The 60,948-nt window shown below is 43.2% G+C and overlaps 2 protein-coding genes and 1 non-coding gene across 3 annotated transcripts; 2 read left to right on the top strand and 1 right to left on the bottom strand.

Moving 5' to 3' along the window:
• Positions 1-4,211: 4,211 nt before the first annotated feature.
• On the bottom strand, positions 4,212-46,442 carry LOC119055011 (cytosolic 10-formyltetrahydrofolate dehydrogenase; the record flags this gene model as incomplete). Its single annotated transcript, XM_053663517.1, has 14 exons — positions 4,212-4,523; positions 6,681-6,880; positions 8,087-8,192; positions 22,365-22,530; positions 23,760-23,858; positions 25,251-25,350; positions 27,817-27,910; positions 29,744-29,831; positions 31,487-31,592; positions 34,989-35,059; positions 36,086-36,236; positions 39,199-39,326; positions 40,521-40,640; positions 46,287-46,442. Coding segments are annotated over 14 exons (1,641 nt in total), but the record flags the coding sequence as incomplete, so codon positions are not given.
• Positions 17,329-21,044, top strand: LOC119055022 (regulator of microtubule dynamics protein 2-like). Its single transcript, XM_037153101.2, has 2 exons — positions 17,329-17,336; positions 20,179-21,044. The coding sequence occupies exons 1-2, from the start codon at positions 17,329-17,331 to the stop codon at positions 20,777-20,779; spliced, it is 609 nt and encodes a 202-aa protein (XP_037008996.2). The 3' UTR covers positions 20,780-21,044.
• Positions 40,746-40,852, top strand: LOC119040565 (U6 spliceosomal RNA). The gene has a single exon (XR_005083614.1). It is a non-coding gene; the product is annotated as a U6 spliceosomal RNA (small nuclear RNA).
• Positions 46,443-60,948: the final 14,506 nt, after the last annotated feature.

Below are 60,948 nucleotides of genomic sequence, written 5' to 3'. Positions count from 1 at the left end.
CATGAACAGTGAAAGGACAACAAATTCACAGTTATTAACAACCACACCTAAAACGAAAGCAGACTAAAAGGACAGCTAGATCAGGAGTGGAAACATAGAAATGAAGATCTCATGGAGGGTTAGCAGCAGGGGAGTGGGAGGAGGAGAAGGTACAGAAAATAAGTAGCATAGACAGTAGATAGAAAATAGAAGGGGGGCAAGAATAGCATGGGAAATATAGAATCTAAAGGACTTGAGACACATGGTCATAAACTAAAGGGGGGTAATGGTGGGGGGGTAGGGTGGAGGGGAATGAAAGGGGGAATAGAACAACTGTAACAGCATAATCAATAAAAAATTTAAAAAAAAGAAATTAATGAAGATATAAATTAATGGAAGCCTATATCATGTTCATGGATCAGAAGAATTAAGATAATTAAAATGTCCATACTACCCAAAGCAATCTATAGATCAACACAATTCCTATTAAAATACCAATGGCATATTTCACAGATCTAGAACAAATATTTTAAAAATTTATATGGAACCAAAAAAGACTCCAAATAGCCTCAGCAATCTTGAGAAAGAAGAAAGTAGGAGGGATAACAATACCTGACATCCAACCATACTACAAGGCCATGGTAATCAAAACAGTCTGGTACTGGCATAAGAACAGACACATAGATCAATGGAACAGAATAGAAAGCCCAGAAATAAACCCATGTCTCTATGGTCAATTAATATTTGACAAAGAGGACAGAAGCATACAATGGAGCAAAAGTATCCTGTTCAGCAAGTGGCGTTGGGAGATCTGGACAGGTACATGTAAAAAAAAAGTGAAATTAGAACACCAAACTACACCGTACACCAGAATGAACTCAAGATGGATAAAAGACTTAAATATTAAGTCATGACACCATGAAAGTCCTAGAAGAAAACAGGCAGGAAAATTTCAGATACCTCGCTTAGCAATATTTTTGCCACTATATCTCCCAGAGCAAGGGAAATAAAAGAAAAAATAAACAAATGTGACTACATCAAAGTAAAAAGCTTCTATATGGCTAAAGAAACCATCATCGAAATGAAAAGGGAACCAACTGTATGGGAGAACATGTTTGCCAATGATACATTGGACAAGAGTTTCATGTCCAAATATAAAAAGAACTCACATGACTCAACACCAGAAAGACAAACAATCCAACTAAAAAATAGGCAAAGGACCTGAAATAGACACCTCTCCAAGTCATAGATGGCCCATAGACATAAGAAAATGTGTTCAATATCACTAGGTATCAGGATGCCAATTAAAATCACAATGAGATATCACTTCACACCTGTTAGAATGGCTGTCATTAATAAATCAACAAACAAGAAGTGTTTGCAAGGAAGTGGAGAAAAGGTAACACTGCTGGTGGGAGTGCAGGCTGGTGCAGCCACTGTGGAAAACAGTATGGAATTTCCTCAAAATAATAAAAATTGAACTGCCTTTTGACCTAGTGAATCCACTTCTTGGAATATATCCTAAGAATCCCAAATCACCAATTCTAAAGAATTGTGCACCCCTATGTTCAGAGCAGCACCATATACCATAGCCAAATATTGGAAACAGCCCAAGTGCCCATCGTTAAATGAGCAGATCAAACAACTATTCTACATTTAGACAATGAAGTACTACACAGCAGAAAGAATTCCTACGTTTTGCAAAAGCATGGATGGAATTGGAAAATATTTTACTAAGTGAAATAAGCTAGTTGATAAAAGATAAATACCATATGATGTCACCTATAAGAGGACTCTATGAACAAAATAGAACCACAGGCATGGAAACATGAACAGACTGAACAGTGAGAGGTGGGAGTAATGGTGGAAAGAAGGAGAAAAGTCTAGTCAAAGAACATACACATATGACCCACAGACATGGACAAGAGTGTGGGAATTGATTGTGGGAGTGGGGGTTGGAATAGGTAGGAGAGAGCAAAGAGAGGAAAATTGGCACAATTGTAATAGAAAAAATAACTAAAATTATAAAAAGAAAATGGTAAAGATGTATTTTTCCCATGTCATAGTCTGCTAACAATTTCCTCAACTGATATGCACCTCCATGATGTTGGGGATTTTAGACTTCTTCCCTCATGTACTGCTCCATCCTTTTCCCCACCCCAGGTGTTGTCATACCTACATAGTTGGAAAATGCTCACCACTGTGTCCACTGGTTCTGCTGTAAGCCAGCCCAGGGAGAGGAAGAGGGAAAGTGACAGTTAATTCTCCTTTAAGGGGAACATCTGGAAGTGGTATATGTCACTCCCAACTCAAATTCTGTCCATTAGACTCGTTTCTATGACCACTGCCTACCTGCAAAGAAGGCTGTGAATCAGGTCTTTTGGGGGACAGCCATGTGCTGAAACACCCCCAGGTTAAAATTTGGGGTTTCTATGACTTCAGAAAGGAGACAAAGAAAAGGAAATGGGGAATAACTAAGCCTTAAAATCTTTACTATGAGATAATACAAAATAGATATTGTTTTCTGTCCCTTGTTCCAGGCACAGAACTGAAACCCTTGTAATTTTCTAAGTGATAGAGCACTAGGTGCATCTTTTGTTGTAATGAGGTGACTCTGAGTGGGCCCACGGATCACTCCTGGATGAGGACTAGTCACCAAAAAGGCCAACCCATGATTAAAAGCTTGGAATCTTCAGCCCCGTACCCACACCCACTTCTCCAGAGGGGACCTCTCCCCTCTCTGGAAATTGAGGTAATCATTGACTGTGGCTACTTGAAGAAGCCTCTATAAAATCCATAGTACAGGGTTCACAAGAGATTCCAGGTTGGCAACCAAATCCATATGAGGACAGGCATTCCTGTACTCAGGAATTGCCCAGACCTCACCCCATGTATTTCTTCATCTGGCTGTTCATCTGTATTCTTATTGCATTCATTATTACTGATATATAATAAGCTGATAAACATAGGTAAATATGTCCCTGAGTTCCATGAGCTGCTCTAGCAAATTAACTGATCCTAAGGAGAAAGTCATGGGAACTTCCAATTTACAGCAATATTAGATAGAAGTTGGAGATAACCTAGGGACCTACTAATTGGCATCTTCAGATTGACATCTGAAGTGGGGTGGGAGCAGTCTTGTGGAACTGAGCCTTAATATGTAAGATCTGATGCTATCTCCAGGTAGATGGTGTCAGAATTTGAGTAAATCATAGAACACTCAGTTGGTGTTATAGCAAATTGCTTGGTGTGAGAAAAACTCTTACTCATTTGGTGACCAGAAATGTCAGAAGTGAAGTATTCTACGTAAAAGTGAAGAAGTCATACAGGCGAGAAGTACAGAGAAAGGAAAGGAAAAGATAGGGAATTTTATTATATTTTCTTTATAGCTGCAGGAAAACTCCTGAAGGAGGAGAAGTAGGAGGCTGGTCATGCACATCTAAACCAGAGGTCTCAAATAGAACTATTGTGGGTGCCCTGGCTAAAACCAAGGTCTATGTGTGCATCCAGGGAAAGGAGAAAAGGTTTTCTTGGCTTGATTTTGGGTTTGGATAGGCCTGTGCTCAAAGTGTTGCTGGCTCTTCTGCTGTGAAGGACTGTTCTCAGGGAAGCCAGGGCTGACCCTTCTGAATGTTTCACACTGGGGGAAGCATGAAAGGACTGGCTGAGGCCAGTTGCGTAAGCCTGAATCCCCCTGTTAATGCCCTGGCTCTAGAGATGTTTGAGGCAAAACAATGTGGGCCCAGGAAAAGGCAGATGTGGCATTTGTCTGTTAAGGCAGGTCCATAACCCCCTTGAGCATTGCCCTAGTATGAAATGCCAATCTAGGGCAATGGCCCCATGGTGATCCCAGGGCTGCCTCCCACTGCAGTGTCCTCTGGTCAGGGGTCAGCTGAGGCCTTTTTTTTTGCCCTAGGGAGGCTCCAACAACAGACCACATTTGCTGATGGAGCTGGGTTGCATCACAGTCAGCTTCTTCAGACCTTCCTGCTTCGTCCCCTTGCTGTCTGTCAGTGGAGCAGGGTGGGAGGGAGATTACCCCTGCAAACCTCTTAACTCTGTTTTAGCACCCACTTTCTGAGGCTGGAGCTGACACACATTCATTTCTCACTTCTGTATCTCTCTTCCCAGGGCAAGTAGCTCTCCAGGGCCTCAAAACCTAGCTTTTGTGTCAGGACTTGCAGGGCCACCCAGGGCACACCCAGACAGGCAGGAAAGATGTGGGGTGCTGATTACTGCTGGTCAAAAACTTTATTCACCATGAGGCCATGTTCTCACCAAGCCAAATGTCACTCTGATTGGAGTTGGGGGGGCTAGGGTCCTGGGCAGAGATAGGAACAGGGATTGGAGGCAGGAGGCTACTACTGGCCACTTTAGGTGGAGGAACTGCGTACCCAGGCAGGGGCAAGAAGGACAATAAGGTTGCCAGGGGAGGCAGGTCAGGTTGTGGAATGTGAGATGGAGGCTTTCTTTTCACGAGACCTTTCTTCAGTACTCAAAAGTAACTGTCTTGATTCTCAGGTATTCATTCATGGCCGCCTCTCCTGCAAGACAGCACATGCCATTGGAATTATCATCACAGCAGCTTCTGCACTCGTTATTACCTTATGGAACCCTGCAGCAAGCGAGTGAGGTCAACTCTGACTCAGCTCCAGTCACAGGTGAGAAACCAACACCCAGGGGGTCACAGTGAGATAGGGGGCCAAGATTCCAACAGGCATTGGAATATAAAACCAATCTGTTGGAACCACTGTTCCAGAGATTTTCCCAGTTCCAACCACCTCTACTTAAGAGAGGGCAGGCTTATCAGGTCCAGAACAGCTAAGAAGCTCTCTGGTGCCTTCCAATTACCCAGATGTTCCAGCTTCTCCCACTGCTTCCTGCCAGCTAATTCCAGATCAAATTGTGACTGGGGAAAAGGGGTGCCTCAAGGGTCCCTGGGATCCTTGGAACTTCCTTGTGCTATGTGTCTGGTATGTTTCAGCCCCATAACCAGCATGAGGGGCTTGTGGCTGCCTAGCAACTCCCCTACCTACCAATGCTTGCCCAAGGAACCATGCTTCCCTGATGCTACTGCCCACCCTATTCTCACCACCAGCTGAAGCCCATTGAGGTCTCTGGCCCATCCCAGGTGGGATATTTGTAAGGCCTGGGCATAGTAGGAGGAGGGTCTGGGGGAACTCAGGAGGCAGACCCATAAGTGACAGAGATTATCTTGGGTACCCGCAGCCTCTCTGGATGATAGTTCTCTTGGATTTCCATGGAAGACACCAGGAAGGTAGCCCAGGGGAGGCCAGGACATAGGAGGCAGAAGTGTCCAGCATACATGTGTACATGGCATGTATTATGCACGTGCACCCTACTTCTGCATGTAGTGTTTGTAGAGTTAGGTTTGGGGGGGTATTGGTTTTTTTTTTCCCAGTGGCAGATCTAATTTTTATTTCTTTTTTTAATTTGCTTATCTCTTTTTTGTCTTTATTTTATTATTATTTTTAAATTAATTTTATTTAGTTATTTTTCAAGTACAGTTTTTTGTCTGTTTCTCCCATCCCAGCCTCTCCCGTCTCTTGCTCCCCACCTCCCTCCCATTTCCACCCCCCTTAGTTCTCGTCCCTGTGTCCTTCCTATTTGTTCCTCCAAATCCCTCTTGGGGGGGCGGTATTGTTGTGCTGCTTTCACAAGAGCCCTTGGAGCTTTCCTCAGAGATTCAAACATAGAGGGAAGGAGAAATAAAACAGTGACTGCCTTTTGATTTCACCCTCAGCCTGAACCTCCCTGAGAACCCGGATCTGGGCAGGGGAGGCCTGAAGGGATGGGGGTTCTAAGACACAGTGTGCTGCTCTCTCGTATCTTTTACTCCCTGCCAAGCTTGGCATCAGAACTGATTCCCAACTGGAGCTATTCCCCAGCTGCTGGTTTCTGGAGTGGCAGGCTGGGGGGAGTAGGACTCACCCTAAGTCACACAGCAACCCAGGGAAAGAGGAGTGAGTATTGGAGCAGAACTTCACTTTCCCGGGAGACAGGTCAGGCCAGGCTTCCATTTAGCTTGCCACCTAGGTGGCCTTGTCTCTATACTAGAGACTCACACTGCCCCAGTGGGAACACTTGGACCCATGACTTTCCTTCTCCCTGAAACCTTTTTTTGCCCTAGGGAGGCTCCAACAACAGACCACATTTGCTGATGGAGCTGGGTTGCATCACAGTCTGAGCATCAGATGAAGCCTGAGGCCTGACTGTGGCCCCTGGGCTCCTCAATCTGGCCTCTGTCTACCTCTTGGGTCTGCTCTCTTCCTGTCGTACCCAGCCCACACCCATACTAGCCTTTCTCTGTAGCTCTAAGACCAAAGCTGGTTCCCTCAGGACCTGCCATCCCCTCTCCCAGGAACACACATCCTCTGGTCTTTATGGCTGGCTCCTCTCACCACTGAAATCTCAGGGCAGGTGTTATGTCTTTAGAAAAGCCTTCCATGGTCCCTGGCTGAAGTCACCCTTCCAGTATCACTGCCCAGATTACTTTGTCTTTTCTGCTTTCTAGCACTCCTCACTTTCTAGAAGGATCTTGTTGGCTGCCTTACTTACAACTTGCCTTTCCTCAGTAGGAAGTGAACACCAACAACTATCTTTTCATTGTTAATACTCCCGGCCCCTGGGACAGAGCCTAGTACCAAGTGGCCTCTAATAGTACTTTAGGATTAGGTTACCCAGGTCTTTGCCAAATCCAGATTGCTTGAATCCTCCGAAGGGAGCGGCCACATCAGTCTTGTTGTATGTGTTGATAAACACGGTGCCTGCCTCCAGCTTCTCACTGACGTATAGGGCCTTGCTGATGTCCCTGGTGAAAACACCAGAGGCCAGGCCAAATTCTGTGGCATTGGCTCGGGACAGCACAGTGTCCACGTCACTGCAGGGAAAATCCAGGAAGAATTTGGTGAGGGAGTGTTGGGGAATATGGGATTCACAGAGACCTGCATCCTTTCCCCCAAAGGGGAGCCCACCCCTCTCCAACCTCCCCACCACTCAGGACCTTCTGAGTAAAAATGTGCCAGGCCTATAGCAAGACTGGAGGAGACAGGGCACCAGAGAAGAAAAGACAAAGTTAAAGACAGGAGGAAGACACACAGTAGGCGAAAAGAACCCTTCAGGTCATCAAAGATGAGCCCCTCACTTTACAGACAGTGGGACTGAAGCCTAAAGGAGGTAGGTGGGGTCCCCATCACACATGGAAATGCACATGTATTAGGTATTCCCCAGGGAGCCATGTTGAGGTGTCCCTTAAAGACTTAGCACAATATTTAGTTGATAGATGGCAGAAAAGCATCTTATTCTAATACAATCAGAATGTGATGATAATTGATCATTTTTGGACAGTTTGAAGTATAGTGTATTAGGAAAAGGTACCATTTTATAACATATTCAAAGGCTCTGTTCTGGAAAATAATAATAAAAGAAGTTATGGTAATTCAAATATGGTCACAGAGTCCAATCCCTCTCCCTTTAAACCCAGGCTGGCCTTATTGACTTGCTGGGCCAATAGTGCATGGTAAAAAATAGGTTCTGGGATTTCTGAGGTTGATCAATAGATCTTGAGGGGCCTTGAAGCTTCCCACCCCCGACTCGTGTGGGAATCAGGTATAGAACAGAGGCCTTGAGGCTGCCATTGGAGAAGGAAAACCTGCAGGGAGGCCCAGAGTCCATTTAAGGAAAACCACTCCAGGCATCGTTGCTGAGGCCTGGACATGGCACAGAGCAGAGGTGGTCAGCCCTATTGAATCCTAACCAAACTACAGATTCATAAATGAAATAAATAGCTGTTGCTATTCCAAGTCACTGAGTTTTGGGGTGGTTTATTACACAGAAGTAATTAGAACACAGACCAACACACCATGAGAGACATTCAAAGGCTCAGAGAATGTTCACATTGGGACCCAAAACCCTACCAGTCCCCTGGGCTCTCCTCACTTTAGTGGTTGACAAGGACTCAGCAGGCAGCCAGGCTGTACCCACAGCCTCCAACCTGTCTGGATTCTCCTCCTGCCCCCACATGTGAAGAATTCCATAATGCATGGCAAAAAATCGGGCTCTTAAGAGACATAAGCAGGTTCCCTACCCACTGGCAAACCGAGAGATGATCATGACAGGTCCAAAGGACTCTTCTTTGGCTATGAACATGTGGTCCTCCACATCTATGAAAACAGTTGGCTCGAAAAAGAAACCTGTGGGGAAAACAGAGGCCCATAACATGGGGGAAGGCCCTTTTCTAGTAGTCTAGCCTTTCCCCATCCAGGCTCGGTCCCACTAGCCACTGCATGCACATTCCACTCCAGTAATGCTATTTGTGATCTGTATGGTGAATGCCATATTCTGTGGGTGGCTTTCCTGCCCCAGACATGTGAGTTTATGTGAGCTTCACAACTCTTTCAACTAAATGCTGCTGAAGAAAACTAGGCTTAGAGTTCGTCTATGATAGAGCTAACATTTGGATCCAAGTCTGTCCAAGGTCAAAACCAAAGCTCAAGACTATGACAAAGACTTGGGTTTTTCTAGTGACATTTAATTTGAAAATATATCTGATGCTTTGGCTAGTGCAGCCTCCCATGTGGTTCTCCATTAGTTCCTGTGAAATGGCCAGGGTTGGGAAGAGGTTTTGGACACTGGTCCTCATGGACAGGACCTCCCAGGGCTGACCATCCTTCTTCTTCCTGGCACCACAATGTGGGTGCTTACTTCCCAGATGCAGGGTTAGTGCACTTGGCCAAGATACAGCCTTCTGCTCTTCTGTCAACATGGATCCACTATCTACTCAGGTCCCAAAAATTCTACGTCCTCATCTTGCCCTTCAGGTTAGGTGGTGGTGGTGGTGGTGGTGGTGGTGAAGGTTCCTGACTGTTCATGGTGGCTGGGTGCTGCACCCCCAAACTGCTCTTTCAACAGTGCCTTCATGTCTCTCTCTCATATCAACCCCTGAGCCCTGGCCCCATGGAATTCTCAGTAGAGTTGGGGTGGGAAAGAGTTAGGTAAACAGTGGCAGTACGGTGATCATAAAAATCTGTTGAGGTATAGGGTGCCTGAGAATGTTTGTCACAGAGTGATGGCCTGGGCCTGGCTGTCATCTAAGCTGGATAATGAGTTTACCAGGTGGGGAAAATGGGAAGGTGTTCACTAAGCAGAGGAGTGGAAAATGCATAGAGAACAAGAAGCTGCAAGATATGTTTAGAGGGAGAGGTAAGCATGGCCAGAACATGGGTCAAAGGCAAACAATTAGACACATATCATGAAAACAGGTGGGCATTTGAGAAATTTGAGTTTGCAACTGCATGAGAATGGGTCACTGTGGGAGTGTTTCAATATTGGTGGATGCATGACCTGACTTGTGGCAGCTGCATAAGTAATTGTTAGCAGGGTTTAAGAGATCCTGCAAGAAGTCACAGTGATGATGTGGCAAGAGATGCAGAGACTAACTCTGATGGTGGCAAGGATACAAGAAAGTCAAGAGAGATGTCTAGATGTAAGGTTATTTAATTACATAGGGGTTTGAGGGTTTCACAGCCTACACCCTGTCCTGAACCTCATTCCACATCCATTATACCCAGAGTACAGAGTTCGGAAGGAAGAAGATGGCAGTGAGGTAGGAGAAAGCAGATTCCTCTTCCCCTTACACACAGGAGAAAAACCTAGCTAATCTACGTAGGAACAGAGCAAGCAGCCAACAGTACCCCAGCATATATGAAAATAGGAGAACAAAAATTGTAGCGGACATTGAAAAACCAGATGAGTAGGTGGAAGCTGTAAACACCAGGATGCCTTCTGGAAGAGGAAACCCAACAACAAAAAAACACCAACAGATAACATAAGAAGGTGAAGGAGGGGGTGGAAGCCACACTAACCTCAATCCGGGACGTATCTGGAAATACAACTAAATAGTGGAGAAACTACCAAGAACAAACAACTGAACAAGAGAAAGAGAGAATCCTCAAAACCTTGTATACATGGAAGAACAAGCTTCAACACAACCTGCTCTCACCAGCACACACACACAAAAATACAAGAGGTAGTGGAGAGAGTGACCCTCAGTCAACCAGCTGGTGGGAAGGACCTACCAGAGAAAGACCCAACAACAATCAAAACTGAAAGACAAACGCAGAGCCAACTTAAATGTTAGCCCAAGACCAATGAGCTCAGTAGATCAAGGAGACTGCATCACTGAATCTCACAGGTCTTCTACCACAGAAGTTCATACTATAAGCGCAGGAAGCCAGAACAGATCAATTTAAGAAGCTGAGGCTAACAAGAACAGTCTCATAAACAATGGGAAGACAAAGAAACAATCAAGAATGCTAAATGAAATAGAGATAACTCAACTATCAGATATTGAGTTCAAAGCAATGATTATCAGGAAGCTCAATGAGCTAACAGACAATTACCAGAAACTACAGGGAAACTATAATGAACTCACTGCAAACTATATCAACATGAAAAAAAGAAATAGAAACTATCAACAAGGGCCAAGAGGAAATGAAGAATATAATTTCTGAACTGAAGAACACAGCAGAAGGAATCAAAAACAGGATCAATGAAGCAGAAGATCGCATCAGTGAGCTGGAAGACAAAGTAGAAAAAAAAACATGGAGAAAGAGCAAGAAAAGGAAAAGAGGCTCAGAAAGAGGTGTGAAGGGAAATGCAGAACAACATGAAATGTAACAATATCCATATAATAGGGATACCAGGATGAGGAGAAGAAGAGCCAGGGATAGAAAAGCTATTGGAAAAAGTAATGAGAGAAAAAGTCACACAAATCCAGGAAACACAGAGCATCCCAATCAAGAGGAACCCAAAGAGGCCCTCTTTAAATTACAACATCATTAAAATGGCAAAATTCCAAGACAAAGAGAGAATCCTAAAAGCAGCAAGGGAGAAATGGGAAATAACATACAAGGGAGCCCCGATAATGCTAGCAGCTGAATACTCAATGGAAATGCTCCAAGCCAGAAGAGAATGGCAAGAAATATTCCAAGTAATGAGAATCAGAGGCCTGCAACCAAGGCTACTTTATTCAGCAAGTCTCTCAATCAAGACAGAAGGCCAAATAAGGAGCTTCCCAGACAAAAGAAGTCTAAAAGAATACACCTCCACCAAACTAGCTCTGCAAAAGATGCTGAATGGACTGCTATAAGGAAAGATTGGAAAAGAGAAAGAGAGAGAGAGAGAGAGAGAGAGAGAGAGAGAGAGAGAGAGAGAGAGAGAGAGAGAGAAACACAGGGATGAAAATGGCAATGAGTAAGTACCTATCAATAATAACCTTAAATGTAAATTGATTAAATGCTCCAATCAAAAGACACAGAATAGCTGAATGGATAAGAAAGCATGACCTACACATATGCTGCCCACAAGAGACCCACCTCAGGACAAAAGACCATCACAGACTGAAAGTGAAGGGCTGGAAACTAATTTTCCAAGCAAACAGACAGAAAAAAAAGGCTGGGGTAGCAATTTTCATATCAGACAAAATGGACTTCAAAAAGGGGGCCATAAAGAGAGACCCAGAAGGTCACTTCTTAATACTCAAGGGAAGAATCCACAAAGAAGACATAAACATTATAAACATGTATATACCCGAAACAGGAGCACCCAAATACATAAAGAAAATCTTAGAGGACTTCAAGAAATATTGACAGCAACACAATTATAGTAGGGATAATAATATATAATATAGTATAAATATTTTATACTATAGTAATATAGTATAATTATTTTAATACCCCACTGTCAAAAATAGACAGATCTTCTGAACAAAACATCAACAAAGATAAGGTGGCACTGAAAACTGCCCTATATGAAATGGACTTAACTGATAAATAGAGAGAGACCTTCATCCCAAAAAAGCTAAATACACATTCTTTTCAAATGCACATGGAACATTTTTAAACACAGACCACATGACAGGACACAAAAAAATCCTGAACAAATTCAAGAAAATTGAAATCATACCAAGCATTTTCTCTGACCATAAGGGACTGAAACTAGAAACCAACCCCCAGGAAAAAAACCCAAAACATTCAAAATCATGGAGATTGAATAGCATGCTATTAAACAATGAATGGGTCAAGAATGAAATTAGGAAAGAAATCAAGAACTTCCTGGAAACAAACAAAAATGAACTCACAACAACCCAAAACTTATGAGACACAGCAAAGGCAGTCCTGAGAGGGAAGTTCAAAGTGATACAGGCCCACCTAAATAAAATTGACACATTTCAAACAAACAACCTAACCTTATGCCTACAAGAACTCGAGCAACAACAACAAAGATAGCCCAAAGCAAGCATAAGGAAGGAAATAACCAAGATCAGAGCAGAATTAAATGACATAGAGACTAAAAGCACAGTTCTAAGGATCAATAATCCAGGAGCTGGTTCTTTGAAAAGTTAAACAAAATTAAGAAGCCTTTAAGCAGGATTATCAAGAAAAAAAGAGAGAGGACCCAAATAAACACAAACAGAAATGTAAGAGGAGAAATTACAACTGATACCAAAGAAATACAAAGGATTGTAAGAAATTAGTATGAAGAACTGTATGCCAAGAAATTTGAAAACCTAGGTGAAATGGACAAATTTCTAGAAAAATATAATCTTCCAAAACTCAATGAAGAAGAAGCAGAAAGCCTGAACAGACCAATAACAGCAGATGAAATTGAAGCAGTAATCAAAAAGCTCCCAACCCACAAAAGCCCTGAACGAGATGGTTTCACAGAATTCCACAAAGCATTTAAGAAAGAGCTAACCCCTATCCTTCACATATTATTCCAAAAAATCCAAAATGATGGAAAACTCCCCAACTCTTTTATAAAGCCAGCATCATCCTAATCCCAAAACCAGATAAAGACACAACAAAGAAAGAAAACTTCAGGCCAATATCATTTATGAACATAGACACTAAAATCCTCAACAAAATATTCTCAAACCGCATCCAACAATACATTAAAAAGATCACACACCATGAGCAAGTGGGATTCATCTCAGGGGTGCAAGGATGGTACAATATTCACAAATCAGTAAATATAATATGTTACATAAACAAAAGCAAAGACAAAAACCACATGATCATATCAATAGATGTGGAAAAAGCATTTGATAAGGTACAGCACCCATTTATGATAAAAACACTCAGCAAAGTGGGAGTAGAGGGAGCATTCCTCAATATAATAAAGGCCATATATGAGAGACCTACAGCCAACATCATACTCAATAGGCAAAACTACAATCTTTTCCAGTAAGATCAGGAACAAGACAAGGATGTCCACTTTCACCACTTCTGCTCAATATAGTATTGGAAGTTTTATCCACAGTGATTAGACAAAAAAAAAAAAAGAAATAAAAGGCATCCAAATCAAAAAGGTGGAAACAAAACTGTCACTGTTTGCAGATTATATGATACTGTACATAGAAAATCCTATAAACTTGGATTTTCTATGTACAGTGGGTACATCCAAAAAACTGCTCAACCTAACAAATGCATTTGGCAAAACAGTGGGATACAAAATGAATACCCAGAAATAAAAGGCATTTTTGTATACCGACAATAAAACATAAGAAGCAGAAATTTTTTTAAAAATCCCATTTGAGGGACTTCCGCCAAGATGGAGAAGTAGGTGGAGGGTCCACCTCGCCTCTGTGCACAACCAAATCTAAGAACAACTATTTTTAACAGCAGTCACAACCAAGCCACACGGAAAATCGACAATACGGAGTCCAAAGGACAACTAGATACTCGGCTGGACCGGTACGAGGAGCGAGGCCAGAAGCAGAGCAGGTTAGCAAGAAAAAATCCCCGGGGCGGTGCACGGGGCGCACAGGCAACCGAGGGCTGATCGCCAGTGAGCTGGCTGCCGGAGCGCACAGGGAATAGGCGCGGTGGGTCGCTCAGTCGCGCGCATTTACGTGCGGAGAAACCAGTGAGAAGGGAAACCCCCGCGGTGCAGCAGGCTCGCAAAATTAGGATCGGATAAGCAAACCCGAGGCATTTGAGTGACTGGATGCGCTGGGCTAGCGGAGAGGAACGCCATCGCTCCCTCTCTGACCTCGCCCCCACACACAGCGTCACAAACCAGCGACCTGTGTCGCCCCGTCCTGGTAAACAACTAAGGCTTCGCTCCGCTCACTAAACAGCACGAATAATCCAAAAATGGCTCTAGAACAACTCAGAGCCCCAGAACCAATAGACCTAAGTGATGAAGAAATAGCCAGTCTTTCAGATGCACAGTTCAAAACACTGGTTATAAAGATCCTTACAGAACTGGTAGATTTTAGTCACAAATTAGAGAAACATATGGAAGCTAAATTAATTGAAATGAATGCTGATACAAAAGATACCAATAGTGATGGAAAGAAAATTGGGACTCAAATCAAGGGAGAGGACCAGACAGAAGAAAAAAGATGATCAAGCAGAAAGGAATGAAGAAATAAGAATTCAGAAAAATGAGGAGAGGCTTGGGAACCTCCAAGACATCTTTAAACGTTCCAACATCCGAATTATAGGGGTACCAGAAGGGGGAAAGGCACAACCACCAGTTGAAAAATTATTTGAACAAATAATAAAGGAGAATTTCCCCAAGATGGCAAAGGAAATAGACTTCCGAGAGATCCAGGAAGCTCGGAGAGTCCCAAAGAAGTTGGACCCGGGAAGGAACACACCAAGGCACATCATAATTACATTAGCCAAGATTAAAATGAAGGAGAGAATCCTAGAAGCAGCAAGAGCTAAGGGGACAGTCACCTACAAAGGAGTTCCCATCAGACTGTCAGCTGATTTCTCAAAAGAGACCTTACAGGCAAGAAGGGGCTGGAAAGAGGTATTCCAAGTCATGAAAACCAAAGATCTACAACCAAGATTGCTCTACCCAGCAAAACTTTCATTTAGAATGGAAGGACAGATAAAGTGCTTCTCAGATAAGGTCAAATTCAAGGAGTTCATCATCACCAAGCCCTTACTATATGAAATGTTAAAGGGACTTACCTAAGAAAAAGAAGATAAAAAAGATGAACAGTGAAAGGACAGCAAACTCACAGTTATTAAGAACCACACCTAAAACAAAAGCAAACTAAGAGGATAGCTAGATCAGGAGCAGAACCATAGAAATGAAGATCACAGGGAGGGTTAGCAACAGGGGAGTGGGAGGAGGAGAAGGGGGGAGAAGGTACAGAAAATAAGTAGTATAGACAGTAGATAGAAAATAGATAGGGGGGAGGGTAAGAATAGTAGGGGAAATACAGAATCTAAAGAATTTGAGACACATGTTCATGAACTAAAGGGGGAAATGGTGGGGGAGGGGTATGCAGGGTGGAGGGGAAGGGAGGGGGGAATAGAGCAAATGTAATGGCATAATCAATAAAAAATAAAAAATAAAAATAAAAAAAAATAAAAAAAAATAAAAATCCCATTTGATATAGCAACAGGAAAAATAAAATACCTAGGAATACACCTAACCAAGAAGGTAATAGTCCTGTATTCAGAAAACTATACAACACTGAAAAAAGAAATCAAGGAAGACACAAACAAATGGAAACATATACTGTGTCCATGGATTGGAAGAGTTTACACCATCAAAATGTCGATATTACCTAAAGCAATTTACAGATTCAATGCAATACCTATTAAAGTACCAATGGCATATTTCACAGACATAGAACAAACACTTCAAAAATTTATATGGAACCATAAATGATCACAAATAGCTGCCACACTTTTGAGAAAGAAGAGCAGTAGGTGGGATCACAATACCTGATATCAAGCTGTATTACAAGGCCACTTTAATCAAAACAGCCTGGTACTGGCATAAAAACAGGCACTTGGACCAATGGAACAGAATAGAGAGCCCAGAAATAAACCCTAGTCTCTATGGTCAATTCATATTCAACATGGAAGCAGCAACATAAAATGGAGTAAAAATAGCCTCTTCAACAAATGGAGTTGGGAGAACTGGAAAGATGCGTGCAAAAAAAAAAAAAAGAAACACAAGCACCAACTTACACCATACACCAAAATAAATTCAAGGTCGATAAAAGACTTAAATATAAGCCATGACACCATTAAAGTCCTAGAGAACATAGGCAGGAAAATCTCAGATATTTCACACAGCAACATTTTTACTGATATATCCCATAGAGCAAGAAACATAAAGGAATGAATAAACAAATGGCAGGGGCATCTCACCAAAATAAAAAGCTTCGTGGCTAAAAAAAAAAAAAACTATTAAAATAAAAAAAGAACCAACTGTATGGGAAAACACATTTGTCAATGGTACCTTGGACAAGGGTTTAATCTCCAAAATATAAAAAGAACTTACATGACTCCACTCTAAGATAAGCAACCCAATTAAAAAATGGGCAAAGAACTTGAACAGACAATTCTCCATGGAGGACATACAGAGCATCCAGAGACACATGAAAAGATGCTCAGTATTGCTAGCTTTCAGAGAAATGCAAATTAAAACCACAATGAGATAACACTCCAGACCAGTCAGAATGGGCATCATAAACAAAGCAACAAACAAGTGTTGGAGAGGTTGTGGAGAAAAGGGGACCCTGGTACACTATTGGTGGGATTGCACACTGGTACAACCACTATGGAAAACAGTATGGAATTTTCTCAGAAAACTGAAAATGGACCTGTCCTTTTGACCCAGCATTTGCACTGCTGGGATTATATCCTAAGAACCCTGAAACACCAATCCAAAATAACCTATGCACCCCAATGTTAACAGCAGCACAATTTACAATAGCCAAGAGTTGGAAGCAACCTAGGTGCCCATTAGTAAATGAATGGATTAAAAATCTATGGTACATTTACACAATGGAATGGTATGCAGCAGAAAGAAAGAAGCTCCTTCCCTTTGGGACAGCATGGAGGGAACTGGAAAGCATTATGTGGAGTGAAATAAGCCAGGTGGTGAAAGACAAATACTGTATGATCTCATCTTTATCAGCAACCTAAACAACAAAACAAACAAACAAGCAAAATGTAACCAAAGACACTGAAATAGAGAATAGGCTGACAGTGACCAGAGGGGAGGGAATTGCAGGGGAAAAGTGGAAGGGTTTATAGGAAGAAGTATAAAGGACACATGAACAAAAAAAACTAGGGAAAGGAGGTGGAAATGGGAAGGAGGTGGGGAGGGCTGAGGAGGTGGGCTGGGATGGAAGTATAAGACAGAAAACTGTAGTTGAACAACAATTAAAACAAACAAACAAACAAATAAATAAATAAGAAAAAAGATTATTTGATTAAATGACTTAAAAGTAAGGGGTCAAGAAAAGAGAGGAGTCAAGCATTTATTCTTTCTCAGGTTCTCGTCAAGATGGTGGTGTATGCAGAAATGGTTCACCTCTCCTCACAACCACATCAAAATTACAACTGAAATATAGAACTACCATCACACAGAACCATGAGAAATAGAGTGAAATGGTAGTCTGACAACTATGGAATTAAAGGAACTGCGTCCATCCAAATTGGTAAGAGGGATGCAGATGCTGAAGGGGCTGGTCTCTCACCCACATGTGGTGGATAAAAATTTGGAAACAAGGAGTCCCAGCTTTACACTGGGCCCCCCAGCCCGGAATTCCAGTGCCAGAAAAATAATTCCCCACAACTCCTGACTGCAAAAATTAGTAGGGATTAAGTTGGTGGAAGAAACAGCTGGAATGCCAAGCAGTTCCTCTTAAAGAACCCACACGTGGACTCACCTACTCACACTCACTCCCTCAGACTTCCAGTGCCAGGGTAGCAGCTTGAAGAGCATAAGTGACATACTGGGAGAGGCTGAAGTGCTTTTCACCAAGGCAAGCAGAGGTCTTTTCTGAGCTTTCCCCAGACAGAGCCATTGAACTTGAAGGCTGGTGCCATATTTGAGACTCCATCAACCTGGCTAACACTGTTTGACCCACCTTGGAGACCCCCAGAGACTCCATTCCACCCAACTTATGGGCCCACCCAAGCTGCTGGTCTTGGCTCATGCTTCACAACTTCCTAAATCCTATCAAACAAGCAACAGCTGGCCTCATTGAGCTCCAGACTGGCCATTAGCAGCAGCTAGATTAATTTCCCAGCTTGGTTTCACCTGAGAATCTCCGAGCCCAGCACAAATAGCAGCCCTCTCAGGTTGCTTTATAGCTCAGGAAAGGCAGCCCTGAGTAAAACACAGGTGGGGGAACCTACCTGGTCTGCACCACCTGGGACACCCCAGGGCCAGCGCACCCAGTGGACAATTACGGACCACTCTGCAGCACCACCACCCTGCCCCTGCACAGCTAATCCTCCATTTAAGGCGGAGGTTGGTGGTAAGAGGGTAACAGCTAACCCTTGTAGCTGACTGGCCTGGGTGAAAGTCTCCCATTGATCTGCCAACTGAAACCAAGGCTCAACTACAAGAGGAAGGTGTACACAGCTCACATGAAGAGTGTACCTTGAATTCCCAGCTTAGATGATAGGGGAGGCTGTGCCACTGGGTCCTACAGACTAGTTACTACACTAGGGCATACTACCAACATATGGAGTCAAAATAGCTCTAGCTAATACATAGAAACACAGGAAGGCTGCCAAAAGGAGATGAAGATATAATGGCCCAAATGAAAGAACAGATCAAAACTCCTGAAAAAGCACTAAATGAAATGGAGATAAGCAATCTATCAGAGGCAGAGTTCAAAACTGTGGTTATAAGTATGTTCAAGGAACTTAGTGAGGACCTCAGCAGCATAAGAAACATCCAGTCAGAAATGAAGGACACACTGATTGAAATAAAGAAAAATTTATAGGGAAACAACAGTAGAGTGGATGAAGCCAAGAATCAAATAAATGATTTGGAACATAAGGATGAAAAAAACAACCAATCAGAACAAGATGAAAAAGATGCAAAACAATGAGGGCAGTATAAGTAGCCTCTGGGACAACTTCAAGCATTCCAACATTTGCATGAATGGGGTGCCCAAGAAGAGAAAGAGCAAGAAATCGGAACTCTATTTGAAAAAATAATGAAAGAAAATTTCCCTAATTTGGTGAAGGAAATAGACATGCAAGTCCAGAAAGCACAGAGTCCCAATCAGGTTGGACCCAAAGAGTACCACACCAAGACACATTGTAATTAAAATATCAAGACTTAAAGATAATGAGAGAATCTTACAAGCAACAAGAGAAAAGGAGACAGTTACCTACAAAGGAGTTCCCATAAGACTGTCAGCTGATTTCTCAAAAGAAACTTTGCAGGCAAGAGGGGGCTGGCAAGAAGTATTCAAAGTGATGAAAAGCAAGGATCTACAACCAAGATTACTCTATCCAGAAGCTGAAATGCTTCCCAAACAAAGCAAAGCTAAAGAAATTCATCACCACCAAGCCATTATTACACAAAATATTGAAGAGACTTATTTAAGAAAATGAAGCCCTGGCTGGTGTAGCTCAGTGGATTGAGTGTGGGCCTATGAACCAAAGCATTGAGGTTCGATTCTCAGTCAGGGAACATGCCTGGGTTGCAAGTTAGTTCCCAGCAGGGAATGCATGAGAGGCAACCATACATTGATATTTCTCTCCCTCTCTCCTTCTCTTCTACCTCTAAAGATAAATAAATAAAATCTTTTTAAAAAAGAAGAAAATTAAACCTACAGACATTAAAATGACAATGAACTCACAACTATTAACAACTGATCTAAAAAACTAAAACAAAAAAAACTAAGAAAACAACTAGAACAGGAACAGAATCATAGGTCTGGGGATCATTTGAAGGTTATCAGCTGGGAGGGGAAAGAGGGAGCAAGCGGGAGAAAGGAGGAAATGGTGCAGGGATCAAAAAGCATAATTGGTAGGAACAAAATAGACAGGGGTGTTAAGAGTAGCACAGGAAGTGGAGAAGCCAAAAAACTTATATACATCACCCATGGGTATGAACTAAGCAGGGGGGGTGTGGATTGCTAGCGGGAAGGGGGGTACCAGGTAGAGAGGAGGAAAGGAAAAACTATTGGGACAACTGTAACCACATAATCAATAAAATACACTTTTTAGACTTCCGCCAAGATGGAGGCATAGGTGGATGTGCCGTGCCTTCTCACACAACCAAGTTTAGAGACAATTAAATATTAGCAACAGAAAACACAGCCAGAACACGGAAAATTGAACTTTTCGGAAGTCCATTAACAACAAATTCTTCAGTCTGACCGTTTAGAGATGAAATAGAATTTATTTGGCAGTTTGCTCGTGCTTATGGAGACATGTATGAGCTCTCTACAAATATACAAGAAAAGAAACATTACGCTAATATTGGAAAGACATTAGGTGAAAAAGCTATAACTAGAGCACCCATGAATGGACACTGTCATCTGTGGTACGCGATTTTGTGTGGCTATGTATCTGAGTTCGAGGGTTTACAAAACAAAATCAACTGTGGACATCGCTTCAAGGAACATCTAGATAAAGCAATCCAATTATTACCTGAAGAACCCTTTTTGTATTACCTCAAGGGAAGATACTGTTACACTGTCTCCAAACTGAGCTGGATTGAGAAAAAAATGGCTGCTACTCTATTTGGAGAAATACCGTCCTCAACTGTACAAGAAGCTTTACAAAATTTCCAAAAGGTCGAAGATCTGTACCCTGGTTTTTCTAAGTGCAATTACCTGTTCCTTGCCAAGTGTTCTGTGGATCTTAAGAAAAGAGAGGATGCCATGAAGTTCTGTAACCTGGTGATGCTGCTTCCCTGTGTCACCAGAGAGGATAAAGATGCAGAGGATGAGGTGAAAAAAATAAGCACTACCTTGAAGAGGTAAATTAAAGAACATACTCGTCAACAAATCAGATGTGGCTACTAAATTTTAAACTCATTAAAGCTGTGATTTTTATTATCCTTTTCTCGCTATATTGGGTAATGTGCTCAGTTTTGAAGGTAAAACCCCATTTCTGCAGAGTGCATTCACTTAGCACACCACAAAACTAATCATGCTCTTTGGAGGAGTCTTTTTCCTGTAATGTCAGTGCAAAATGTTCTTTAAACGTGTATGCTTTATATTTTTCCTATTGATAAACTACCATACTCTTCAGAATATTTCTTTAAATAAAATACTTAAATCAATCCAAAAAAATAAAATAAAATACACTTTTTAAAACAGGGAGGGGATAATGGGGGGAGGGGGAAGGGTTTTCAGGAACTATAAAGGACACATGGACAAAACCAAGGCAGGGTGGTGGAAGCAAGAGAGGAAGTTGGGTTTGGCTGGGGTGAGGGAGAGTGGTGGTAGCTAAATGCAAACAACTATCATTAAACAACAATAAAATAATTTAAAAACAAAAACAACTAGATCCAGGCAATATTTCTTATAACTTTTCAAAGCTACATGATGATTTTAAAATCATATTTATAGAAACAATTTACTGGCTTTAAAATTAATTTTGGTATTATATGGTATTTACTTAAAAGTAACTTTTGTTTTCAACAATAATTAAAACATATCAAAAGAAAAAAAACGAATTCATTCTTTCCATCTCTCCTTCATTCCATCAAATTAACTCAGCCTTGGCGTAGGCTCAGTGATAACACACGGGACCTAGTAGAGGAGACACATGGCTCCTGTCCAATTGCAGCAGGCAGTCTAATGGGGAAGCAGCTCAAATAGTCTGTATCTGTGGCTCCAGCTCCTCTGGCTCTGCTGACTTGATCAAATGGAAGATTCTACAGATGCAGCTGTATGTGTTTAGGGTCAGGTTGGGTCTGGAAACACTACAATGATGTGAGGATGTATTTGGTACCCTTCAAGTTTGAAGGGCCTGGGAAACATGCAAGTGGAGGTGTTCAGGTGTTCAGGAGTTCTGAGTGAGGAGGAGCCTGAAGACAGATATTTGGGAAGGTCTGAGCAATTGCAGAGACTGAGATCTTCTAGGGAAAGTATCTAACATGAGAAGTGCTTCAAATTCAGGACAGACCTGGGGATATATCTACATTTAAGGGAGGGTGGAGAGAAAGCGTCCAGCAAAGAGCAACTGCCAGGAAGTAGTGGCCAAATATAGGAAAACCATGAAATGCAGGGCCATGGAACCCTGTGGGAGGAAAGAATATCTAGGATGTAGTGATGTAAGTTGCAAGTCAGAGTCCACTACAATACAGATTAAACTAGCACTGACTACGCTTCCAAGTCTGGTGCCTTTACCTTGCCAGTTCCATACTTGGTCTAAATAGCCAGGTGTCTAAATAGCCAATGCCACCCCATCCAAGATCCTGGATGGGGCCTGAGACTAGGGAACCTGACTGTGTATGTATGTGGCCTTCAGATACCTGTAGTTAGTGCTGGGCAGAAAACCACAAGCCATGCTACCTGTTGCTTCAGTTTGCCCAAGTGGGCCAGGAGTGTTCTGACTGACCTGGCCGAGGGACTTGTTTTCCACCACAGACCAGTGTGGCTCCTTCCTTAATACCACGCTGGCAATACTCTATTAGCTTCTGTAGGTGGGCTTGGTTATTCTGTGGCCCATGGTTGGTGTCCCGGTCAAGAGGATTGCCAATCTTCATCTTCTGCACCTCTTCTACCTGCAGAAAGTCCTTCTAATCAGGTTTCATTCAGGTTCTGAAGTTTCTGATTTTGCTCATCACCTGACTCCCCTCCATGTTTGTATTTTCAGTGACAAACCTGGCCCCTTAAGAAAGTCCAAACACTGGTTTCTTGCACTTGGGGCATTCCATATTCTTGTTCCCAACCTGCCTTCCAGGCTGAAACTCAAATGTACGCTATGTGCAAGGAAACCCAAGCCTAGTATCAGAATGATTGGGAAACATAGTTGTGCAGGGATATAGGTGAATGTAAAATAAAGGCAGGAGTGCTTATGAGGGGGGCCAGCATAGGGTGTGTCTCTACACTGGTCCTGCACCCAGTTTTGCAAACTAAGAAACTGAAGGAAGGCTTCTCCCAGGACTCCAGGATATGGGATGGGGAAACACCAGTCCTGCTATAATTCCCTGGTGACAAGGTGGGACAGACACTGAGTGAAATGTACTATGGGAGGGGTCTTGGCTAAGTTGAGCCAGCCAGAGTTCCCCCAAACCTACTATGCATGAATGGATCAAGATGGACCAGACCCAATCACACCTACCCACATCCTTTCCCACAGTCTGTTCCAACAGAATTGGTGGGGAAAAAGTGATCTTATTTTCTGTATCTGTTGTAAGAATGTAGGAAATGCTGTTGGTACCCCATCCCATTTCCTTAACCAGTGGGCACCCACTCCACAGTGGCTGTGAAAGATAGCTGCTGTCAAGTCCCAGGAGCTGACTGAAACTGCCCTCCCCCAGCAGGTGGACAAGCTACAGTCAACACTGTTGACAGGAGATAAAATCCTGGCCCTTCAACTCCAGGGGTACAGCTGAGTGATATCATTTGTGCTCTCAAGCATCCAGGTCAGGCCAAGGCTGGATGTCACCTGAGACCATGTCCTCAGTGTATGTTTTCTACTGGACCCTGGTCTTCCAGGCTTCCTACTGAGTGCTCGCCTCTGATAAGCCACATGAATTCCTGGCTCAGGCTGTACTGCTAGGGAGGCAACCTAAGATAAACCCTTTTTGGTTATATCGATTTTAGCTACTAGGTTTCCATTTCTTGCTAAAATACTAAAATACAGAGACTTGATACAGTTTGCTGTGAAGTTTCCCTGTCCCAAGGTGAACTGTGACCTTGGGCCATGGCTGAGCAACTCCACCTGGCCCATGCCCCCTTTAGCCCAGATGACTGTATACCAGTACCAAGGCCCTGTGGCAGATCTTACCACCTTCTGCACAAACTGGTCATGTATTGAGTCCTCTACGAAGAGCCGGCCCGCTGCAATGCAGTTCTCGCCTTTGTTGAAGAAGACGGAGCTCATCCCCTTTGGCAAATGGACAAGAATGCTGAATTACAGCTGCTCTCTTGCAGGGCAGGCAGCTCCCCACTCCCACTAGGCTCCAGTACCCCTTCATAAAGAAAAGAAGAGGAATGTACATGTCCTGACCTACTAAGGTGGCCAGGCCTAGCCAGTGCTTGGAATATACATGCATTTCTTAGTCAAACTGAGAGGAGAGGCAAAAGGTTACTTGCCCCTGAGAAACAAGGCCTGTGTCCACATTGAAGATAATGAAAGAGAAGAGGAAGTGAAGTGGGATGAGCATGGAGAACCCCAGGAGTTCCCTGGGGTGACTCAAGGAATCAGAGCCCACACACTTAGAGTTGAGCCTAGAGAATCTGTTAGCACAAAACAAGCAAAAGAGGGTGGGCAAAGACAGGCAGCCAGCCCATCTTAGGACAGGGTTGCAAGCCAGAATTGAGGGAACTCCTGGCAGGAGTCCAGAATAAATGTACATACAGGACCAAGGGAGACTGCTTCTAGACCCAGGAGTCCCATGTGAGGGACCAGGGAAGGAGAGACAAGGCTGGATGCTTGGCTTTCCTGCAAGTTGGATTGTACTGCCCTGCAGCCTGGGCCTCCAGCCCAGTAGTGTCATTTCAGCACCAGAACCAAGATCCTTAGGCTGATGGACTGGCCTCCTTCAGTTTCCCCATCTAGTGAAGTTGGACTCCCTTTCATATCTGTGTTGGGTGGCCACATCATCTTCCAAGGCACAGTGGGACTTAGGTGGGGTGGAAGCATAGCTGGGCACCTGGCTGAACATTGTTATGTTGTTCATAACAATGTTCAGCCAGGGACTGAGACATAACAATGACAATGACAATACTAATGTAAAAAGAACTGATACACAGCACATGCTACATGTGGCTACCATTCTAAGTCCTTCAGACATACTAGCTTGTTTAATCCTTGTAACCGTAGGAGGTAGGTGCACTATTCTCCCCATCATACAGGTTAAACCATGGAGGCCCAGAAAGGTTAAGTAACATGCCTAAGACTTCCCAGTGGGTCAGTGGTATAGGGCAAGTGTGGAAACAGCCATAACCAAAGGATGAGGGTGGGGATTGCTGCCAGCAGAATTTTGCCCAAGTGCTGAGGGTTCTGCTTTGCTTTCCTAGGATAGAAAAGGTTGCCGTGATGATTTTAGCATGTGTCCCAATCCATGAAGCTGATTCCAGTTATGCTTATAGTTATGACACTTCCTGGAAAATTTATTTTCAAGGGCATATGTCATTTGTTGTCCCCAAGTCCCTTCCTGCCACAGTCTATGCTTGTAGTGACACTACAGTCCAGGTTAAATGTGTGAGTCTGAATATAGGATCAGAGAAAGCTTCCCCCCTCCACCTCTCACCCTGCATGCAGTTCAGCCCTCACCATCTGCACAGCCTTGCTGAGGTCACAGTCAGCGAAGATGATAAGGGGTGACTTCCCACCTAGCTCCAGGGACACTTTCTTCACGTTACTCAGGGCACAGCTGAAAGAAACAGTGTTCGTGGAGTTGGATCCTTGGCAGATGGGTACACAAGGGTTCCAGGTAGAGGGAGCCAGGGGCAGCTCCAAACATGCTTTACTTGAAAAAGCAAGCAGAGGGTTGGAAGGAACCCCATGTGAGGCCAGGTCCAGTACCTTCTCCTTACCCTACACAGGAAAACTACTCCCTCACACCTGCCCTTGCTCACTGGTTTTCCACTGTGCTTCTTCCACCTCCTGTTGGACCATGCTCACCTCAGGGCCTTGCTCTCACTGCCTCTCCTTTCAGTCACTCCTTCTTGAGGTGTCCCTAAAGGTCATTCCTTACCTCCTCCAGGCCAATATTCCAAGTGTCTTGTTAGTGTGCATGCCCTGACACCCCCTATAAAATCTAAACTTCTATGTACCATAGTACATCTGTCTGACCCCCATTCACCAGCACTTAAGCCCCACTGAAGTAAACAGGCATTTGTCTGGTCATGTCACTGTTGTTCAATAAATGTTGAACTAATAAATCAAACAGAACTATTCCCCAGTTGGCACAGCTGCAGTACTGTAGAGACTTTACACCTCGGATTTCAGTGATGGGTGCAAGCAGAATAGCTGGGAATTCTGTGCACATGGCACTTGTGGACATAAAATGGATTTATTGACATTGTCTTCAAAGGGACCTTCAGCAGACTGGGCAAGTGAAGCATAAGGCATGACACAGGGAAGGGGGCACTTCATTTAGAGCTGTTATAGAAGAACTCCCTTATTTCAGGAACCATTCACGAGGGCTGGAGAGGATTCTGGGAAGAAACCAGCAACAGAGCCACGGGATGTTGCCCCTCCAAATCCTTCTTGGAGTTCTTCGAGTGGACATTTCCAGAGTCCTACCTCAGCACTTTTCACAAACATGTTCAGATATAACTATCACTTATACACCACAAAACAGAGTGGCCAGCTTTTAAATCAGAAGAGGTAAATATGCTGCTATGACTGTTTGCAGTTAACTCCCCTGTTTTGTCTTCCATCTGTCTGTCCATCTGTCACTCCCTTGTTCTCTTTAATCACCATCTATTCAACACTGAGGCTTGCTCCACTACACTCAAAATGAATCAGAGCAGCCCCAACTGGTGTACTCACAGGCTGTGACATCAGCCTCTACTGACCCGAAAACATGATCCACCAGCTACACTGGCCATGGCTCCTGACCCAAAAGTGGATGTTACATAAGCCCATTGGCCCATTGTGATTGGCGCAAGCATGGTGCTCATTAGAGAATGGGGACACAGACCAGTCTAGCTCACAGAAGGCATGTGCAAGGCTGAGGCACATGAACCCCATCTTGTGGGGCACAGAGAGGCCTGTGAATTTGTGGGGACAGGGGCTGCAGGACTGTTCTAGGGAGAGAGAGCATTGCTCTGCATTAGGAGCTATAACAAGGAGACATTGTTTTAATACAAGAGAAGCTTTCCTCCCCGTAGACTGTCATGATGCAGTTGGACTCCCCACATAGGTGATTCTTGGTGCAGAGACAGAAGTGAGTGGTCATGTGTCCTTAGAGATCCTAAAAGTCAGTGGGCTCAGAAGAACCCTCAAGTACTGTCTATGTATACCCATCAAAGTGCAGATACCGCAAACCCACCCCAAAAATTCAGCTTCCGTGAAGTGGGGTCTAGATATCTGGTGATTGTCTTGGGGCAGCCAGGGTTATGAGCTGCTGCCCTGGGATCTGGCCCTGGGTACCACTCCAAGCTCATCCGCTGCATAGTCCAAAATCACTGAGCCTATAAAACACCTTCATTGAACTAGTGGGGAAACCAAGGCCTGGAAGGGTCAGAGGTTGGCCAAGTCATATCATGAATTAGTGACAGGGCCCAACATACAACCCGGCCAATTTGAGGACAACGTCCAAGGAATAAGGGAGTTGATGCTGTCCTAGGATCAGTGCCATCTACTACAAAAGGATGGAAGCCTCAAATACTAGCCACTTACATAGTGGCATTTTTATTTTCAGTAGCCACATTAAAAAAAAAAAACTAAAGTGAAACTGGTGAAATTAATCACAGTATACTTAATTTAATCAAAATAATAAAAGTCATTTCAACTTGTAATTGATGTTAAATTATTAATCAGGTACTTTACTTTGTGCGCCAAGTTTTGAAAACCTGGTGTTTTTTACAGTCCCCAGCACATTTCAATTCAGAGTAGCTGAATATTCCAGGTGCTCAGCAGTCACACGCAGCTCTTGCACCTCACTGACCCAAGTGAGCTCCCCAGAGCGACCACCACTGGCCATACCAAGCATTGTCATGCACTTGGGATCAGAACCTGCCTTAACCTGGCCTCTGGGAACAGCTGTGCACACGGAGGCTTGAGGAGCAGGATGCAGCTCACACACAGAACTATCCAAGCCCAGAGGCTGTGACCAGAGACACGGCTTCCATGGCAGTGGTGGCCTCACCCCCACACCCCAACCACCTACCTTTTCATGATATGCTTTCCCACCTCTGTGGAGCCTGTGAACCCAATCTTCCGCACATCGGGATGGTCTGAGAGTCTCTGGCCAACCAATGAGCCTGTGGATGGGCAAAGGGTGGGGGTGGTGAGAGAGTCAGGGAGGCATCTGAGGTGCCAGAGTGGGGAGGGATGAACCCCGTTACCCCTCACATGTCCACCTGAGACCAGAGTTCTGGGCTGTGCCCTGTGTGTTTAATGCCATCAGTTCCTGGGGCTCATTGGGTCTTGCTCCCTGTTAAGGGCATAATTGTATTCCCTCAAAATCCATATTTATAGATGTAGATGTGAACAACACCAACTCCATATCTGTGTCCTAGATTTCATTTCATTTTTCTAAGATTTCATTTATTTATCTTTAGAGGGGAAGAAAAGGAGAGAGGGAGAGAAATATCAATGTGTGGTTGCCTTTCATGTGTCCCCTGCTGGGAACTGGCCTGCAACCCAGGCATGTGCCCTGACTGGGAATCGAACTGCGTTCCTCTGGTTCACAGGCCTGTGCTCAATCCACTGAACTACACCAGCCAGGGCGATTTCATTTCATTTTTAAGTTTCATATTGTGACCTTTGACCAACCTCACTCTCCCTAGGAAGCCTATCAAAGCTTTCTAGATGATGATTATCTGTTTTCCTTAGAATGTACCCATAAATATTTTTGTTAGTAGCAGTCATAATGGCATGACAACCACAATAGATATCAAAGTGGTAATAATAGTACCAATTAAAACAATCATCCATCACAAGACCATTGGAGGTGGTCTTGTCCCTTTGTGTTGTCAGTCTTTAGCACCTCAGTCATACTATTAAACAATTACAGTAACGGGTCTATTAGAGGAGAATAGTCTGTACAGAGTTGCTGGGTCATCTCTTCCACTCTGATCTATCTTCCCATTAAGTAAATTCTGTTATATTCTATGGAGTGGCCCACTTCACCTTTCTTGCTATGGTGGCCATTATACCTTTGCCCCACCATCAGATGCATATGTTGAAGCCCTGAGCCCTAGTCACATGTGACTGTATTTAGAGACCAGGTTTTTAAAGAGGTAATTAAGGTCAAAAAGGTAATTAACCAAGGGTTATTATCCCTAGTCCAATCTGACTGGTGTCCTTATAAGAAGAGCAGGTTGGACAGACACACACACACACACACACACACACACACACACACACACGAAAGGTCCTGTGAAGACACAGGGAGAAGATGGCCATCCGAAAACCAAGAGAGAAGCCTCAGAAGGAACCAACCCTGCTCATGCTTTGATCTTGGACTTAGAGCCTCCAGAACTGTCAGAAATAAAGTGTGTTGTTTAAGCCCCCAGTCTGCGGTACCTTGTTACAACAGCCCAAACAAACTTATACCATCTACATGTGGCTTTCTATCTATTAAGGTAGACACCAAGGGTGCAGGCACCGAGACATCCAGCTCTCCCATGGTCTCCAGCAGAGACCCAAGGATTGCCTGGTCTGGCTGTGGGGGCAGTGATGCCCAGGCGTCACAGACTCCAATAGGCCTTCCTTGGGGATGCAGGCTGGCCAGGAAGGTCCCAGGCCTGGAGAGACTGGCTGTGGGGGGCCCTGGTATGCAGAACCCAGGCATTTGCTGCCCTGTCTATTTGCCCCATCTATTGGGAATGCTTGGAACCTGACTTGCCCCTTACCCTGTGACCTTCTCACTTCACCCCAAGCTCTGCCTACACCCTGCCCCAAAATGTGGTGAATTCCTATTCACCCTCAGATTTCCCTTTCAAATGAGGCTTCAGAGTGACCTCTCCCTATCCCACTGGCTCTGCACTGGGTTGCTCTGCCTGCCAGGGCACATCATGTAGCAGTACTTGTTCTGACTAAGTACATCTCCAGCTCCTGGAGCCCTGGCTCCCCCCACTTATAGCCCTTACCAGATCCTGGGAGGATGTTGACCACACCCTTGGGAATGCCCGCCTTCAAGGTCAGCTCTGCAAACTTCAAGGCTGTGAGTGGGGTCACCTAAGGAGGCAGGAAAAAAGACTGGGTCAGGAGGTATTGGGAAGAGGGGCTCTGTCATTCTCAGCAGCCTAGGTAGCAATCAGGCACGGGCAGCTGTGGCAGGAAGACCCATGGTGGAAGACATGTTCATGCCTCACCATAGTGGGTATCAGCAACCCAGCCAGCTTGTCAGGGGACAGGGCCTGCTAACCTTAGGTACCTTTCTACCACCTTCTCCTGGTAGGGTTCCAGCCCCTCTGCCAGGCCTGGGCCCCTCCCTGCATGTGTCACTGTTTACACTGATCCTTCATGGGGTACAGAGTCTGAGGACTGTGCAGTAGGGCATCACTCGCAGAAGGTTGCAGGGCATACCCTCTCCCTGCCCCCTCAGAAAAACTAGCCTCCTTCTCTCACTGTGGTGCTGCCTTAGCAGCCCACCTGCTGGGCCCTGGCAGCACCTCAGCCCAGGGAGGGCGTGGTGTTTCAGGGTCCAGCTGAGATTCTGATGACCACTCCACTGCTGGAGATAGTGCCCTGCCTTTGACTAGCCAGAACTGATCCTCCTCTGCAGAAGAAGGGAATAAATTTCTGGTTGAGGTAACTGTCCTAGTCAAGGTAAGGTTGTGCTCCACCCACCACCAGGCCTCAGGCTGAGGGGCCAAATCTCTGGGGTGCTGGCCCTGGGAGGAGGGTCTTTGTGTTTCCAAGGACAATGGGCTAATGCGGGTCTTCCAGGGACAACAGCTCCCCACATGAAAAGGGGGAAGGTTAAGGGTCATCTCAGGGGTTGTTTTGATGTTTAAATAAGCAAATGTATGTAAATTACTATTCTTGTGTTATATATGTTAAAATGTTCAAGGAGTGCCTAACTCTAGGCACTATACTACTATATATGCTAGCTATCATTATTATTTGGCAGAGGTGCAAATTGCCCCAAAGAAGCTGGGGCAGTGGGAGACCTCCTGGCTACACTGTTCAGAGTCACATGCCAGAGGATCTCACATCAGTTCCTAACTCCCCCCTGGAGGCAGGCAGGGAAGGAGCTGTTGTTGTCAATGTGCAGATGAAGAAGCAGAGGCTCATGGAGGAGGGGGTGTTTTCACCCCTGGAGGACCTTGTCCATGCCCTCCTGGCCTGCATGAGTAGCCCCTGATGTCCCACCTCTATGTCTCCTCTGTAAGGGGTTGGGGTGGCAAGTGCCCAAATCCCACTGCTCACCCCATTTCCCTCCAGAACTTTGGTCTCTGAGGCCAAATGGGAGATAATGGCACCAGCTTTCCTAATAGACCACCGTGGGGTGTCTCAGAGCATGGGGCCAGGGCAAGGAACAGCAAGCAAGGCTTCTGCTCCCCAGAATCCAAAATTCCGGAGCTGTGGAGAAATCCCTGACTCTGCTCACCAGACAACTGCAAACAGCATAGTTACCCTGAAGCAGCCAACCCATGGTGAAAAGAACACAGAACCTGCTTATGGCTGGCACTGGCCCTGCTGCACACTGCCTCTGCCCACTGTGAGCGGGGCCCACAGCAGGCTGGCTGTCATCAGCAGTACCCTTTCTCCCTTGAAAAGAAACCAGGACCACTGTTGGTAAAGGGGCTCATGGGCCATCTGGCTCCTCCCTTACATGGTGCTTCCCCATAACACCTCTACAGCCCATGGGCCCTGCCTATACCCACCTGGGTAGGCTTGATCACCACTGTGTTCCCAGCAGCCAGGCAGGCAGCTGTCTTCCAGGAGAGCATCATCAGGGGATAGTTCCAGGGGATAATAATGCCACAGACCCTACCATACAAAAGAAGAAGGCCTTCATCTCTCCACTCAGCTGGGGTACCCACAGTGGACCTACCAGCTGCCTCCTCACTCCCAGGCCTGCTATCTTCTCCAGAGCCAGACTTCTTGATATGGCACCAAAGGTGCTGCTGATGGAAAGGTGGAGAGATGGGGAAAGTTTCCTAGATGAAGCAGTGTATCCAGTCTGACAGGAGCTCTTCTTTCCAGGGCTTGATGGCATGGGACACTGGGCAGTTTCTGATGGGAGCTATGAGACCAGTCTAGGGGTACAGCTAGGTAGGGTGTGGTACCAGGCAATGGGGTTGGTGATAGCAGACAAGCATGGGTAAGAACCTGGCAGCTAGCAGGGACTGGGAGAGGGCTCTAGCTGACACAGCAGGCTGGGGGGATGTGTGATAGGGCCCAGGGTCACACAAGTAGTCCACAGGTGTGGGAGAGGGTTCTCCCATATGTGAGGTCAGGGATCAGTCCTATGAAGAAGAGAAACAGTCATCCTGGAAGACCTGATAAGGTTTGCCTGCCTTGAATTAAGACATGGCACCCAGTGCTGCACCATCTCTCAGTAGTGGAGAAAGCCGCTGTCTGAGCAGTGTCTCCATGGAAGGGAGGCCACCCCACAGTCCTGGGGAACCTGCAGGTGATACATGTGGTCCCAGCACACATTTGCCCCCGCCTTTCCCTTTGCTCTGCAGGAGTTAGTGCACACAAGAGCCCCACACTGACTATGAGACTGTATTCATCATCACCATCATCAACTTCATGACCACTATCACCATCAGAGAACACTTCCAAAAAGGATGACTACTTCGTTGAACCCAGGCAGTGGGAGTGGGTGATGAGAAGCCACAGGGTGTGGGGGCTGGCAGAGTAAGAGCAAGGGGGGTGCTGAGCAGGCATAGAGGCTGGCTCGGGGCCCCCCATGCCATCCTGTGAGTGATGGTGGCACACTGAGGGGTTAGAAAAGCTACTTTTGCACACCATATACACCCAGGAAACTCAAAGGGACAAGACAGGGAGAGGGACCAGAGTGAGTATTCCTGGGGAAGTGGTGAGGTCACCAGGGAAAGAGAGGGCTGGGTTGTGGGGTTTTCAAAACAGAAAAAGATGTCAGAGAAATAAGTCCCACTGTCATGGGCTGAATTGTGCCCTCCAAAATTCATATGCTGAAGTCCTAATTCCAGAGCCTCAGAATGTGACCTCATTTGGAAATAAGGCCGTGGCAAGTGTAATTAGTTAAGATCAGGCCTTACTGAAGTAGGGTGGACGCCTAACTCAATATGACTGCTGTCCTTGTGAAGAGCATGCTGTGTAAAAAAGGCAGAAACACAAGAGGGAACTCCACGTGAACATGCAGAGTCAGACAACACCAAAGATTACCGGGGAATCACCAGAAGGTAGGGGAGAGGGCTGGAGCAGTTTCTCCCTCATGGACTGAGAAAGAGCCAACCCTGACAAAGACACCTTGATCTGGCACTTCCACCCCCAAAGTGCTAACAAAACAGGTACGTGTTGTTTGAGCCTCCCAGTTCTTTGTTATGGTGACTCCAGTAAACCTCTGCGTGTATCAATATAGAGGAAAGGCTGTGTCCCCTGGGACCGGAGGTCTGCAGAGCAGGTACTTGCATGGGGTCAAGGCCAATGGGGGTGGAGGACACAAGGACAAGATGAATACATCCTTGGCTAAGCTACCATTAGAAGGCCTTTCCATTAGCCTCTGTGCCTCCTCTATTCCTGGTGACCTTTCTTAGTGGGACCCCATGGCTTTGGCTCCCCCAGCGTTGAGGCTTCTACCTCCCAGCCACGGCCCTGCTGCACTCTGCTTCATTGGGCACTGCAATGGGGTGACTCCTGCCTGTCCCAGGGTTCTGTCTTAAGCCAGTGCATAGCTGAGGGTGGGGTGAAGTGGCTGTGGCCTCGCTCCCCCAGATCAGTGCCCCATGTTAGCCCACTCTGCACTGGCCAGGGTAGCTGGTTGGTGCACACTGGCTGGAACTATTCCCTCCTCTGCCAGCAGACATTTTGAGAATGCCCTACGTGTGCCCTGGGGGTATAGCAGCCTCAGTTTGCATGATGTGTGTCATCCGGAAAACAAAATAAGATTGCAGGCTGCAGAGTAGGCTAATGTGGGGCACTGGTCTGGGGGAAAAGGCTGCCACACAAGTAACATCGAAATGACCGGGGACTAGAGGCTGGGGAAGGGGGTTGGTGCAAATACACAGAGGGCAGCATGGGTGTAGAGGATCCAGGGTCCATGAGGAGGCCAACGTGGCTGAGTGCTGTGAGGGGATAGACTCAAGGGCACAAGGCCAAAGTCAGGAGTCTGATTTCGTTTTAGGTGCACTGGGAGCCAGTGGAGAACACTAAGATAAGCAGTGAGATGGACTCACAATGTTTTTAATGTTTTCTAAACATCAGAAAAAGCTGGCCTATTGTCTTTCTCAGCACCAGGTAGGCATTCTTCTCCTCTCCCCATGGCTTAAGCTGTTTGGCCTGGTCTGGGGAACCCCTGCCCTGGAGTCTGGGCTGCCTGCCTCCAGGCTCACCCCTCCCTGTGGGCTAAAGGAGGGGTTTTCCTACATCCACAGCCCACTCTCCCTGGGCCATTGGGCCATCTAATGGTGAAACAAAGCCTCTTGTTGCTGGGTTCCAATCCTTCCCCTGTCCCTAGTTTTGCCTATGCTGACTGGACACTCTCCCTCTCTCTGTCTCTCTCTCTTTTTCCCACTGAGCACCTGTCTCTGCTCTTGCCTCTTCTCCACCAGTTTTTCTGTTCCTTGAGGTTGTGTAAGAGTCTTTCATTTTTAAGCACATTGATTATTCTCTTTTTAGATAAAACTTTTTAAAGATTTTATTTATTGATTTTTTAGAGAGAGGAGAAAGGAGGGGAAAGAGAGGGTAAGAAACATCAATAGGTTGCCTCTCACACATGTCCCCAACCAGGGACCTGGCCCACAACCTGGGCATGTTCCCTGACTGGAAATTGAACCGGTGACCCGGTGACCTTTCAGTTTGCAGGATGGCCCAACCCACTGAGCCACACCACTCAGGAAGCAGATAAGTTTGGGGGTATTTCCCACTGTAATGCCAACTGATACAATCTTAGTGTGTGGATTACATAGGATTTATATTTATAAAGTAGTTAAAATAGTGCCTGGCACAGAACAGGTACTACGGAAGTAGAAGTTGTTTTTATCCTGAGAATGGGCATTTTCATCAGTTTTGATCATTGTTGTACTTCCAGCTCCTGAAATGTCTGGCACATAGAGTTGACAAATAAGTAGATGTTCAATAAATACAAAAACAGAAGACGGTATCAGTGTCCCACACAGCGTGTTGCGTGAAGAGCATCAGCGGTGTGGCCACTCTCCCCTCTGTTCTGTGACTCACCCAATTGGCTCCTTCCTGGTCAAGGTCAGGTTTCGGTTGGGTCTGGCCTGGTTGATGGGGATGGTGGAGCCCTGGAAAAAGCATGGAGGGTGTCAGTGGGAGGGGGCTCCAGTTTGTCACACCTTCCCTCTGGGCAGCCAGACCAAACCTGGGGCCCAGGGAAGAGCAGGGTCTTCTCTATGTCCTGATGCCCCCACTACCCAGATGAGGAGGAGACCCAAACCTCCCAACTTATTATGTATAATGGGACATCTGAGTTCAGATACAGGTGGGGCAGACAGCCCACCTTTGTCATTGACTGAACCCAGCCCCGCTGAAACAGACGGGAGGCACAGAGCCCAGACCTGACAGAGGCACTGTGAGCTCTGCAGTCATGGGTCTCCCAGGGGAAGAGATGACCCATCACTGCCTGCAGCAGGCAAACTTCTGATAATAGCCTAGATGATGCCCTGATACCTGTGACCTGGGATACCACTAACTACCCCTTCTGGGATGATTAGGATGAGAAGATATGCAGGTGAGCCTAGCATAACAATAGGAGCCCCCATAAAAGCAGACAGTTTTCTCCAATTAGTGGCAGATAAGAGTCAGAGAGATTGGGGGAATGAAGGGCTTGGGTAAAGACCAGAGAGGGTTCTGCAGGAGCTGAGAGCAGCCCTGGTCGGCAATCAGCAAGGATCCAGGCCCTCAGTCCTGCCACGGAAGTGACCAAACCCGCCAAAACCAGAATGGGCCTGCAAGCAGGGTTTTCCCCAGAGCTTCAGGATAAGGCCCAGCCCCCACACCTTGATACTGAGCTTGTGATACCCTGTGGTAGAGCCCAGTGGAGACCACCTGGACTTCCCACCTGTAGAACTGGGAACTACTAAACAGTGTTGCCTTACACACTGAGTTGTGGTGGCCCACCTCCCTCACTGCCCACATCCTTCAGTCCTGTGGAGACAAGAGGAAGCATGAAGCCCAGACTTGACAGAGACACAGGAGGCCTGCAGCCATGTTACACAGCATTCAGAGTAATGTAGAGCCCTTGGAACTCCCTGCCGGGCCGGGCCTGCCTGTGTGAGCTCTTATGCAGTGGGTGGGAGCCTTGTGCCCACCTGGATCTTGTCACACCAGCCAGCAAAGTAGCGGAAGGTCTGGATGGACATGCCCACATGGGTCTTCAGGGCCAGTGTGTAGACAGCACCTGCATCCAGAGCCTCAATGGTGGCCAGCTCTTCCCGATGCTCTTCCATGAGGTCTGCCAACCTGGCCAAGGCATGGAGGAAGGAAGGAAGATGGGTTCGGGCCTGGCATGCTTTCTCAAGGCCCCTCTTCAAGGAGTCAGGAGTCCTGCCCTGCACACTCCAATGTGCTGACATCAGTTTCCTCATCTATGAGATGGAACAGTAAGATTTACTTCACTGGATGAGTGAGAATGATGCCTTCTGTTCTGCTCTCCACCCCTCTCTCCTTTTCTTCTTTCTCCAGATCTTGGTGAATTGACTACCTTATCATAGCCCCCAACACATGACCCTGCAGAGGAGGCTGCCTGCCTCCAACAAGGAAGTCACCATCCCAGGAGGCCAACCTCTCTCTTTCCAGATGGCCTCCACCAGGGGAAAGCCTGTCCAGCTTCCAGCACCAGTGAATCCAATGGAAACTGCTTCCAAGGCTGGTGTCTCCAGGGATGGAAAGAGGGATGACAGGAGAGATGTGAAGGAAGGCATGTCTACACAACTCTCCTGGAGTCTGAGCAGAATCATGTCCAGTTGTTCTCCCAAGATTCTGGTGGGCATGCCGCTGCGGTCAGCCTAGGAATTAGAATAGTTCCCCCCCTTCCTGGTGTGAGGGTCATATGCGCCTGGCAGGCAGGGTGAACTGGCAAAGGTAGGGACCACTGATCTAGAGGAGCCCTCAATCTCGTACATGGGGAAGGTCGAGCTCAGAGACAAGTGTGTGATCAAAGCCTACTGACCTCTTCCCGTTCTTTTCCTTTCTACGTACAGCCACTGGCAAGGCCCTAATACTACCAGGTCTTTTTCAGTCTTCCTGCCTACACCTCCAGTTCTCCCAGTGGCTGCCCACAGCACTCAGGATGCAGCCCCTACCCTGTGTCTGAGTGACTAGCCCCAAGGGCCTGCCTAATTCCTCCTGGGGCTATGGCACCCACTTGCCTGTGATCTTTGGGAGCCATGTGGCATGCCATGGGCCCACACCGCTCTTCCTGTACTCGTTTCCCCCCTCAACCTTCTGCACCTCTTTCAGACCCTCTGGAAAGCTGACCTTAACCCTACCCACTGCAAAGCAATCAATCCTGTCTCCCTGCAGTGTCCTCATAGCATCCTTGCCTTTTTTCAAACCTCTCCCAACTGCCACTGACATTCACTTAGATGAGTATTTCAGTACTACTGCCTCACCCATGAGGGCAGGGACAGCATCTGGTCTCCTGCTCCTCACCAGGCACATGGGCTCCATGCCGTGGAAGATTGGTGAGTGAAACTGTGGACTGAATAAGCACAACAAATTAGCAGCAGAGCCACACTGTCACCTCACAAACAGTGCCCAGGTCACTCTATGGGTAAATCACTTTTTGAGAAGAATTATAGACCAAGTATTGAAAACACAATGTTGTGTATTTCAAGGACTAGGGTTCTATTGGCTACAAGGACAAGTGAGCCAAAGACACAAATCTATATTACAAATGAGCCAAAGATAGCCCCCAGGTTGCCAGGGAGGTTCTATGTTGTCTCCCTGGAGTGCCGGAGGGCTGGCTGGTAGCTTTCTCTAACTCTCCTTTCTGGATCTCTCTTTCCAGCTTCTACAATTTCTAGCATCATGTCTTATTTCTATAATGCCTTCCATATTCCATCATACCCATGGTGGTCCTACTTCCCTCACTGAACCAGGGGTGTTCTGCAGCCACTTCTCTGGGGAATTCTCTCCTGCCCCCTTCCAGGGCAGCAATGGGCACACCTCTTCCCTGGGGATGGGGAGGCTGATGAGGCAGGGAGCAGATCTCTAGGAGATTTCAGGCATTGAGATATCTGTCTACCCAGTTGGAGTCTCCACTTAAAGCTCTGCAGAGAAACAGCTCCTCATTATCTTTGTTGTTAGTGGGGTTATTACATGTACCACCAGATGGTAGGAGAGTATTTCAAGGGAAGGACACTTTCTTCTGGGCCAGTGCCATCCACCACAAAGGTTCCTATTCCAGGGCCTGCAGGTCACCACCAGCAGCCTATACATGCACGTTTCACAGTTCTGACTGACCTTCAGAGGCTCTAGGTCACTAGCCAATGGCTTCCTAAAATTGATAGGTTCTCCAAGAATCCTAGCAACTACAGTTAAGGCAGGCTGGGTGTGAACTTCCATAGCTCTCACCTGTCCTAAACACCACCATTTCTATTCCACTTTGCAACCCATACAGGCCTCTCTCTTTGCCTTCCTGCTTTGAGGACTGCTGTGGCATGTTTTACCTCTGAAATAGAAACAAAAGGCATTCTGACTGTGTGGCCAAGGTGGGGTCCCTCCTACCAGATGACAAGCATACTCAGGCTACATTATCATCAGGCCGCGTGCCAGAGAGCTTCCCAGAACCCAAAGCGTCAAAGCCAGGTTCCTGAAACTGTCTCACCAGGTTCTAGATACTGCTCAGTTCATCTGTCCAGCACCCTCCCCTCTGTTGGAAACATCACTCCGCTTTCTTGTAGTGATTGCTTCACCCACACTGGGACCACCTAATTCTAGAGGAACAGCTCCTTTCCTCCGGGTCTCACTTCCACCTTGTTGTCACAAGCCAGAGAAATCCCAAGTCCTTCCCTAAGACTTCTGATTGGAGTTAAGGAGAGAGAGCCCTTTACACCTGACTTTAAAAAGAAAAAAGGGAAAATGTGAGAACGAGCCCCACCTCTGCCCTTGCCAACTGTCTGAGTCTGCCCAGAACCAGCTGTTAGCTTTGCCATTTTGTAGCTCCCATCTGAAGCACTGCCTCACCTTTGTACCTCCTTATCTTTGCTCACATTGTCTCCTCTACTCAGGATACCTTTCCCCTAAGGCCACTTGTGAAATCCCTCTTGCCTCCCAAGTCACTTCCTCTAAGCAGCCTTTTATGAGCTTCAGGCCTCCGTGACCTGTCCAGAACCCCAGCTCCTCTTGACAGGACCATAACATCCACCCTCACCCTGAGCTGAAGGTGGTGGTGGCTGACAGGTGGGTGTGTGGCTCTTACCTGTACAGGAGCTGGCCCCGGTCCCGCGCGCTGATCTTCCCCCACAATCCGTTCTCAAAGGCCTCTTTTGCAGCAGCCACTGCCTTGTCAACATCGCTGGCCTGGGCCAGGGACACCTGGCAGATAACCTGTGGTGGAGCAGAGCTCTGAAGCCCTCCCTAAGCTCAGTGGACACAAACACAGTCACAGCACCTCCCTGCTCTCCTGGCCACCTGGTGAGCTCAGAGAAGAAAGTTTGCCAGAAGAAGGGCACTGGAGGGGAGCAACAACGAGAGGAAGATCGTTGGGTCCTAGGAAAGGTCTGTTTGTATTTCTACACACCAGGGACCTTCTCTTCACTTTCCCACTGAGTCCAACAGGGCAGCAGACTTGGGCTGCAGATTAAGTCTGAGTGTTTTCAAACCAAAAGCATGGACTCATTTCAGCAGAAGTTTTCTTTCTTAAGTGGAATAGGCGAGACATTGGAGGAAACTGGACAGGTCCCCTCTCTGCATGGCACACCCCAAGGGTGCCAATATTCTCTACAGCACAAGCCTTGGCACAGGTGAGAGAGAAGGGAAGGAGGGGTGAGGTCAGCACTTCCTTGCTGATCAGTACAGATAGCACCTGCTGGGCAGCCCTGTCCCTATAACCTCCAGTCCAAGACCCCCAAAGTATGTTTTGAGGTGGCAAAAGCGCTCAATGTTGCTGTCCAAGGACACTGTACCCCTTGTCTATATCCCCACAATTTCTTCATCTCTTTGGGAAGAACTTTCTTTACACTCCCCTCAGATGAGCCATTTTGAGTGTGCTATCACTTTTCTGCAGGAACTGAAGTGATGCTGTAGGATGGGACAGAATAGGAAGTGATCAGAATATACCTGTGAGAATATATTCTGTTGTTCCAGGTATGCAATGTGTGCATGGGTCATGATGTAAGAGGGCAATAATCAAGAACCTTGACAAACGCAGGATTCGAGGAAGAATTTTCTGATGTTGGGGTACAAATATTTGGGAAGGTGGGGCCCACACTGGGATAATTGTTGAAGTGTGGAGGAGGGAATGGTCTTCTTGTCTTCTCTGGGAGGTTGTAACTCTATTCCAGGTCTATGAAGCCAGCTCAAGCCCCTGTAGAGTGCTCTGGTCCCCAACCCCTGCCAACCTCTCCACTATGCCATTCCTGTAATGAGGTCTGGAGAATGACTGCAGTCCTTTTGTGTCCAAGCAGAAGTCCCCTGGGACAGGACCCCCAGAGGTCAGATAGGGGAGTAGATGGGAAAACACATCATGGAAGGGGCAGCAGTAGCAGGGAGGAAAGAAGGGGATGCTGGGCATGCACTCACACTTCCATCTGTCGGGTTGATAGTGTCATAGGTCTTGGCACCCTCAGCATCCACAAACTTGCCCCCAATGAAAAGTTGGTGAGGCATTTGGAGGACCAGCTTGTTCACTGCTTTTTCCACCTGGGAAGGAACATTTCACAGGTTTTAGCTGTAGTGTGGATTCTTCACAAATGGGCATCAGTGAGTGGCACAAACCCACATGGAGACATAAGAAACACTTAGGTGGTGCTTGCTTCAGCAGCACATATAGTAAAACTTGAATGATACAGAGAAGATTACCATGGCCCCTGCACAAGGATGACAAGCAAATTCATGAAGCATTCCATATTTTTATGGATAAGTACCTATCAATAATAGCCTTAAATGTAAATGGATTAAATGGTCCAGTCAATAGATGTAGGGTAGCTGAATGGATAAGAAAACATGACCAGCACATGTGTTGCCTACAAGACACCCACCTCAGAACAAAAGACCTACACAGGCTGAAAGTGAAAGGTTGGAGAACAATATTCCAAGCAAATGGACAGGAAAACAAAGCCGGGATAGCAGTATTCGTATCAGACAAAAGTAGACTTCAAAACAAAGGCCATAAAAAGAGACCCGGAAAGACAGTTCATAATCCTCAAGTAAAGAATCCATCAAGAACACATAAACATTATAAACATATATGCACCCAATATAGGAGCACCGAAATATGTAAGGAAAACCTTGGAGGACTTCAAGAAAGATATAGACAGCAACACACTTATACTAGGGGATTTTAACACTGCACTGTTAAAAATGGATAGATCCTCCAAACAAAACATCAACAAGGATATTGTAGCATTGAACAATGCCTAGATCAAATGGACTATATCTATGTAGATATATAGATATATAGATATATATGTTTCATCTATATATCTCCTTTCATCCCAAAGAAGCAAAATACACATTCTTTTCAAATGTACATGGAATATTTTCAAAGATGGACCACATGATAGGACACAAAACAAGCTTCAACAAATTCAAGAAAACTGAAATTGTATGAAGCATTTCTCAGACCATGTGGGCCTGAAACTAGAAACCAACCTCAAGGGAAAAAACTCAAAAATATTCATATTAGTGGATATTGGTTAGCATGCTATTAAACAATGAATGGGTTTAAAGTGAGATCAAGGGAGAAATCAAAAGCTTTCTGGAAACAAATGAAATTGAACTCACAGAAGTCCAAACCTTATGGGACACAGCGAAGGCAGTATTGGGAGGGAAGTTCACAGCAATACAGGCTTACCTAAAAAAGACAAAGATTTCAAATAAACAATCTAACCCTACACCTACAAGAACTGGAGGAACAACAACAAACAAAGCCCCTAGTGAGTACAAGGAAGGAAATAACCAAGGTCAGAGCAGAATTAAATGACATACTCGAAGGGTCAGTAAATCCCAGATCAGGTCCTTAAAAGATAAGCAAAATCAACATGCCTTTAGTCAGGCTCATCAAGAAAAAAGAGAGAGGGCCCCAATAAACAAAATGAGAAGTGAAAGAGGAGAGATTACCACTGATACTCCAGAAATAGAAAGGACTGTAAATAATAACTATGAACAACTATATGTTAAGAAATTTGACAATCTGGGTGAAATGGACAAGTTTCTAGAAAAATAGAATTTTCCAAAACTGAATGGAAAAGAAGCAGAAAGCCTGAACAGACCAATAACAGCTGATTGAATCAAAGCAGTAATCAAAAAACTCCCAGCACACGATGGCCCAGGACCTGACGGTTTCACAGGAGAATTTTAGGAAACACAGAAGGAAGGGCTAACCCACATCCTTCACAGACTATTCCAAAAAAAATCCAAGAGGAAAGACTCCAAAACCTCTGTCTATGAAGCCATCATCTACTAATCTAAAAACCATATAAAGACACAACGATGAAAGAAAACCATAGGCCAATATTGCTGATGAACACAGACACTAAAATCCTCAACAAAATATTGGCAATCCACAACCATCATTACATTAAAAAGATCATACACCATAATCAAGTGGGATTCATCCGGGGATGCAAGGATGGTACAATACTCTCAAATCAATAAGTATAATACATCACATAAACAAAAGGACAGACAAAAATCACATGATCATATCAATACATGTGAAAAAAGCATTTGATGAGGTACAGCACCCATTTGTGATAAAAAAAATACTCAGCAAAATGGGAGTAGAGAGAGCATTCCTCAACATAAAAAAGACCATATACAGGAAACCTACAGCCAACATCATACTCAACGGGCACAAACTAAAATCTTTTCCACTAAGATCAGGAACAAGACAAGGATGCGCACTTTCACCACTTCTATTAAACACAGTATTGAAAGTTGTAGCTACAGTGGTCAGACAAGAAAAGAAATAAAAGACATCCAAATTGGAAAGGAGGAAGGAAAACTGTCACTATTTGCAGATGACATGATAGTGAACATAGAAAATCCTATGGACTCCTCAAGAAAACCTTCTTGACCTAATAAGCAAATTTGGCAAAACAGTGGGACACAAAATCAATATTGAGAAATCAAAGGCATTTTTGTACACCAACAATGAAATACCAGAAAGAGAAATCGGGGGGGGGGGAATCCCATTTGATGTAGCAACAAGAAAAATAGAGTACCTAGGAGTACATCTAATCAACGAGGTGAAAGATCTGTACTCAGGAAACTACACAACACTGACAAAAGAAATTAAGGAAGACACAAATAAATGAAAGCACATACTGTGTTTATGCATTGAAGGAATTAACATCATCAAAATGTCCATACTACCCAAAACAATTTTTAGATTCATACAATCCATAGTAAATACCAATGATATATTTCTCAGACATAGAACAAACATTTCAAAAACTTATATGGAACAATAAGTGACCCCAGATAGCCATAGCAATTTTGAGAAAGAAGAACAGAGTAGGAAGGATCACAAGACCTGATATCAATTATATTACAAGGCCATGGTAATCAAAACAGTCTGGTACTGGCATAAGAACAGACACATCGATCAAAGGAACAGAATAGAGAGCCCAGAAATAAACCCAAGTCTCTATGGCCAATTAATATTCAACAAAGGGGAAAGAAGCAAAAAATGAAGTAAAAACAGCCTGAAGAATCTTCAACAAATGGTATTGGGCCATCTGGACAGCTACACGAGAACAAAAAAAGGACTCAATCACCAACTTACACTATACACAAAAATAAACTCAAGATGTATAAAAGACTTAAATACTTAGAGGACAATAAAAAGTCCTAGAGGAGAACATAGGCAGGGAAATCTCACATATTGCACACAGCAATATTTACACTGGCATGTTCCCTACAGCAAGGGACATCAAGGAAAGAATAAACAAGTGGAACTTCATCAAAATATAAATGTTCTGCATGGATAAAGAAAGCATCAGCAAAATGAAAAGGGAACCAATGATATGGGAAAATATATTTACAAGTGATATCACAGACAAGGGTTTGAGCTCCAAAATATGTAAAGAACTCACATGACTCCAGGAAGACAAATAACTCAGTTCAAAAATGGGTAAAGGACCTGAATAGACACTTCTCAAGGAGGACATACAGAGGGCCCTGAGACATATGAAAGGATGCTCAGCATCACTCGCCATCAGAGAGATGCAAATTAAAACCACAGTGAGACGCCACTTGACACTGATCATAATGGCCATCGTAAACAAATCAACAAACAAGTGTGGGAGAAGTCATGGAGGAAAGGAATCCCCAGTGAACTGTTGGTGGAAGTGCAGACAAGTGTAGCCACTGTGGAAAACGATATGGGATTTCCTCAGAAAACCAAAAATGGAACTGCCTTTTGACCCAGCAATTCCACTGCTGAAACACCTATTCAAAAGGTCCTATGCACCCCATTGTTCATAGCAGCACAATTTACAGTAGCCAAGTGCTGGAGGCAACCTAAGTGCCCATCAGTAAGCACATTTACACAATGGAATACTATACAGCAGAAAGAAAGAAGGAGTTCCTACCTTTCTTTACAGCATGGGTGCATCTGGATAGCATTATGCTAAGTGAAATAAGCCAGGCAGTGAAAGAGTAATACCATATGATTTCATCTATAAGTGGGAACCTAATCAACAAAACAAATAAGTGATCAAAATATAACCAGAGACACTGAAATAAAGAATGAACTGACAGTAAGCAGAGGGGAGGTGGGAGGGGATAATAGGGGAGGAGGTGGAAAGTTCCTCAAGGAACATGTATAAAGGACACATGAATAAAGCCAAAGGGGGGTAGGATCAAGGGTGGGAGGTAGAGTTGGCTGCACTGGGGGCCAGTGGTAGAAGGAACATGGAGACAACTGAACGTGAACAAGAAGAAAAAAGAAAATACAAGATTATTTCTTACTGCCAATGATGGTCAGATTGAAGTATCTCTACCAGCCCCATTTTTAATATTATCTCAAAATATTTACGTGTTGGCATATTTTCTACAGTGTTAATAATTTGCATTTCTAGAAATAAAAGCTTGATGCATAAAATAAATAAAGAAACACTTAAATGGATAGACAACCACTGCCATGTTTGTGCACACACACACACACAACTGGGCTACAGTCCATGGGCTACAACTGAGGGATCTACTGTGGGGGAAGGCTAAGGATCTGATTGGTATAAGAAGAAATGAAAAGCATAGACTCTGAGGCCAAACTGCCTTGACTAAAGCTCCAGCCCTGCTACTTACCTGCTATGTGACCTCAGGCTGTTTGCTTGACCTTCACACATGGAAAGTAGGTGGACAGGTCCCTGCAAACTGCCACACTTGACACCAGCCCCACCATGTACTTCTCTACAGATCTGCAACTACATGCTGAATGCACGAGTCTCTGTGATGCTGACTCCTTCCTGAAACCTGTTCATCAGTCATTTCTCCACAAACCCAAAGCCAAACTGAAGTCCATCCTGTCAACCTGTACTTTCTTCATCAGCCTTGGTCTCAAACTACCAACCAAATGAATTACCCCAAAGCTAATTACTATGGGAGCTTGTAGCTTGCCAAGATAACCTGGCAATAATTTTCAAGAGTTTCTTTAAGAAATGGATTTGCAATTACTTCATCACTCTTCCATAACACAGGTGAAATGTATAGGAACATTTGATTTCTTTATTGAGAAAATAATCCAAATTTCTTTTCCTCTTGCTTTCTTTTTGTTCTAGCATTTCAAGAAACATAATTTAATGCAGAGAATTAGTTACACAGGTGATGGAAGAGCTGAGAAGCCATGGGTCAACCCAGAGATCGCTAATAGCAGGAAGCCACTGCCATCACCAAATTAAAGGGACAAATGGAGGAGATGGTTGTACCAGAACTCGGGGCTAGGGCCATTCAGGGGAGCCAGAGTCAAGGCAGGATAATCTGGGAGAGGATGGAGGCACAGTGAAGATGAACTTGAAAAAACCCACAAAATGTGAAAGAAAGAGAGAAGTGCTCTGTACAAGCTTCTTATTATTTTCCTAGTTTCATGTCTTGGAACTCAGAACTTGCCCTATAGACTGAGTCTTAGACAGAAATTTCTTCTGTTGTGTTTTCCCTACTGCCAGGCCTGGCATCAGGTCATCCAGAGCTGCCAGAGAGAGCTTGGGACACTGAAAAACGGGCTCTTGGGGGTCCTGTCTTCCAGTTCATCTATGTTACCCCCATGTGTCATTTTGGGTCCGTAGCTGTCAATGCCTGAAGTGTCTACAGAGCCATGCCCATGTAGAGGGGCCCAGAACTCACGTAGTCAATGATGCACTCGCTCTCTTTGTCATCCCCTCGAAGCTTTCTCACTAACAATTGGATGAAGTCCTTGAAGGTTGTTGCCATGTAAATGTCTTCATTTTCTAATTCCACACCATCACACAGCTCTTTCACTTCTTCCACCAGTCTGAAGGAAAGGAGATTTTAAACAGTAGGACCATGGAAAGAGGCATGGCAAGCATGGATTCTTCTAGCAGCAGAGGTGCTGGTGCCCAGCACATTTATCCAGAAGAGACTTTCATCCCAGCACCTAAAGCATGAGTATTAGTCTAGAATTGAGGCTAATATCTCAATCTATGGACTGAGAAGGCCTTGGTTTCAAGTTCTGGCTCCACCACTTACTAATTTGTGATCTTGGGTAAGTGACAAACTCTTCTGAGTCTCAGTTTCTTCACCTGTAATATGGGAGTAATAATAGCTCCACCATTATTTTGTGATGAGTAAATGAGATAATCTAACTATTAATAATAACTAATATCAGAGCAAGAATAATAATTTTCAAAACACACTGTTAAACATGAAAAAATCAGCCACAGACTGGGAGAAAATATTTCCAAATCATGTAACTGATAAAGGACTTTCACTCACAATATATAACAACTTTCAAAATCCAACACTAAGAACAAAACAATCTAAGTAAAAATGGTCAAAAGATTGATCGGTTATGTTGCCAAAAAAGAAACATGGATAATATATGAAGAGATGCTGAACATCATTAGTCATTAGGAAAATGCAAATTCAAACCAAGAGGCATGGCTAGATACTCATTAGAAAATCTAAAATTATAAAACCTGACCATACCAATTACTGGTAAAGATGTAGAGCAACTGAACTGTCATAAACTGTTGGTAAGATTGTGGAATAGTATTTTGTAAAGCAGTTTGGCAGTTCCTTAAAAATTAAACACACACTTCTCATTTCACTTTCAGGCATCTACCCCAGCAAAATAAATGCCTTCATATAGATAGATGATGACAGAGTAAGAAGATCCAAAAGTCCATCCCTCCACCTAAATAATTATTGAACTTGCAGAAACTGCCTCAATCGAATGTTTAGGAAATCTGAGTCAAGTGAACTCTTGCAGTATCCACGGAAAAGCATGACGAGGAGCTGGCAAATATCAGTAAACTTTAGTGAATTTCAGCCTTTCAGTGAGGTACTGGCTGCCATCTCTTATCTCTCAACTTTGTGGCAGGAAGCCATGCAGGCAGCAGGCCACACTCCTGGTTGCAGCTGGCTGGAGCCAGGGTGGGCAATAAGAACTCTGTCTTTTGTAACTCAAGATTATGTGTTCTGAGTGTTGATACTGAACACTGAGGGAGCCAGCACAAAAGTCTGGCAGTCATTGTTTCAGTCTCCCAAGGCCAAAGCAGCTTCCCTGGGATTTAAAGAGGCAGTACATTTGTTTGCTTGTTTGTTTTTTTACTTTCTTTCCCTTTGGGGAGCCAGACATTTAACAAACTCTTTGCTAGGTAACAGGCTGACTGTAGAGATAACAGAATAGAAACTTGAATAACTGACTACACACAAGAAATACCCACTTTGTTTAAAAAAAAGTTGGGGTAAGTCACAAGTGAATGGCTCCAGCCCTCAAGAAACTTGATTTTGCAAACGCTAAGAAGTGAGAGAATTAGACTTTCAGAAGTATCACAATAAAATACTCAAAATATTGTTTTAAACCAAAAAAGCAAAAATATAAAAAGTATAGTCCATTCACAGGAAAACAGGAATTTAAAACAGGAAATCCTAAGGAAGAACACATACTGAAATTGTTAGTCAAAGATTTTAAATCAACTGTCTTAAATATGTCCAATAATTTTTTAAACCATGAACTAAGAACTAAAGGATATCATGGAAATGATGCATGAAAATGACAGTGTTAACGAAGATAGAAATTATAATAAACCAAACAAATTCTCAACCTGACAAGTACAATTATTGGAGTAAAAAGTCTCTGGAGGGGCTCAACAGCAGATTTAAGCTGGCAAAAAGAAAGGATCAGTGAATTTGAAATTATCTAGTATGAGGGCCTAAAAATAAAAAGAGCGAATAAAAATAATTGAGCCCGAGGAGCCTGTGGGACATCATAAAACATATTAACATGCTCACTATGGGAGTTCTAGCAGAAACAAAAAAAATTATCTAAGGTATAATAATTAGAAAAGTCCTAAATGTGAGAAAACATGAATATACGTGTCCATGGAGCTCAGTGAACTCCAAGAAAGATAAACTCAGAGAAAACCACAATAAGACACATTACATCCAACTCACTGAAATGCAAAGACAAAGAAGAAAGTGGAAAGCATCAAGAAAGAAGTGATTCATCACATACAAAGGATCCCCAATAAGGTTAAAAGCTGATTCTCCTCAAATACCATGAAGAACAAAAGCAGTGGGATAGAGTCATGAAAAAATTAATAATGAACCAAGAATTAATGATGGGGACATTAAGACATTTCTAGACAAACAAAAGTTGAGGGAGTTCATTACCTGTAGACCTGTCCTACACTAAATATTAAAGGAAGCCTTTCAAGCTGAAAGGAAGGGCACTAATGACGAACTCAAAGCCATTAAAAAAGGAAAAAAGAAAACACTGGTAAAAGTAACTACACAGATAAATGTGAAAGCCAGCAGTACTGTATTTTTGATATGGTATATAACTTCTCTCTTTGTCTTATGTAATACAATAGGCAAATGCATGAAACAGTAAGTTAAGTTCTACATTAATGTCTTTTTTAAAGATTTTTATTTCTTTATCTTCAGAGGGGAAGGGAAGGAGAGTGGGAAAGAAATATCAATGTATGGTTGCCTCTCATGTATCCCCTGCTGGGAACTGGCCTGCAACCCAGGCATGTGCCATGAGTGGGAATCGAACCGAGATACTATGGTTCTCAGGCTTGTGCTCAATCCACTGAGCTACACCAGCCAGGGCCATTAATGTCTTTACAATGCATAAGGATGTAATCTGTGACAATAACAATATAAAGGGGGAAATGACAGAGACGCATAGGAGTAGAGTGTTTGTGCACTATTGAAACTAAGCTGGTTATTATAGGGTTAAGATGTTAATTACAATCTCCAAGGTGATAACTAAAAGAAAATAAGAAGGAACAAAATTATACACTACCAAAAAAAGAGCAGCAATGGAAAGACTGAGGAATATGTGAAACATACAAAATGCAAATTAATAAATGTCACAAGTAAATCCTTTTACCTGCAGTCTGGATAAATGAAATGGAAGAGTGAGTAAAAAACAGCATCCATCCATATGCTATAAAAGATTCACTTTAGATATAATTATACAAAAAAAGTTGAAGGTACAAAATGGAAGAGATATTATATACAAATAGTAAACAAAAAGGGTTGGTGTGGCTACATTTTGGCAGACAAAATAGATTTTAAATTGAAAAAGTTTAAAAGAGACAAAGAATATTGAGAAGATTGATATCAAGTTTAACACAAGAGAATACAGCAATCATAAACATATATGCATCTAAAAACACAGCCCCATAATAAAAAATTGGCAGAATTGAAGAGAGAAATATATATTTTATAATAATAGTTAGATTGTAAATTCCCAACTTTCACTGATAAATAGAAAACCACAGAGAAGATAGAGAAATAAAGGACTTAAGGAAACACTTTAAACTTGGGGGGCGGGGCAGGGAGGTATAAGGGGACTAAATGGTAATGGGAAAAAATACAACAAAAACCACCCTCTATAATCAATTGTATGCATACAGAGTATTCCACCCAAGTAGAGCAGAATTTACATTCTGTCTCGAGTCCACATGAGATACTCTCCAGGATAAGTCATTTGTTAGCCACACAAGTTTTAATAAATTTTAAAACACTGAAATCTTATAAAGTATCTTTTTAATCACAATGCAATAATACTAGAAGTCAATAGCACAAAGAAAACTGAAAAAAATCACAAATACGTGAAAATTAAATACACATTCTTTCTAAATTTTTTATTTTTTCCAGTTTTATTGAAAAATAATTAATATGTATCACTGTATAATTTTAAGGTGTTGAGCATGATGTTTGATTTACATATATTGTAAAATGATTACTATGATAGGTTTAGTTAACGTCCATTGCCTCATTTAGATACAAAAGGAAAATTTTTAGTCTACTCTTAACAATTTTCCTATATATCATACAGCAACATTAAGTATAGTCATCATGTTGTACATTACATTCCTATTACTTATATATTTATAGCTGGAAGCCTGCACCTTTTAACCACTTACCTCCAAAACCTTTTCCCAAACTCCCCTACCCCACACTCTGGTAACTACAAACCTGATCTCTCTTTTTTACATGAGTTTGGAGGGTTTTGTTATTGCTGGGTGGGTTTTTTTGTATTTTTTGGAAGACTTCACGTATGAGATCAGGCTACAATAAACAACTCTTTCTTTCTTTGTAAGATTTTTTATTTATTTATTTTTAGAGAGGGGAAGGAAGGGAGAGAGAGGGAAAGAAATATCAATGTGTGGTTGCCTTTCACATGGTCCCCACTGTGGATGTGGCCTGCAACCCAGGCAGGTGCCCTGACTGGGAATCCAACCAGCGACCCTTTGGTTCACAGGTGGCTCAGTCCACTGAGCCCCCACCAGCAAGGGCTAAACCACACTTTCTTAAACAACCAATGGGTGAAATACGAAGTCACAAAGGAAACTGTAAAGTACCATCAAAGAAAAAGAGAATCACAACATACCAAATCTTATATATCACAACAAAGATAGTGCTAAGAGGGAAATTAACTGTAAAAGTATACATTAAAAAAGAAGAAAGATGTCAAGTCAATAGCTTAACTATATACCATGTAATTAGGAAAAGAAAAGCAACCTAAAGCCAGAAGGGAGAAGTAAATAATAAAGATTAGAACAGAAATAAATGAAATAGACCTGTAATATTCTTTTTCTTTTTTTCAGTGTCTTTGTCTGGTTTTGATATCAGGGTAATGAATGCAGACTTTGTAGAATAAATTTGGAAGTATTCCCTTTTCTTCAATTTTTTCTGCAATAATTTGAGAAGGATGGATATTAATTCTTTAAATTTCTAACAGCATTCGTGTGAAGTGATCTGGTCCTGGACTATTGTTGGGAGTTTTTGTTTATTTATTTTTTTATTTAATGGGGTAACATCGGTCAGTAGGATTATATAGGTTTCAAGTGTACATTTCTATGACACAACCTACATATTACATTGTGTACCTACCACCCAAAGTCAAATCATCTTCTGTCACCATATATTTGACCCCCTTTACCCTTTATGATTCCCCCTACTCCCCCAACCTTCTGTTAACAACCACACTGTATTTATGAGGTTTTGTCTCTCTTGTTTATCCATTTGTTGCTTTCACTTTTCTGTTCCACATGAGTGAAATCATATGGTTCTTAACTTTTTCTGTCTGACTTACTCTGCTTAGCGTAATAGTCTCAAGGTCCATCCATGCTGTTGCAAACGGCAATATTTTTGTCTCTTCTTTTGGTTGAGCAGTATTCCATTGTACATTTGTAGCAAATCCTTATTTAATCATCTATTGAAGGGCAGTTCAGTTGTTTCCATGTCTTGACCACAGGGAATAATACTGTAATGAACATATGGGTGCATACATATATGTGAATAAATGTTTTCAATTTCTTGGGCAGATATCCAGAAGAGGAGTTGCTGGGTCATCTGGTAACTGTATTAATGTTTTGAGGAACTTCCACTACTATTTTCCATAGTGGCTGTACCAGTTTACATTCTCACCAGCAGTAAGTGAGGGTTCATTTTTCTCCACAATCTCTCCAACACTTGCTATTATTTGTCTTGTTGATAATCGTCATTCTGACACATGTGAGGTAGTATCTCATTGTAGTTTTGCATTTCCCTAATAAGTAGTGAAGTTGAGGGTTTTTTTCATATGTCTGTCAGCCATTTGCTATGTGTTCTTGGGAAAAGTGTGTGGTCAGGTCCTCTGAGCATCTTTTAATTGGATTGCTTCTTTAGTGTTCAGTGGTATGAGCTCTTTATTTTTAAATCATTTTTATTGTTATTCTACTACAGTTGTCCCGATTTTTACTTCTTTGCCCTCCTCCTCCTCATCCGCTGCCCACAATCAGTTCCAATAACGTTGTCCAGTTGTCCATGCTCATGGGTCATTCATACATGTTCTTTGACTAGTGCCTCCACTTTCTTTCCACTTTTATCTCCCTCCCCATCCCTTCTGGTCACTTTCAGTCTGTTACATGCTTGTGGTTTTATTTTATTCATTAGTTTATTTTGTTCGTTAGATTCCTCTATAGATGAGAGTCATATGGTATTGTCTTTCACTGACTGGCTCATTTCACTTAGCATGGTATTTTCCAGTTCCATCCATGCCGTTGTAAAGTTTGGAGTTCTTTCTTTCTGGTGTGTAGCATTCCCATTGTGTAAATGTGCCACAGGTTTTGATCCACTTATTTACTGGTGGGCGCTTAGGCTGTATAATTTGGATATTAACCCCTTGTGGAAGCTACTGTCTGTAAATGTCTTCTCCCATTTGGTTGGTGGTCTTTTTGTCTTCTTGTCAGTTTCTTTTGCAGTTCAGAAGCTTTTTAGTTTGGTATAGTCCCATTCAGTTATTTTTGCCTGTACTTCCCTTTGTCCTTGGGATCAAATTCACAAAATCTTCCCAAGATCAAGGCCACAAGTTTAGTACCTATATTTTCTTCTATGCAATTTATTGTTTCAGGTCTTATAGTTAGGTGTGTGATCCATTTTGGGCTAACTTCTGTATATAAGGACAAAGTGTAGTCTAGTTGCATGATTTTGCATGTGGCTTTCCAATTTTCCTAGGACCATTTATTGAAGAGGCTTCCTTTTCTCCATTGTATATTTTTGGCTCCTTTGGCAAAAATTGTTGGGGCATATACATCTGGGTTTATTTCTGAGTTTTTTGATCCTGTTTCATTGCTCTGTGTTTCTGTGTTTTTCTGCTAATACTATGGTGTTTTAATGGCCATCCTTTTGTAATATAATTTGAAGTCAAGGAGTGTGATACCTCCAGTTTTGTTCTTTTTTCCCCTCAGGATTGCTTTGGCTATTTGAGGTCTTTCGTGATTCCATATAAATCTGATGATTCCTTTTTTGGTTTTTCTTTTTAATGTCATTGGGATTTTAATGCAGACTGGCGTACAATCTATATATTGATTTGGATAATATGGACATTTTAACTATGTTGATTTATCTAATCCATGAACACCGCACTATCTGTCCATTTCATTATGCCTCTTTCAATTTCTCTTAATACTGCTTTGTAGTTTCTTGTATTGTTGGGATTTTGTGACTACTGCTTCATTTCATTGCTAGTAATCAATCTGCTCAGATTTTTCTTTCCCTCCTAGTTCATTTAAGGTTGCATGTTTCTAGAAATTTAACCATTTCTTCTATGTTATCCAATATAATTGTTTACGGTATTCTTCAATGACCCCTTTGCATTTCTTTTTTATGTGTTTTTAAAAGTGTATTTTATTATTTTTTGAGGTTACAAATTAATTTTAATGAACAGGTGAATTTGAAAATACAGAATCTGCAAACAATGAGAACAATCTATTAATAATGGGTAAAAAAGCTATGCAATAACAATATATCTGAGTTTTTAAAATATTTTTATTTTATTTTAACACTTTTTTGTTGCTGTTCAAGTACAGTTTTCTGTCTTTCCCTCCCTCCCTTCTTTTCCAATCCCCTTGTTATTGTCCCTGTGTCCTTTATAAATTGTTCCAGGAAGCCCTTCACCCTTTCCCCCCATTATCCCCTCCCCTCTTCCCTCTGGTCACTGTCAGCCTGTTTAAAGTATATTTTATTGATTATGCTATTACAGTTGTCACATTTTTCTCCCCTTTATTCCTCATCTTGCACCCCTCCTCCCACCAGCATCCCCCTCCACTTAGTTCATGTGCATCAATCATACACTATTAAGTTATTTACCTTCTCCATTTCCTACACTATTCTTAACCTCTCCCTGTCCATTTTGTACCTAACATTTATGCTTCTTCTTCTTCTTTTAATCCCCTGTACCTTTTCCCTCTCTTCCCCCTTCACCTCTCCCACTGATAACCACTCCAAGCATCTCCATTTCTGTGACTCTGTTCCTCTATTAGTTGTTCACTTAATTTTTTTTAGGTTCATCTGTTGATAGTTGTGAGCTTGTGTCATTTTACAGTTCATGTTTTTGATCACCTTCTTTTTTTAGACAAATCCCTTTAACATTTCATAGGGCTTGGCAATGATGAATGCCTTTAACTTGACCTTATTTGGGAAGCAGTTTATCTGCCCTTCCACTCTAAATGATAGCTTTACTGGGTAGAGTAGTCTCAGAGGTAGGTCCCTGCTCTTCCATAACTTTGAATTCTTCTTTCCGGTTCCTTCTTGCCTGCAGGGTTTCTTTTGAGAAGTCATTTGATAGTTTTATGAGAACTCCTTTGTGGGTAACTGTCTCCTTTTCTCTTGCTGCATTTAAGGTTCTCTCCTTGTCTTTGATCTTGGGTAATGTAATTATGATGTGCTTTGGGGTATGCCTCCTTGAGGTCCAACTCCTTTGGGACTCTCTGAGCTTCCCTGGACTTCCCTCAAACTCTATTTCCTTGGCCAGACTGGGGAAGTTCTCCTTTATTATTATTATTTTTTTAAAGGTTGTATTTACTTATCTTTAGAGAGGAAGGGAAGGGAGAGAGGGAGAGAAACATCAGTGTATGGTTGCCTTTCGTGCCTCCCCTGCTGGAAACTGACCTGCAGGGAACTGGCCTGCAACCCAGGCATGTGCCCTGACTGGGAATCGAACCGCGATCGTCTGGTTCGCAGGCCTGCGCTCAATCCACTGAGCTACAACAGCCAGGGCTCCTTTATTATTTTTTAAAACAAGTTTTTAATTTCTTGCTCTTCCTCTTCTCCTTCTGCCCTGCCTGTGATTCTGATGTTGGAACATTTAAAATTGTCCCAGTATCCCTAAGCTTCCCCCTCATTTTTTTTGAAATCTCGTTTCTTCATTCTGTTCTGGTTGAATGTTTATGTCTTCTTTGTGCTCAAAATCATTGATTTGAGTCCTGGTTCCTTCCTTCATTGTTGGATCCCTGCATATTTTTCTTTATTTCACTTTGCATAGCTTTCACTTTTACTTCTATTTTGCAACCATACTCAACCATTTCTGTGAGCATCCCCATTACCAGTATTTTGAACTCTGCATGTGATAGGTTAGCTATATCTTCATTGCTTAGTTGTTTTTCTGGAGTTTTGATTTGTTCTTTCATTTGGGCCATATTTCTTTTGTCCCAGAGTACCTGTTAGTTGTAACGGGCAGAGCCTTAAGTGTTATGTGGGGCAGGGCAATCCGCATGGATGCATTTTGATGCTGTATGTGGTGGGTTGGTCAGAGAGTGAACAATACCTCTTGCTTGGCTCTCAGTCACTCTAGTCACTTCCCCTGCTACCCACAGGGAAACTGGGCCCTTCTAGTGCTGATTCCAAACTGGGTGGGGTTTTATACGTTCTTTGACCCTGTGTGTTGTTAAAATGACCTCTCCTGTGAGACTTGGAGTTTCCCCTGATGACACAACACCCAGAAGATTTTACATCCAGAGGGTTTGAGGCTTTCTTGTCTTGTGCTGGAACCCTAGGTTGCACATTCTGTCTCACTCCTCAGTTGTTCCTCCCCAGTTGTTCCTTCCAGTTTATCCACATTTAAATGTGGGGCCTACTCTGGTCTGAAAGCTGCCACCTTGCTGCATGCCCTCTCCTTGCTGCACTTCCTCTCCTCCGGGCTGCCTCTCCTACCAGTCTGAAAAATGCTTCTTCTTTAACTCCTTGGTTGTTGGACTTCCATACAGTTCAGTTTCCTGAGAGTTCTGGTTATTTTTTTGTTTTTAAATTTCCTGTTGTCCTTCTTTTGGTTGTACAAAAGAAGCAAAGTGTATCTACCTGCACCTCTGCCAGAAGTTGACCCTTTGCATTTCTGTGGTATTCATTGTAACCTCTTTCCTTTAATTTTTTTATTTTATTTATTTGGGCTCTCTTTTTTCTTACTGAATCTAGCTAAAAGTGTAAAATTCTCAACAAACTGTTAGCAAACTGAATTAAACAACACATTAAGTTATACACCGTGATAAAGTGGGCATTATCCCAGGGATGCAATGATGTTTCAATATCCACAAATCAACATTATACACTGTACCAGCAAAACCAAAACTGAAAATTGTATAATCATTACAGGAGATGCAAAAACAGCATCATGATAAAATCTAATACCCATTTATGCTTTTTAAAAAATCTCTGAACAAAGGGGGGTATAGAGGGAACTTACTTCTATGTAATAAAGGAAATATGTGACAAATCCATAGCTAACATCATATTCAATGGTGAAAAGCTAATAGCTTTTACTCTAAGATAAGGTACAAGACAAAGATGCTCCACCTCCACCACTATTATTCAATATTGCATTGGAAGTCCTAACCATTGTAATGAGACAAGAAAAAAGTAAAAAGGCATCTAAATTGAAAAGAAAAAATAAAATTGTATTTGCAGATGACATAATATTATATATAAAAAATCTCAGGGACCTGGCTGAGTGACTCAGTTGGTTAGAGTCTCATCTTCTATACCAAAAGGTTGCAGGTTCAACTTTCAGTCAGGGCACATACTACGTTGCAAATTCAATCTACAGGTGGGGCACACATTGGGGGAAACTGACCAATGTTTCTCTCACATCAATGTTTCTCACTCTTCCTTTCTCTCTCTCTCTAAACACAATAAACATATTCTCAGGAGAAAATTCAAAACAAAATCCTAAAGACTCCACCAAAAAAACTACTAGAATAAATTAATTCTGTAAAGTTTCCAGGATACAAAAAATTAATATACAAAAATCCACTGTGTTTCCATACACTAATAACAAAGGAGCTGACGGATAAACTTAAAAACAATTCCATTTATAATTGCATCAAAAAGAACAAAATACCTAGCAATAAGTTTACCCAAAGGGAAAGAAACATCTTTACTCTGAAATCTCTAAGACATTGAAGAAACTGAAGTGGGGGCAAATAAGTGGAAGGCTATGCTGTGCTCATGGACTGAAAAGATTAATATCATTGACATGTTCACACTATCAAAGAAATTTACAGTTTCAATGCAATACCAGTTAAAATACCAATGGAATTCTTCTCAGAAGCAGAAAAAGTAATCCTAAAAATCTATACGGAACCATGAATGATTCCAAATAGTGAAATCTTAAGAAAAAGGGAACAAAACTACCAGGTATCATGTCTCCCTGATTTTAAATTAATCTATAGTGTTGTTAAAAGTAAAAAAGTCTGGTACTGGCACAAAAACGGACACAATGATCAATGGAACAGAAAAGAGAGCCCTTAAATAAACCCTCATGTATATGGTCAATTAATCAAAGGAGGCAAGAATATACAATGGAGAAATGACAGTCTTTTCAATAACAAGTGTTGGGAAAAGTGGATACCACATGTAAAAGAATGAAGCTGGACTACTTCTTATATCATATATTAAAAAACTCAAAATAGATTAAAGGCTAAATTTAACACAGGAAATTCTGAAATTCATAAAAGAAAGGCAGTAAGCTCTTTGAAATGGGTCCTACCAATACCTTTCCAGACAATTCTCCTTGAGCATGGGAAACAAAAGCAAAATAAACAAATATGACTACATCAAATTAAAGAGCCTCTGCACAGCATAGGAAACTATCAACAAAACAAAAAGACAACCTACCTGAATGGGAGAAGATATTCTCAAATGTATATATTCGATAAGGAGCTAATGTCTGAAATATGTCAGAAAATCATACACCTCAACATAAACAAACAAACGACCTGAATTTAAAAATGGGCAGAGGACATAGATAAACATCTCTCAAAAGAAGACTACAGATGGCTAACAGACATATGAAAAGATTCCCAGCATTAATAATCATCAGGGAAATGCAAATCAAAACTATGAGATACCACCTCATACCTATCAAAATTATTCTTCAAAAAGTAACAAAAAACAAGTACCAGTGAAGAGGTGGAGAAAAGGGAATACTTGTGCACTGTTGGTAGGTTTAGAAATTGATTCAGCCTCTACAGAACTGCCAGTAGATCTAGAAATTCCACTTTGCGGTATTTATTAGAAGAAAACAAAAATACTAATTTGAAAAGATGTTCATAATGGCATTATTTATGATAGCCAAGATATAGAAGCAACTTAGGTAATCATCAATAGATGAATGAATAAAGATTTGATATGCATATACAATGGAATATTACCTAGCAATAAAAAGAATAATATCTTGCCATTTGTAACAACACAATTGGACTTAGAGGTGGAATATGTTAGAAAAAGACAAATACCTTATAATATGACTTTGATGTACAATCTAAAAAAGAAGACAAACAAAACAACAAAAACAGACTCAGAGACGGAACAAATTTACGATCTCAGAGAGGTAACCAGGAGAAGAATGGGTGTAAAATATGAAAGGGAATAAGAAGTACAATTTCCAGTCATAAAACAAATAAGCCACAAAGATATAGTATAAAGCCTAGAGACTATAGTCAATAAATTATAACAATTTTTCACAGTGACTGTTCCTAGATTTAGTGTGGCAATCACACTGTGTAGTAGGTACATGTGCGAATGTTGAATCACTATATTGTACACCTAGAACTAATATATAATATTGAATGCCAACTATACTTTAAAAATTTTATTGATTATGCTACTACAGTTGTCCCATTTTCCCCCTTCATTTCCCTCCACCCTGTACACCCCTACCCACCCACATTTCCTCCTCTTAGTTCATGTCCATGGGCCATACATGAAGTTCTTTGGCTTCTACATTTCCCAACTATTATTGTACCCTCCCCCTGTCAGTTTTCTACCACCATCTATGCTACTGATTCTGTGTATCTCTTTTCACCCTTCTCTCAATCCCAGTCCCCTGTTGATAACCCTCCATGTGATCTCCATTTCTGTGGTTCTGTTCCTGTTCTAGTTGTTTCCTTAGTCTGTTTTTGTTTTTGTTTTAGGTGTGGTTGTTAATAAGTGTGAGTTTGCTGTCATTTTAGTGTACATGGCTTTTATCTTCTTTTTCTTAGATAAGTTCCTTTAACATTTCATATAATAAGGGTTTGGTGATGATGTACTCCTTTAACTTGACGTTATCTGAGAAGCATTTTATCTGCTCTTTCATTCTAAACAAAAGCTTTAGCGCATTAGAGCAATCTCGGATGTAGGTCCTTGTCTTTCATGACTTGGAATACTTCCTTTCAGCCCCTTCTTGCCTGTAAGGTCTCTTTTGAGAAATCAGCTGACAGTCTGATGAGAACTCCTTTGCAGGTGACTGCCTCATCATGTCTTGCTGCTTCTAGGATTCTCTCCTTCATTTTAATCTTGGGTAATGTAATTATGATGTGCCTTGGTGTTTCCTCCTTGGATCCAACTTCTTTGGGACTCTCTGAGCTCCTGGACTTCCTGAAGTCTATTTCTTCTCCAGATTGGGGAAGTTCTCCTTTATTATTTGTTCAAATAACTTTTCCACTTGTTATTCTTCCTCTTCCCTTCTACACCCCTATAATTCAGATGTTGGAATGTTTAAAGATGTCCTGGAAGTTCCTAAGCCTCTCCTCACTTTTTTTGAAGTTTTGTTTCTTTCTTCTTTTTCTGATTAGATATTCCTTTCTTCCTTCTGGTCCACAGTATTGATTTGAGTCTTTTTCCTTCCCAACATTATTGGTTCCCTGTACATTTTCCTTTATTTTACTTAGCATAGCCTTCATTTTTTCATCTAATTTGTGACTATATTCAACTCAATTCTGTGAGCATCCTGATTACCAGTGCTTTGAACTGTGCATCTGATAGGTTGGCTACATCTTTGTTGCTTAGTGGTATTTTTCCCGAAGCTTTGATCTGTTCTTCCATTTGGGCCTTTTTTTGTCTCTACATGCCTGTTAATGTAGTGAGGGAGGAACCATAGGTGTTCACCAGGGCAGAGCAACCCACATTGCTAGGTTGTGATGTATATGGGGCAAGGGTCCGAGAGGGAACAATGGCGCTTCACTCTCTGCCCAGTTTCAGTCACTTCCCCTACTACCCACAAGCAAATAGGGCCCTTCTGGTGCTGATTCCCTGGTGGGTGGGCTTGTGTATGTTCTAGGACACTGCGGGTCTCTCCAACAAACTCTCCTGTGAGGCTGCGAGTTTCTCCTGACTCCTCAACCCCCACAGGTATTTTCCTATCAGTGGTTTGAGGCTTTAGATCTCGCACTGAGACTGTGGGTTGTGCATGTCTGTCCAGATACCTAGTTTTGCCTGATTTATCTGAGCGAATGTGGGACCACCTGGTCCACCAGCCGTTTAGTGCACCATGCCCCACCACTATGTGCCGCCTCACTGGGTCCACCAGCCAACACTCTGCAGTGAGCCCTCTCTGTCCCAGCTGCCTGTCTCTGCCACTCCTACCAGTCTGGAAGAATGTGTCGCTTTAACTCCTGGTTATCGGACTTCCATACAGTTCGATTTCCTGTCAGTTCTGGTTGTTTTTTATTTTTATAAAATTATTTTTAAAAAAAGAAATAGTGAAACAAAAGAATAGAGGAAATCAATGAAA

The sequence above is a fragment of the Artibeus jamaicensis genome, unplaced genomic scaffold (assembly GCF_021234435.1).
Source record: "Artibeus jamaicensis isolate MK-2021 breed Jamaican fruit bat unplaced genomic scaffold, CSHL_Jam_final contig_3192, whole genome shotgun sequence".
Taxonomy (NCBI): Eukaryota; Metazoa; Chordata; class Mammalia; order Chiroptera; family Phyllostomidae; genus Artibeus; species Artibeus jamaicensis.
Note: the sequence above shows the minus strand (reverse complement) of the source record. Positions and strands in the feature narration are given on the sequence as shown.